At 45.4% G+C, this 72,089-nt stretch overlaps 1 protein-coding gene and 3 pseudogenes across 1 annotated transcript; all 4 read left to right on the forward strand.

Moving 5' to 3' along the window:
• On the forward strand, positions 2,871–3,766 carry ORNANAV1R-PS4014 (vomeronasal 1 receptor ornAnaV1R-ps4014 pseudogene; annotated as a pseudogene).
• On the forward strand, positions 17,370–18,311 carry ORNANAV1R3139 (vomeronasal 1 receptor ornAnaV1R3139). The gene has a single exon (NM_001253531.2). The coding sequence runs from the start codon at positions 17,370–17,372 to the stop codon at positions 18,309–18,311; it is 942 nt and encodes a 313-aa protein (NP_001240460.2).
• On the forward strand, positions 33,948–34,760 carry ORNANAV1R-PS3622 (vomeronasal 1 receptor ornAnaV1R-ps3622 pseudogene; annotated as a pseudogene).
• LOC114813743 lies at positions 50,145–51,082 on the forward strand (annotated as a pseudogene).
• The last annotated feature ends 21,007 nt before the right edge of the window (positions 51,083–72,089 follow it).

The following is a 72,089-nucleotide window of genomic DNA, read 5'->3' on the forward strand; positions in this document are numbered from 1 at the left end:
TCAAGGATAAGGCCCAGTTTACGGGCTTGTGAGACAGGAATGGTGGTGGTGCTGTCTATGGGAAAGTCAGGAGGAGGACAGGGTTTAGGTGGGAAGATGAGGAGGTCTGTTTGAGCATGTTGAGAATGAGGATATCCAAGTAGAGATATCTTGAAGGCTGATAGAGACGTGTGACTGCAGAGGGAGAGAGATGGTAGCCGGAGATGTAGATTTGAGTATCATCTGCATAGAGTTGGTAGTTGAAGCCATGGAAGCAAATGAGTTCCCCAAGGGAATGGGTAGAGAAGGAGTATAGAAGGGGACCCAGAACTGAGCCCTGAGGGAAACCCACAGACAGGGGGTGGGGAGGAGAAGAGAAGCCAGTGAAAGAGACTGAGAATGAGCAGCCAGGAAGACAGGGGAGAACTAGGTTCATGCGCATGGCCTCCTTGTCCTCCAAGAGGACCCTTATATCTTCCATTAATGCTTGAAATAGAATGGCCCCTTTTTGTCCCTGCTCACCTTATTAACTGGAAAGCAAGCCTCCTCTACTCAGTGAGTAAATACCCCCTAGGGCGCACCCGATGACCACTGTTGGCCCCCTTTTGGAGTCCCTTTACATCCTAGATTGACATCTTGTCTGACCTTGTGGGGTGCCTTGAGTTTTGAAGGGCCCACACCAATTCCGAATGCCACCGAAGACTCACGCCTGCAGGGCTGGTGGTCGGTCTGTAGTCTTGCTCATCCTCACTAGGTGATCAGTTCAAGACCTGGGTCTTACTTTCAGGATCGTGCTCAGAGAGCCATGATTTAAGCCCAAATCTCCAGTGGACCCTCCCGCAGAACAGGAAGAGGAGTCCATGGATCGAGTAAGCAGGACTTTATTGCCTAATGGAGTAGCCCAGCAGGCTGCCTGTTCCAGGACAGAGTTTAGCACTATACCCCATTACTTCTCCCTGGCCTCAGGTGACTCCATCGAGGTATCAGCCTTATCTAGATTTGGCTAATTGTGTCTCCTCAATCTCTCTTCCTAGGTTACTTCTCCCTTGTCTCTCATCTGGACTCTCTGGTCTCTTCTCCAGTCCTTCCAGCACACAGTATGCACTCAATGAATATGACTGAATGATTGAATGATTGGGTGGATTCCTTTCTACACTGATTTGTCTTCAGGTAAGCAGAAGGAGTATGCTATAATATACACAAGAACCCTTTCATTTTCAACATTTCACTCTCATCAGCATTATTCATTGAAAGTTTATTATGTGCAAAATAGTCTGCTAAATACTGGCGGGGAAAGGACATGAGATAGATACAGGAGAAGGGCAGCCTCCAGTGATCATGAATGAGTCAAGCTGTGCCCACTGGATGACTATGCCCCAACTGCAACAGGGGCCTGTGCGAGCCATGGTTGAGAGTTGGGAGTAGATTCTCTCCAAGATGTTGGTTCCCGGAGATCAGGTTGATCACTGGGGGATTTTAGCTCAAAATACCCCTGGCCCATGGCTGCAGCTGCCATACAGCACTGCTCTTCAAAGGAATCTTTCGATTTACAAATGACCTGTCAGTTGATTATTTTGTCCACATTGGAGGCTATGTTATTCGACTGAGGGTATCCTGGACACTAAGGAAGGAGAAGGACGCTACATCCCATGACAAATTCCTTAAATTTGGTCTTATTATCTGACTCATGGTCCATCTTAAAATTACTCAGTACACTGTGTCTCAAAAACTAGAAAAGTGAATCACACTTTTATGTTTGTGTGATCACTGGGATCACCTCAGTTCTTCCCCTGGATGAAAATGGCCATAGAGTCACTTTAGGAGAGGTCGGACCTCCAGTTATGTCAGCTGCATCCCAAGGCCCTCCACGGTTTCTCTTCCAGGAACAGGACAGAATTTGAATGTCATATAAGCCCCTGAACTGCAGTGAGATCATAGAGAATCCTGTCAGTCACCCTCCCGTCTCTTCACCCTCCTCCCTTGGTATCCTAGGCAGATTTGTCCCTCGAACAGTCAGCAGTTCACTGACGCTCTACCTCAGCCACACGGACAGGTTAGAATGCTACTGGGTTTTTAACACTTGAATCTACATGATCTCTAACAAATGAATGGGTTAATGTGAAATGATTCCTCTATAAAAATGTCTTGACCTTTACTTTCATACATTTCCCTTTCCCAGGACCCTACTTTCCTGTAGGTATCGTGCTTTCTGATCCTTGCCATTCAGCCTCTCCAGGAATCCCAGGTTGCAGGTCCACCCTCTCCAGATTTCCTGAGCTCCAGGAAAAAAAGGCAGGGATGGGAGCCTCACTCCACAGGGATCCTATCCTCCAGAAGCCAACGTGGAAAAGCATTCACCTATCACCTTTCCCCTCAAGATTGCTCAGTCTTTTCTCTAACTGTAAATAGGTGAAGGGTTGCTATAGAGTTTAGGCCCATAGAAAACTACTGTCTGCTGGGACAAAGACAACATCACGTGTGTTAATCAGTCAATCAATTAATGATATTGTGCAGATATGTGCACAATGATAATGATTAATGATATGTGCAGAGAACTCTTCCAAGTGATTGTTAAGGGTCATTGTGTCCCATTCATGTGCTGGAATTCTTTGAATTAACCATTTAGTCTGTAGGTGTCAGGTAATAATATGCAGAGAAGTTCAAAAGGCTTTTGAAACCTGGGGTGATCAAAATGGATTGTGGAAACTTGACCATTCCCTACCAATCAGACTGATATACTCATTCATTTTGACTCGTTTGCAAGTTTTCTTTTCATCTCCAGGCACTAAATGACATGTCTCTGGTCCATGCTGATTTCTCCAGTGGTCCTGTAGAAATTTATTTCCGAAGTGATGGTTGTTGATGTAGCTTAGGGAGTCAATTTCCTCTACCAGACTGGACTAGGTATCCTGGGGAACTCTCTCCTCATCACACTCTACCTCACTTCATTCCCCGAGTTCCAAACCGAAGCCCACAGATCTGCCCATCATCCACCTGGCCCTGGTCCACACCGTGATGTTTCTTACAAGGTGGATCGTCATGGCATCAGGGATGTTGGGGCTGCAGCTTGTCCAGAATGATGTTGAGTGTAAGCTCTTCACCTATGTCTACTGCATCACCCGGGCCCTCTCCATCAGCACCACCTCCCTCCTGAGCGCGGTCCAGGCCATCACCATCAGTCCTAGCACCTCCTATCTGTTCCAGCTCAAGGTTCAGATCCCAAATGCCATCCGCCCAGTCTTAGCCATCTTGTGGATTTCCTACTCACTAATAAGCACCAACCTTCTGTTCCAAATGTTTGCCTCTTCCAATACAACCAACACGGATACCAACTGTTATTTGGGGCCTATGAATACATTCCTCCAGGGGCTGATTCTTCATGGCTCTCCACGACATCCTCTCCCTGGGGCTCATGAGCTGCTGCAGTGGGTACATGGTCCTTCTCCTGCACCACCACAGGCACCAAGTTCAGCATCTTCACAGCCCCAGCCAAACCCCCGAAACATCGCCAGAGAGATGAGTCACCCGGACCATTGTGCTGCTGGTGAGCTGCTTTGTAGTCTTTTACTGTGGAGACCTTGTCTTTTCTCTCTTTCTAGGGACATCCCTGAAGAGTAATACTGCTCTCCTGAATGCAGCCATGTTTGTGGCCAGTGGATATGCCACTATCAGCCCCTTTGTGTTGCTCACCTGTGACATAAGTGTCATTAAGTTCCTAGCTGATTTTCTGGGGAATAGAACCCTCAAATCCTTTCAGACCACGATGCTAACTGCCAGCCCTCTTTGATATGGAAATCTAAGTGGAGTCAAGTTAGGCACTCTGCCTAGATCTCATCTATCTCTCTGTCCTGACACTGGCCTGGAAAGCCCTCCCTTTGTGATCTGACAGATAGTTACTCTCTACATCTTCAAAGCTTTATTATCCTAGAACGAGTCGTCTACAATCGATGCCTGGAATTCCTTAACTCCCATTCTCTCCTAGACCCCCTCCAATCTGGCTTCCGTCCCCTCCACTCTACCGAGACTGCTCTCTCTAAGGTCACCCATGACCTCCTTCTTGCCAAATCCAATGGCTCCTACTCCATTCTGATCCTCCTTGACCTCTCTGCTGCCTTTGACACTGTCGACCATCCCCTCCTCCTCCATACCTTATCTCACCTTGGCTTCACGGACTCTGTCCTCTCCTGGTTCTCCTCTTACCTCTCTGGCCGATCATTCTCGGTCTCCTTCGCTGGCGCCTCCTCCCCCTCCCATCCTTTAACTGTTGGAGTTCCTCAAGGGTCAGTTCTTGGCCCTCTTCTGTTCTCCATTTACACTCACTCCCTCGGTGAACTCATCCGCTCTCACGGCTTTGACTACTATCTCTATGCAGATGACATGCAGATCTACATCTCCGGCCCTGTCCTCTCCCCCTCCCTTCAGGCTCGCATATCCTCCTGCCTCCGGGATGTCTCCACCTGGATGTCGGCCCGCCACCTAAAACTCAACATGAGCAAGACTGAGCTCCTCATCTTCCCTCCCAAACCCGGTCCTCTTCCAGACTTCTCTATCACCGTGGATGGCACGTCCATCCTTCCCGTCTCTCGGGCCCGCGATCTCGGTGTCATCCTTGACTCGTCCCTCTCGTTCACCCCACACATCCTATCCGTTACCGAGACCTGCCGGTTTCACCTCTACAATATCGCCAAGATCCGCCCTTTCCTCTCCACCCAAACGGCTACCTTACTATTACGGGCTCTCGTTATATCCCGGCTAGACTACTGTGTCAGCCTTCTCTCTGACCTCCCTTCCTCCTCTCTCGCCCCGCTCCGGTCTATTCTTCACTCCGCTGCCCGGCTCATCCTCCTGCAGAAACCATCTGGGCATGTCACTCCCCTTCTTAAACAACTCCAGTGGTTGCCTATCGACCTCCGCTCCAAACAAAAACTCCTCACTCTAGGCTTCAAGGCTCTCCATCACCTTGCCCCTTCCTACCTCTCCTCCCTTCTCTCTTTCTACCGCCCACCCCGCATGCTCCGCTCCTCCGCCGCCCACCTCCTCACCGTCCCTCGGTCTCGCCTATCCCGCCGTCGACCCCTGGGTCACGTCCTCCCGCGGTCCTGGAACGCCCTCCCTCCTCACCTCCGCCAAACTGATTCTCTAACCCTCTTCAAAACCCTACTTAAAAATCACCTCCTCCAAGAGGCGTTCCCAGACTGAGCTCCTCTTCCCCCTCTACTCCCTCTGCCATCCCCCCTTTACCTCTCCGCAGCTAAAGCCTCATTTTCCCCTTTTCCCTCTGCTCCTCCACCTCTCCCTTCCCATCCCCACAGCACCGTACTCATCCGCTCAACTGTATATATTTTCGTTACCCTATTTATTTTGCTAATGAATTGTACATCGCCTCGATTCTATTTAGTTGCCATCGGTTTTTACGAGATGTTCTTCCCCTTGACGCTGTTTATTGCCATTGTTCTTGTCTGTCCGTCTCCCCCGATTAGACTGTAAGCCCGTCAAACGGCAGGGACTGTCTCTATCTGTTGCCGACTTGTTCATCCCAAGCGCTTAGTACAGTGCTCTGCACATAGTAAGCGCTCAATAAATAAATACTATTGAATGAATGAATTTATTGAAGGCCCATCTCCTCCAAGAGGCCTTGCCTGTCTAAGCCCTCCTTTCTCTTTCTCCAACTGCCTTCTGCATCACCCACTGAACTTAGATTTCCTTTTTTTGACCCCTCCCTCACAATACGGCACTTATGTACATACTTTCAATTCATATATTTATATTAGTGACTGTTGTTCTCCCCCTGTACACTGTAAGCTCATCGTGGGCAGGGAATGTGTCTACCAACTCTGTTGTTTCATACTTTCCAAAGGGTTTAGTACAGTGCTCTGCACATAGGAAGATCTCAATCAACTCAAATGATCGACTGCTTCACTGATTTTGAATTCAGTCTGGATTACTGCAGAACAACCAGCCACCAAAGATAATAATCAAAATTTGAAAAGCATGTAGCATTTGTTAAGTGCTTCCTATGGAGGAGGTGGAGAGAAGAGGGGGATTGAGGAGAAGCAATTGCAGCAACTTGCAGGTGTCTCTTAGCAGCATCAGTTCCACATGGAGGCCCCATGTCACCACGAAGAGGTGGGGGAAGGAGGATGCTGGGCAGCATGGTGACCTGGCATGGCTTATGTGGTGGAAGTCACTCAATGCTAACCTCATCAGTGGAACTCAAGACCAAAGAAGACAAGTAGAAGGGGCTGACAATACTAGACCAGACAGAACCTGACTGGGGGTGTAGCACTCAACATCCCCCTGTACTATGTTAAATACTGAGATAAATGCAAGATAATCACATCTGACACAGTCTCTGTCCCACATGAAGTCTAAGGGACAGAGAGAACAGGAAGCTCACCTCCATTTTATAGTCCTTTTTCCCATTGAATCAAATAGGGATAGCATTTCAACCAAGAATTTAATAGGCTTAGGTGTATGCCTGTGTCCAGAGTAATTCTTGAATTTTTGTACTTCTGCTACCTTCATGGTGTTTAACCTAGTGAGAGACAGAATGAACAAGGTAAAGACATGAGACTGGAACAGCGAGGGGCAGATGGACAGGCAGTAGACACCTAAAAATACCCTCTAGACTGTGAGCTCCTTAGGGACAGTGAATGTGCCTTCTAACCTTATTTTACTGGTTTCTCCCAAGTTCTCAGGACATGTCATGCCATGTCTTTGCTGGGCAAGACAAGGTAAATGAAGAAAATACAGGAGAGATGGAATCTCAGGTAACTATGTTATATAGAGGAGAGAAAATTAGGTCCTCACAAACCCAATTCATGATGACTGTGGGGAGAGCCACCCTAGTGATCTTGGATTGCTGGAATGAATTTAGCATGTCTAAGACTGAGCTCCTTATCTCTCCTCCCAAACCCTATCCTCTCCTTGACTTTCCCATCTCTGTGGATGGCACTGCCATCCTTCCTGTATCACAAGCCCGCAACCTCAGTGTCATCCTTGACTCCGCTCTCTCATTCAACCCACCCAACCAATCCGTCACCACAATCTGCCTGTCTCACCTTCACAACATGGCCAAGATCTGCCCTTTCTTCTCCATCCAAACCTCTACCTTGTTGGTACAATCTCTCATCATACCTGAAGTGTATTGCTTCATCAGCATCCTTTCTGATCTCCCATTCTCCTGTCTCTCCCCACTCCAGTCTGTACTTCACTCCGCTGCCCGGATTATCCTTCCACAGAAACACTCTGGGCAAGTCACTACCCTCCTCAAAAACCTCCAGTGGTTGCCTATCAACCTTCACGTGAAGCAAAAACTCCTCACTCTTGGCTTCAAAGCTCTCATTTACCTTGCACCCTCCTGTCTCATCTCCCTTCTCTCCTCCTACAACCCTCCTACGGTTGTATCGTAGTCTCCAAAGAGTTGAGTACAGTGCTCTGCAGATAGGAAGCTTTCAATAAATTCAAACGATTGATTGTTACATTGATTTTGAATTCAGTCTGAATTACTGCAGAACAACAGGACAACAGGAGGAGGTAGGGGAAGGAGGAGGCTAGGTGGCTTGGTGACTTAACATGGCCTTTGCCGTTGAAGTGACTCAGGGCTAACCTCAGCAAAGTGGAACTTAAGACGAAGGAATACAAGTAGAAGGGGATGTCAAGACGGGGCCAGACAAAACCTGACCTGAGGTGTAACACTTAGTCTTGCCAAGTACTTCGTTAAATACTGAGATAAATGCAAAATACTCACATCTGACACAGTCCCTGTCCCACATTGAGATCAAGGAATAAGGGATAGAGAGAACAGAAAGCTCACCTCCATTTTATAGTCCTTTTCCCCATTAAGTCAAAAGGAAATAGCCTTTCAACCAACAATTAAACAATTAAACAGGCCTAAAATGTGTCCGTGTGTCCTGAGTAATTCTTGTATTTTTGTACTTCTCTCGCTACTTTCATGGTTTTTAACCTAGTGATCAAGGGAAGGAACAAGGTGAAGACATATGACTGGGACAGGTACGGACAGATGGATAGGCAGTAGACCCCAAGAAATACCCTCTAGACTGTGAGATCCTTATGAGCAGGGAATTAACCTATTAACCTTATTGTACTGGATTCTCCCCAGCTCTCAGGACATGCCATGCCATGTCTTTGCTGGGCAAGACAAGTTAAATGAAGAAAATACAGGAGAGATGGAATCTCAGCTGACTCTGTTATACAGAGGAGAGAAAATTAGGTCCCCACAGACCCAATTCATGATGACTGTGGGGAGAGCCAGCCTAGTGATCTTGGAGTGCTGTAATGAACACAGCATGTCTAAGACTGAGCTCCTTATCTTCTCTCCCAAACCCTGACTTCTCCCTGACGCCACTACCATCCTTCTCGTCTCACAAGCCCGCAACCTTGGTGTCATCCTTGACCCCGCTCTCTCATTCAACCCACATAATCCCATGGGTCTCCAAAACCTGCTAGTCTCACCTTCATTAAATCGCCAAGATCCACCCTTTTCTCTCCATCCAAACGGCTACCACATTAGTACAATCGCCCATCCTATCCTGACCACATTACTGCATCAGCATCCTTTCTGACCTCCCAAACTCCTGTCACTCCCCACTTTAGTGTATACTACACTCTTCTACCTGGATTATAGTTCTACAGAAACGTTCTGGGCTTGTTACCCCCTCCTCAAAAATCTCCAGTGGTTGCCTATCAACCTTCTCATGAAGCAAAAACTCCTCACTCTTGGCTTCAGAGCTCTCCATTCCCTTGCCCCCTCTTACCTCACTTCCCTTCTCTCCTCCCACAGCTCACCCCGTACACTCTGCTCATCTGCCACTGCTAATCTCCTCACTGGGCCTCGTTCTCACCCGTCCTGCCATCGATCCCTGTTCCACATCCTATCACTGACCTGGAATGCCCTCCCTTTTCACATCTGCCAAATTAACTCTCTTACCCTATTCAAAGCCCTATTGAGAGCTCACCTCCTCCAGGAGGCCTTCTCAGACTGAGCCCTCCCTTTCCACCCTCCTCCCCTCCCCATTTACCCTACTCCATCCCTCTACTCTTCTCCCTTCTCATTCATTCATTCATTCAATAGTATTTATTGAGCGCTTACTATGTGCAGAGCACTGTACTAAGCGCTTGGGATGAACAGGTCGGCAACAGATAGAGACAGTCCCTGCCATTTGACGGGCTTACAGTCTAATCGGGGGAGACGGACAGACAAGAACAATGGCACTAAACAGCGTCAAGGGGAAGAACATCTCGTAAAAACAATGGCAACTAAATAGAATCAAGACGATGTACAATTCATTAACAAAATAAATAGGGTAACGAAAATATATACAGTTGAGCGGACGAGTACAGTGCTGTGGGGATGGGAAGGGAGAGGTGGAGGAGCAGAGGGAAAAGGGGAAAATGAGGCTTTAGCTGCGGAGAGGTAAAGGGGGGATGGCAGAGGGAGTAGAGGGGGAAGAGGAGCTCAGTCTGGGAAGGCCTCTTGGAGGAGGTGATTTTTAAGTAAGGTTTTGAAGAGGGAAAGAACACAGCACTCATGTACGTTTGTACATATTATTTATCACTCTATTTATTTTATGAATTATATGTATATATCTATGATTCTATCTATTTTGACAGTATTGATGCCTGACTACTTTTGTTTTGCTGTCTCCCCCTTTTAGACTGTGAGCCACTTGTTGGGCTAGGATTGTCTCTATCTGTTGCCGAATTGTACATTCCAAGCACTTAGTAAAGTGCTCTGCACACAGTAAGCACTCAATGAATATGATTGAATGAATGAATAAAAATATTATAGTTGGATGGCTTTGGTGCTTGTGATCACTTATTAACATAAAAAAATAGCGTTTGTTAAGTGCTTTCTGTATGCCAGGCACTGTAATAAACAGTGGGGTAGATATGAAAACATCCAGCAGGACAGAGTCCATGTAACCCATGGGGCTGACAGCTCTAACCCCTGTTTTACAGCTGAGAAAGCTGAGGTGCAGAGAAGTTAAGTGACTTGTCCAAGGTCACTCAGCCAACAAGTGGTAGGGGTGTGATTAGAACCAAGGACCTCTATTATCAGGCCTGGGATCTTTCCACTAGGCCATACTGCTTCCCGATATGGATGGTGAGTATGGTTCAGACATTATACTAATGCAACTGCTCAAGGAGTCAGATGAGTCACTTATGGAAGGACCATGTCCCACGACCATAGGGAAGTTGGGACTTGCCTACCCTTCTGTGGATCTTCAGTTTGGCTGGAGGTTTATTACTTCATGCTCTTCTACCTTATTATCTCCCGATTTAATAGGACTATATTCTCTCTCTCTTTAAATCTCCATAATCTGGCCCCCACACACATATATGTATCTCTCTTCAAGAGGGATATACTGTTACATGTATGTTTATATACATGTTCACATATCTCTATCCCTTTGAGATATTTATAGGTAACTGTAAATCAATGAGTGCATTAATAATGTCAGTATAATACGCATGTATATCTGCGTGGTGAGGAAATAGAGAATCAATATCTCAGATCTGCTGTGCTAACTGATTGCAAGTTCCACACTCAGTTTATCAACCCATCAGTGGTACTTAACTGAATGCTTAATATATGTAAAGCAGAGTTGCCTTGTAGAAAGATCCCAGGCCTGGGAGTCAAAGAACCCTGGATTCTAATCCTGGTCCTGCCATTTTCCTGCTGTGTGAACTTGGACAAATCACTTAACTTCTATATGCCTCAATTTCCACATCTGTAAAATGAGGATTCACTAGTTGTCTTCGCTCCTACTTAGAATGCAAGCCCCACGAGGGTTATTCGCTGTGTCTGATCTTCTATCTACCCCATCACTAATGCAGTGCCTGCACTTAGAAATAACATAACAGATGTCAAGGTAATTATCATTACTTATATTACTGTTGTAATTATGATGTTCATTATTATTATGATTTAGTTCAGAAAGCCAGAAGAGTTTTGGTCCAGCTGAATCTGACTGATTGCTATAATGCACTGACAAGGGTGGTTTTTGGACACTGGGGACTCCTCATCTCCTGCTCATGCTTGACAGTGTCAGGATCCTGCTAGTGAAAAGAAAATCACTGGCCTGGAGGGAGATGAGCACATGAAACCCTTCCCTATAAACACCCACCTGGTCACCACACTGGACCGATAGAAGCATGGTTCTGGAATCAAATGGCAGCACGGTGAGTTTCTCCTTCTTCCTGACTCTATGGTCGGGAATGGAGAGGAGATCATCTTTTATTTGTGAGCCAAAGGTGTCATGCAGGTGTGGACCAGGAGAAGGCTGATCAACAAAACCTGACTGTTAGAAGTGGCTGTTCCCCCAAACCCTGACAAGTCATTCAATAGTATTTATTGAGTGCTTCCTATGTACAGAGCACTGTACTAAGCGCTTGGAATGTACAATTCAGCAACAGATAGAGACAATCCCTGCCCATTGATGGGCTTACAGCCTAATTGGGGGAGACAGACAGACGAAAACAATAGCAATAAATAGAATCAAGGGGCTGTACACCTCATTAACAAAATTGATATATATATATATATAAAATATACAAATGAGTGGATGAGCACAGTGCTGAGAGGAGGGGAAGGTAAAGGGGGAAGAGCAAAGGGAGGGTGGGGGAAGAAGTCTTAGCTGAGGGGAGGTGAAGGGGGGCAGAGAGGCAGCAGAGGGAAAAGGGAAAGCTCAGTCTGGGAAGGCCTCTTGGAGGAGGTGAGCTCTCACTAGGGCTTTGAAGAGGGGAAGAGAGTTTGTTTGGCAGAGGTGAGGAGCGAGGACATTCCAGGACAGCGGGGGGCCTTAGGCCGGGGTCAACGGCGGGAAAGGTGAGAGCTGGGGACGGTGAAGGGGTGGGCAGCAAAGGAGCAGAGCCTACGGTGTGAGCAGTAGAAAGAGACCAGGGAGGAGAGGTAGGAGGGGGCAAAGTGATGGAGAGCCTTGAAGCCTAGAGTGAGAAGTTTTTGTTTTGTGCAGAGGTTGATAGGCAACCACTGGGGGTTTTTAAGAAGGGGAGTGACATGCTCATAGCGTTTCTGCAGGAAGATGAGCCGGGCATTGGAATGAAGAATAGACTGGACCAGGGAGAGACATGAGGGAGGAAGATCAGAAAGAAGGCTGACACAATAATCCAACCGGGGTATTATGAGAGCCTGTACCAGTAAGATAGCCGTTTGGGTGGAGAGGAAAGGGAGGGTCTTGACAATATTATAAGGGTGAAACCGGCAGGTCTTGGTGACGGATTGGATGTGTCAGGTGAATGAGTGAGCTGAGTCAAGGATGACACCAAGGTTGCGAGTTTGAGAGACGGGAAGGACGGTCGTACCATCCACAGTGATAAGGAAGTTAAGAAGAGGATAGGGCTAGGGAGGGAAGATAGCACCCTCGTCACACCAAGGCAGATTTTTCATCCTTCCTTGTTCCCTCTACCCTCTAGCAGATTGGCTAGCTGTACTGAGAGAGTCACCTGCTTCTGACTGTATCCTCAGTCATTTTCTCCATCATTTTGCTGCCCCCCAGCTGTATGTCCAGAACAGGCCTCTCCCTCCCAGATTTGGGGATCCCTAAGCAGAGAAACAGCCCTTTTCCCAGGACACCCATGCCCCCCAGATTTTCAGAAAGTCTCTCCTATTTGCAATTCAGACAAACACTCTCTCACTTCTCCCCATTCCTCTGCTAGTCCCAGAGCTCCAGGGCCACCTCTGCTGGGGCTGGCCAGAGGCTGGGCAGAGGAACAGGATGGCTTTTAGGTCCACTAGACTAGGTCTTTTCCTGAAATGAAGAGGGTACTACTGTCTTTCTCTCTTCTCTCTCAACCCCTGATTCAAAGGCAAACTCTGTCCCCCAAAGACTCTAACACAGACATGGATTCACTGACACACACACACACACACACAAATGATACCAACACCCACACCCACAAATGTAACCCTAGGAGTCTGGCAAGACAATAAAAGTCTCATTTTACCTCCCACCAGAAACAATCTAGTCCAGCAACAATTCACTGGACTAAACTATTTCCAAATCTCCCTAAGAATGATTTAATTCTTTATGTTCTGAACACTTGCATTTAAGCTTTGAATAGATTCAAACAATCATTCAGGCTGCTGTTTTATCTTAATCCACTTCTCCCTTTTTCCTTCCCCCATCTTTACGATGGGCTTCAGCAGGTGTGGGATATCTTCACTAATTTTCCTTGAATCCAGTTCCTTCCAAGTCCTCATTGCCTACATTTTCTGTTGAATCTTCGGTGAATATTAGTTGTAAATGATTCTGATTCTTCCTCTATATTTGCTCCTGCATATTATAACTCTCTAGGGGTATGATACCATCTCCCTAAAAATGACCTCTTCTCTACTTTTCAGTGAACTCAAATTGGGTTAATTTATCTCTAACAAATTGTTGGCAATCTGGTCTTACCACAGCCTGGTCATCCCGCTTCTGTTCATCATCTTCTAGCCCTCTGGTTTCATTTCCAGATACACTGAAAGGCTTGTCCTGACTACTGGTGACACTTCAACTGCTTAAAGAGTGTTTTGACAAATTAATATCGCCATGTGGTAGGCAGAATCAATCTTGGATGTGAGTATTCTTTTAATCCTTTTAATAATTTGTGGAAAACATACTTAAATTCATTCCCAAACTGTACCAGTAACTAAATGACTAATTCAAAGACAGGATTTATTTTGTGAACAAACTCTCTTATGGTACTTTGATCTTGTAGTGGTGCCGTCCTGCTTTGCTATTTAACTTTATCTGTCTAGATGGATACTTATGATTTTACTTACTACTTGGACCATCTTTAAGCTTTCGCAAAATGCTCTTTAAATCGTGTTTCTTATATGAAATGGAAGTCTGTATGGCTTGTTTTCCTTGTATGTCCTGGGATCTCGTGATTGAGGAAATGATGAGACAGAAACGTTTCTGAAATCAGTTTTCTCTCTACTCGTAAGTCAGTACAGTGTGCTTTAGTGGAAAGTGCCCGGGTTTGGGAGACAGAGGATATAGGTTCCAATCCTGGCTCCACCACCTTTCCTGCTGTGGGATCTTGGGCAAGCCACTTAACTTCTCTGGGGCTGGGTTACCTCATCTGTAAAATGGGTATTAAAACTGTGAGCCCCATCTGGGACAACCTCATGAGCTTGTATCTACTTCAGCACATAAAATAGTGCTTGGCACATAGTGAGTGCTTAACAAATATCATAACTATTAATTATTATTATTACTAATAATGGCATCCAATGATTGATGCGACTTTGGGGTGAAATAATAACGATTAATGTCCTTGTGTTTGGGAAGTCCTCATCTTTCTTCAGATGATGCCCCTGCCTGTTTTTCCTGGCCCAGGTGATCTGCCAGAGCCCACTCCTTATCTTGATGCTTTCATATCCCAGTTCAGGTTTAAGGCATCTCCAGTGATCAGAGGGAGAGTGTCCCATTGCATCAGTGATGTCCTGTAAAATCCTAGGAATGTTCAATCCTAACCATACGATTCCCAGGTGGATGAATGCCCAGTAGAGTCAGCTACTCAGGCATAACTGGTAAAATCTGAAACAATTCTCTTCTGATCATACTCGCTATCACAAAATGATCCTTCTTGTAAAAGCCTAAATTCTAAGAATCTGAATATTAAAACTTTCCTGAGTCCCTTCAGAAGAAAACACAATTTGCATTAAAACAGAAATCCACAATTTTCCTTTGCCATTCATCTATTTTTTTTTTGGAGTTCTTGGCAGTTAAGCACCCCACCATGTTATGCTTCACCCTTCTCCCAAATAAATCAATGGAAAATTAACTCTTGAGACATGTTAATGTCTAGGCTTTTATTGTAAGCTCACAGTACTCTTCCAAGCACAGTGATCTACATATAATGTCCTGTTGTAAGCTGTCAAATCTTCTGGACCCATAGGAACTCCACAGACACACCTCTCTCAGAAAGCCCCACTCTCCATCGACCATTCTGGTAGGTGTATCCATAGAGGTTTCTTGGTAAAAATATGGAATTGGTTTACAATAGCCTTCTTACCCGCAGTACACTAGAGTTTCTGCCCTCAAATCTCTAATGCAGCTGCTGTGCAGCAAGGGTGAATTTTGACTTGTAACAGACTGACTTCCACTTGCTAGCCACTGCCCAAGCTAGGAATAGAAAGGGTTTGCCTCTGCTTGACTCTCCCTCACATAGCAGATACTGGTAGAGTAGTGGAAATTTCTCCAGGTGTGATAATAATGACGATGGCATTTGTTAAGCTCTTACTATGTCCCGAGCACTGTTCTAACTGTGCAGTAGATCCAAGATAATGAGGTTATCCCGCTTGGGGGGTCACAGTCTTATTGCTCATTTTACAGATGAGAGAACTGAGGCAGAGAAGTTAAGTGACTTGACCAAGGTCAAACAGCAGAAAAGCGGCAGAGCCAGGAGCAGGATCCACGTCCTCTGGCTCTCAATCCTGTGCCCTTTTCCCTAAGCCACACTGCTTCTCTAATCCTGAGAGGGGCTGCATATAATATATACTCATTAATACCATCGATAGATTGATTTAATTGATTATGAGGTCTAAAAGGGAAGTTGCATTCTTCATGTAAACAATGTCTGAATGTTTGCTCAATTTCATCTTTCTCCACTGCACTCTGTCATACCTTTATGTCATCCCATTTTCTGTCCCAACTCCCCAGTGCAAATGTCCTCTTTAATTCCGTAAGTTGTTGGATATCTATAGCAATCCATCTCCCCAAATTTCCTCCCATTATTCCACTCTCTCTCAAGATGTCTCCTTACTTCTAGCAAATGCACCGATTAATATGTCTTTTTAAAGTAACTTTATCTTACAGAGTAGGCTGCCCTGCATCTCACACTAATTCCTTAGGGTCTCTTTTATTACCCGCTTGTGCCACCCCTCAGGTTGCCTTCTCGAATGAATTATAAAACCAATCACTTCATCCATCAGTGGTATTTATTGAGTGCTTATTTAGTGCAGAAAACTGTGTTAAGCACTGGGGAGAGGAGAATGCAGAAGTCTAGTGTGAGAGAGTGAATACTGCCCCTGGGTCGAGAGGTCTGTGGACTGCTGGTAAATCAAGGGTCCGTGTCCATGTGTCCACACAGAAACTCCCTGGCAGTTTAGTTTTGGCCGAGGTTAATTGGATAATGTTATTTAAGTGCTTAATGTGGGCCCAATACTGTACTAAGTTCTGGAATAGATACAGGGTAATCAGGTGGGACACAGTCCAAGTCCCTCATGGGCCTCAAAGTCTCAAATTCCATTTTAAACATGACATAACTGAGGCACAGGAAATTGAAGTGACTTTCCAAGGGTCACACAGCCAACAAGTGGTAGTGCTGGGATTAGAACCCAGGTCCTCAGATTCCCAAGCCTGTGCTTCTTCCACGAGGCCACACTGCTTCTATCCTTATGGTCCCTCCCTAGGTTGGGAAATCACCATAATGTTCACAGAGGTGGGATTTTTCTATGCCCTCAGTGGCTCTGGGTACAATGTCCCCTATTTTTCTGAAGATACCAAGGGACAGACTCCAGGAGTTCATCCCCCCACTTGAGCTAAGGTCTCGTAGAGGCCTCAGAACTACTTCTCTATGCCTTTCATCGGTCCCTTCTCTCCTTTGTCTTTTCCTGTAACTGTGGTGACCTCAGCTCCATGGCCATGGTCAACTGACTCATGGCTGCCTGATGGGCCTCCTTAACCTCTTGGAGGCTCTAGCCTCTTCCATTAAGGCTGAGATGTCCATCAATCATATTTACTGATCATGTAATGTGTGCAAAACACTCTACTAAGAACTTGGGAGAAAACAATACAACACTATGCCAGACACATTCCCTGCCCACAGTGAGCTTAAAGTCAGGGGCCAGAGACAGACATCAATATAAAGAAATAAATTACATATTTGCACTTTAGTGCTGTGTGTGCCCACCGTATGACTACTCCCCAACTGGAACAGGGGCCTGGGTGGGCCATGGGTGAGAGTGGAGAGTAGATTATCTCTAAGATGTTGGTTCCCAGAGATCGGGTGGTTCACTGTGGGCTTTTGGCTCAAATTACCCCTGGCCATTGGCTGCAGCTGCTTGTTAAGGTCATTGTGTCCTACACATATGCTGGAATTCTTTGAAATGACCATTTAATCTGTAGATGTCAGGTAAGCAGTGGGCATAGTATGCTGAGAAGTTCAAAAGACTTTTGAAACCTGGGGTTGATCAAAATGGATTGTGGAAAGTTGACCATTCCCTACTAATCTGACTGACATACTTCATTTTGGATCCTTTGCAAGTTTTCTTTTCATCTCCAGGATCTAATTATCATGTTTCTGGTCCGACCCGAATTTCTCCAGTAGTCCTGCAGAAATTTATTTTCGAAGTGATGGCTGTTAATGTGGCTCAGGGAGTCAGTTTCCTTTCCCAGACAGGAGTTGGTGTCCTGGGGAACTCTGTCCTCATCACACTCTACCTCACTTCGTTCCTCATGGGTTCCAAACTGAAGCCCACAGAACTCACCATCATCCACCTGGCCCTGGTCCACACCGTAATGCTTCTTACAAGGTGGATCGTCATGGCATCAGGGATGTTGGGGCTGCAGCTTGTCCAGAATGATGCTGAGTGTAAGCTCTTCATTTATGTCTACCGCATGACCCGGGCCCTCTCCATCTGCACCACCTCCCTCCTGAGCGTGGTCCAGGCCATCACCATCAGTCCTAGCACCTCCTATCTGTTCCAGCTCAAGGTTCAGATCCCAAAAGCCATCTGCCCTGTCTTAGCCATCTTGTGGATTCCCAACTCGCTGATAAGCACCAACCTTCTGTTCCAAACGTTTGCCTCTTCCAATACAACCAACACGGATACCAACTGTTATTTGGTGCCTATAAACACAATCCTTCAGGAGTTGATTCTCACCTTCATGGCTCTCCGCGACATCCTCTCCTTGGGGCTCATGAGCTGCTGTAGTGGGTACATGGTCCTTCTCCTGCACCGACATGGGCACCGGGTCCAGCATCTTCACAGCCCCAGCCAAACCCCCAAAACATTGCCAGAGAGACGAGCCACCCACACCATTGTGCTGCTGGTCAGCTGCTTTGTAGTTTTCTACTGTGGAGACTTTGTCTTTTCCATGTTTCTAGGGACTTCCATGAAGAATAATGCTGCCCTTCTGAATGCAGCCATGTTTGTGGCCAGTGGGTATGCCACTATCAGCCCCTTTGTGTTGCTCACCTGTGACAGAAGGGTCATTGTGTTCCTAGCTGATTTTCTGGGGAATAGAACCCTCAAATCCCCTCACACCACGGTGTTATCTGCCAGCCCTCTTTGATATGGAAATCCAAGTGGAGTCAAGCTAGGCACTCTGCCTAGATCTCATCTCTCTCTCTGCCAATCTCTCAATCAGGTCCTGACACTGGACTGGAAAGCCCTTCCTTTTTGATCTGACAGAGTTACGCTCTCCACCATCGAAGCTTTACTGAAGGCCCATCTCATCCAAGAGACCTTCCCTGTCTAAGCCCTCCTTTCTTCTTCTCCCACTGCCTTCTGCATCACCCTTGAATTTAGAGTTATTCCTTTTTTTGACCCCTCCCTCAAAACACAGGACTTATATACATACCTGCAATTCATTTATTCATATTAGTGACTGTCAGACTCACCCTGTAGACTGTAAGCTCATCATGGGCAGGGAATGTGTCTACCAACTCCATGTATTGTCGTCTCCAAAGAGTTTAATACAGTGCTCCACACATAGGAAGCTTTCAATAAATTCAAACGATTGATTGTTACACCAATTTTGAATTCAGTCTGGATTACTGGAGAACAACCGGACACCAGGAGGAGATAGGGGAAGGAGGAGGCTGGGCGGCTTGGTGACTTAGCATGGCCTTTGTGGTTGAAGTGGCTCAGTGCTAACCTCAGAAAAGTGGAACTTACGATCAAGGAAGACAAGTAGAAGGGGTGTCAAGACGGGGCCAGACAGAACCTGACTGGGGGTGTAGCACTTAGTATTGCCAAGTACTACGTTAAATACTGAGATAAATGCAAGATACTCCCATCTGACACAGTCCCTGTCCCACATGGAGATTACAGTAGAAGGGATAGAGAGAACAGAAATTCACCCCCGTTTTATAGACCTTTCCCCATTAAATCAAATGGGAATAACATTTCAACCAAGAATTTAACAGGCGTAAAAGGTGTCAGGGTGTCCTGAGTAATTCTTACATTTTTGTATTTCTCTCACTACTTTCAAGGTTTTTAAGCTAGTGAGAGAGGGAATGAACAAGGTACAGACATGTGACTGGGACGGGGGGGCAGATGGCCAGACAGTAGACACCAAAAAATACCTTCTAGACTGTGAGATCCTTATGGGCAGGAAATGTGTCTATTAACCTTATTGTACTGGATTCTCCCAAGCTCTCAGGACATGCCATGCCATCTCTTTGCTGGGCAAGACAAGTTAAATGAAGAGAATACAGGAGAGATGGAATCTCAGCTGACTCTGTTCTTCAGAGGAGAGAAAATTAGGTGTCCACAGACTCAATTCATGATGACTGTTGGGAGAGCCAACCTAGTCATCTTGGAGTGCTGGAATGAACTCAGCATGTCTAAGACTGAGCTCATCATCTTCCCTCCCAAGCCCTGTCCTCTACCTGACTTGCATGTCACCCCCCTCCTCAAAACTCTCCAGGGGTTGCCTATCAACCATCGCATGAAGCAAAAACTCCTCACTCTCGACTTCAAAGCTCTCCGTCCCCTTATCCCCTCCTACCTCACCTCCCTTCCCTCTTCCTGCAGCCCACCTGGTACACTCGACTCCACTGGGGCCGCTAACCCCGTCACTCGGCCTCCATCACGCCCATCCTGCCATCGACCCCTGGCCCACGTCCTACCACTCTCACGCTATTCTACCAGAATGCCCTCCCTTCTCACATCCGCGGAATCTTCAAAGCCTTACTGAGAGCCCACCTCCTCAAGGGGGCCTTCCCAGACTGAACCATCCCTTTACTTCTGCCCCTTCTCCCCTCCCCAGTCCCCCTATCTCTACTCTACTCCCTCGTCCTCCACACAGCACTCGTGTATATTTGTACATACTATTTATTACTCTGTTCATTTTATGAATGACATGTATATATCCTGGATTCTATCTATTTTGATGGTATTGATGCAAGACTACTTGTTTATTTTGCTGTCTGTCTCCCCTCTTTAGACTACTTGTTTATTTTGCTGTCTGTCTCCCCCTCTGTAAGCCCCTTGATGGGCAGAGACTGTCTCTATCTGTTGCCCAATTGTGCATTCCAAGTGCTTAGTACTGTGCTCTGCACATAGTAAGCACTCAATAAATACGAATGAATGAATGAATAATAATATTATAGTTTGATGGCTTTGGTGTTTGTGATCACTTACTGACACACACAAAAAAAGAGTTTGTTTAGTGCTTTCCATGTGCCAGGCACTGTAATAATAATAATGTTAATGTTGGTATTTGTTAAGCGCTTACTATGTGCCGAGCACTGTTCTAAGCGCTGGGGTAGACATAGGGGAATCAGGTTGTCCCACGTGGGGCTCACAGTCTTCATCCCCATTTTACAGATGAGGGAACTGAGGCCCAGAGAAGTGAAGTGACTTGCCCACAGTCACACAGCCGACAAGTGGCCGAGCTGGGATTCGAACTCCTGAGCCCTGACTCCAAAGCCCATGCTCTTTCCACTGAGCCACGCTGCTTCTCTAAGCACTGCTGTACTAAGCAGTGGGGTTGCTATAAAAACATCCAGCTGGACAGAGTTCATTCTACCCACGTGGCTTACAGCTCTAACCCTTATTTTACAGCTGAAGAAGCTGAGGTACAGAGAAGTTAAGTGACTTGCCCAAGATCACTCTGCCAACAAGTGTTAAGGCCACGATTAGAACCCAGGACCTCTATTCCCAGGCCTGGGATCTTTCCATTAGGCCAGACTGCTTCCCAATGTTGATGTTGAGTATGGTTCAGGCATTATAATAACAGAACTGCTCAAGGAGTCAGATGAGTCACTGGAAGGACCATGTCCCACGACCATAGGGAAGTTTGGACTTGGCTACCCTTCTGTGGATCTTCAATTTGTCTGCAAGTGTACTACTTCATGCTCCTCTACCTCATTCCTCATTCTCTCTCGACTGAATAAGAATATATTCTCTCTCTTTTTAAATCTCCATAAACGCCCCCCCCCCAAATACAGGTATCTCTCTTCAATAGGGATATACTGTTACATATATGTTTATATGCATGTCCACTTATCTCTATCCCTTTGAGATATTGCTAGGTAAGTATAAATCAATGAGTGCATTAATAATGTTAGTATAAAAGGAGTGTATATCTGCGTGGTGAGGAAATAGAGAATCACTGTCTCAGATCTGCTGAGCTAACTGATTGCAGGTTCTACAGTCTGTTAATCAACCCATCAGTGGTACTTACTGAATGCTTAATATATGAAAAGGGGAGTTCACTAGTGGAAAGCATCCAGGCCTGGGAGTCAGAGGACCCAGATTCTAATCCTGGTCCTGCCATTTTCTTGCTGTGTGACTTTGGACAAGTAACTTAACTTCTATATACCTCAATTTCTACACCTGTAAAATGAGGATTCAATAGCTGGCTTCCCTCCTACTTAGTATGCAAGCACCACGAGGGTTATGGGCTGTGTCTGATCTTGTATCCACCCCAGCACTTAATGCATTGCCTGGGACTTAGAAAGAGCCTAACAGATGTCACGACAATTATCATTAGTATTATTGCTGTTATAATTATGATGTTCATTATTATGATGATTTGGTTCAGGAAGGCAGAAGAACAGCGGCCTTCTGCATCGGGCCGGTTGTTCTAATGCACCGACACAGGTGGTTTCTTGACAATGGGGACTCCCCATCTCCTGCTCATTCCTGACAGTGTCAGGATACTGCTAGTGAAAAGAAAATCACTGGCCTGGAGGGAGACGAGCACATGAAACGCTTCCCTATATACATCCACCTGACCACCCCCCAGGGCCAAAAGAAACTTGATTCTGGAATCAAATGGCAGCACGGTGAGTTTCTCCTTCTTGCCAACTCTATGGTCAGAAAGGAGATGAGGTCATCTTTTTTCCTGAGCCAAAGGGGTCTTGTGGACCTGGACCTGGAGAGGACTGGTCAACAAAATCAGTAGGTAACATGACTGTTAGAAGTGGCCGCTCCCCGAAAACCTGACAATTCATTCATTCAATAGTATTTATTGAGCACTTACTGTGTGCAGAGCACTGTACTAAGGGCTTGGAATGTACAATTCAGCAACAGATAGAGACACTCTTTGCCCCAAAATGGACAATTACACTACCCTGGCACCCTTGCCAGACCAAGGCAGGTTTCTCATCCTTCCTTGGTCCCTCTACCCTCTAGCAGATGGGCTAGCAGTACTGAGAGAGCCACCTGCTTCTGACTCTATCCTCAGTCACTTTCTCCGTCATTTTCCTGCCTCCCAGCTGCATATCTGGCACAGTCCTCTCCTTCCCAGATTTGGGGACCTCTCAGCAGAGAGTCAGCCCTCATCCCAGGAAACCCATGCCCCCCCAGATTTTCAGCACAAATCTCCAATTTGTGGCTGAGACAAACCCTTTGTCACTTCTCCCCATCCCTCTGCTCTACTCCCAGAGCTGCAGGGACACCTCCGCTGAGGCTGGCCACAGGCTGGGCAAGGGAACAGGATGGGTTTTAGGGCCACTAGACTGGATCTTTTCCTGAAATGAACAAGTTACTGCTGCCTTTCTCTCTTCTCTCTCGACCCCTGATTCAAAGGCAAACCCTGTCCCCAAAAAACACTCTAACACAGACATGGATTCACCAACACACACACTCACACAACACCAACATACACACGCACACAGTCAAATATATCCCTAGGACTCTGGCATGCCAATTACATTCTCATTTCACCTACCACCAGAAACAATCTAGTTCCTCAACAGTTCACTGGACTAAACTATTCCCAAATCTCCATAAGAATGATTTAACTCTTTATGTTCTTAATATGTGCATTTAGGTTTTTAACAGATTCAAACAGTCATTCAGGTTGCTGTTTTATCTTAATCCACTTCTCCCTCTTTCCTTCTCCCCTCTTTACCCTGGGTTCCAACAGGCGTGGGTTATCTCACTAATTTTCCTTAAACCCAGTTCCTTCCAAGTCCTTGTTGTCTACATCTTCTGTTGAATCCTCAGTGTGTATCGGTTTTAAGTGATTCTGATTCCTCCTGTAGATCTGTTCCTGCATATTATAACATCCTAGAGCCAGGAGGCCAACTCCTTAAAGAAGACTTCCTCTATGCTTTTCACTGAACTCAAAATGGGTTAATTTAACTTTAACAAATTCTTTGGCAATGTGGTCTTATCACAGCCTGGTCATCCTTCCTCTGTTCATCATCTTCTAGCCCACTGGTTTCATTTCCAGATTTGCCGAAAGGCTCATCCTGACTACTGCTGACACTTCAACTGCTTAAAGAGTGATTTCACAAATTAATATTGACATGTGGTAGGCAGACCAAGTCTTGGATGTGAGTTTTCTTTTTATCCTTTTACTAATTTGTGTAAAATGTACTTAAATTCACTTCTGAACATTACTAAGAACTACAAGACTAATTCAAAGACAAGATTTACTTTGTGACTGAATTCTCTTATTGTTCATTGATCTTGTATTGGTACAGTCTTGCTTTGTTATATAACTTTTTTTGGTCTAAATTGGTATTTATGATAATGATAATAATAATTATGGTATATGTTAAGTGCTTACTATGTGCAGAGTGCTGTTCTAAGTCCTGGGGTAGATACAGGGTAATCAAATTGTCCCACGTGGGGCTCACATTTTTTAATCCCCATTTTTACAGATGAGGTAACTGAGGCCCAGAGAAGTTAAGTGACTTGCCCAAGGCCACACAGCAGACAAGTGGCGGGTCGAGATTAGAACCCACGACCTCTGACTCCCAGGTCTGTGCTCTTTCCGCTAGACCACGCTGCTTCTATTTTACTTACTACTTAGACCATCTTTAAGCTTTCACAAAATGCTCTTTAAATCATGTTTTTCTATAAACTGAAAGTCTATATGGCTTGTTTTCCTAGTTTGCCCTGGGGGCTTGTGACTGAGCACATGGTGGAACAAAAAACCTTCTGAGATCATTTCTCTCTCTATTCATAAATCAGTACAGTGTGGTTTAGTGGTAAGAGCCCCGGCTTGGGAGTCAGAGAACATGGGTTCTAATCCAGGCTCCGCTACCTTGTCCTCTCTGTGACCTTGGGCAAGCTACTTATCTTCTCTGGGCCTCAGTTAAGTCATCTGTAAAATAGGGATTAAGTCTGTGAGCCCCATGTGGGACAACCTAATTAGCTTGTATCTACTCCAGCTCATAGAATAGTGCTTGGCACATAGGAAGTGCTTAACAAATACCATAACCATTAATTATTGTTATTACTAGATAGAAAATGTCATCCAATGATTCATGCCAGTATGGGGTGAAATAATAACAATTAATAATTATGGTACTTGCCTTAGCATGGTGGTGGAGAATGAGCACCGAGCATTCAGTGGATGGTGATGGCTCTGTGGTGTCCCGGAGCCATGTTATACTTCTGCAAAGGATTTAGAAGGTGAAGAGCTCTAAATAATGACTCAAGGTCCTGGGGCTACTTCTCTTCTACTTCTCTCTTTTCTCCCTTCTGGTCTCTCTTGTCTCTAGCCTGGAAGGACATGATAAAAGTGGGTTCTTCTCCACAATGTCACGGTCTGTATCTTGGCAGAAGAGGTTTACTATAACAAGTGCACTAACCCTTCCATGCCCAGCAATTCAACTCCCAACACAATTCCACTTTATTCTCTATTTAGAGAGAGAAATATTTTGCCAATAGCATCTAAGTACCTGACCTTGCTGGGGTTGTGTCTGCCTAACAATTCTTTGGTTAGGAGTGAAGCTTCCTAGTATTTTACAGAATGTCAGGGATGGCAATGGGGCAATCTGACTTGAGACAATCCCAACTAAGTGATCACTTGAGCCGCCTACAGCTTGAGCTGGGATGAAGAGAAAGAGAAAGCTCAGAATCCCACAGGCACTTTCAATGCATTTGACAACAAGTTTTACTCTCCACCAATGAACCCTCATTTTTTCTGCCTCAGTGGTCAGAGACCTGCATGGAACAGTGCCTGGATCTGGGATCAAGACTTTAAGTTAATGTACATGACTTTTCCCTAGAATCCCCCCTTAAATTCCAGTCCCATTACCAATCTTGAGGTAAACAATCAATCCATCATTCACATTCACTGAGCCCTTATTTTGGGCAGAGCACTCTATAAGTGCTTGTCTTATCTTAGGTTGGCTAGTCATCTCTGACCCATAACTACTCCATGGACACATCTCTCCCAGAACGCCCCACCTCCATCTGCAATCATTCTAGGAGTGTTTACATAGAGATTTCTTGGTAAAAATATGGAAGTGGTTTGCCACTGCCTTCCTCTGTGCAGTAAACCTGAGTGTCTGCCCTTGACTCTCGCCCATGTACTGCTGCCCAGAATAGGGGAGTTTTGATTTGTAGCATATTGCCTTCCCCTAGCTAGCCACTGCCTAAGCTAGGAATGGAATGGGGTATGTTTCTGCTTGCCTCTCCCTCCCATAGAAGGGACAGGTAGAGTACTGGAAACTCTCCAGGTGATATCCTGAGAGGGGGCTAAGTGTTTAGGACAGTGTAACATAAAGGTTGATAGACATGTTCCCTGCTCTCTGTGAACTTTTGGTCTGGAGGGGGAGACAGGCATTACTATAAATAAATATAAAAAATAATTAATTAATTAATTAATTAATTAATTATGGTTTTGTACAACTAGGCTTTGGGGCTGAGGAGTGAATAAAGGGTGAACATCCAAGTGCAAGAACGTTGCAGAAAGCAGTGAGTCCAGTACTCCAGCTTCCATAATTAATGCCAGAGCCCTGCATCAGAAATAAATTACTGGGAGTATCTCACCCCACCTTCATGCACCCAACCTCCAAATCCCCAACTGGCCACTTGGATCTGTGACTTCAGTAGTGACATTCATGACATCAGTGGGATATGGATCGAGCCCTATGGATATATAGGGCATTATTGCCTACTGACGAGAAATGTTCTATCAGTAGACCTTGCAGACTGCTATCCCAGCAAGCAGCCTGGACTTTTATCACATCCACTCACCATACCTCCAAGTTACTCAACCAAGATAGTGGCACTATCTGGATTTGGCTAGCTTTATCTCCACAATCTGTCCAACTGCGCAACTTCTCTCTTGTCTCTTCTCTGATCTCTCTTCATTTATCTGGTACTTCTAGCTTACAGTAAATTCCATTCCACAATGATTTGGTCCACACATTGATAGAAGCAGTTTGCTATAATGTTTGCATTAAACCTTTCACTCTCAACATTTCCCTATCCACAGCTCTCTCCTTTATCTCTCTCTCTCTCTCTTTCCTAGAGCTATATATCTTAGATTGAGAGAGAGAGAATACAGTAGCCCACAGGCTCTAGCAGCTAGGGTCTCCACCTCAGTACTTTCTGTCTCAGTTGTCAGAGTTCTTTATTGATTGGGGTCTGGCTTTGGGATTAAGCCTTTGAGTGAAATGTACATGACTTTTACCCAGCTGCAATGCTTATAATGCACTCTGAATTCCAATCTCGATCTAATACTCCTGCTTCTGTATTGAATACAAGATCAAAGAATTAGGGATACAAAATGGAGGAGTGTCTCACCCTACACTCTAACACCTAATAATAATAATGTTGGTATTTGTTAAGCGCTTACTATGTGCCGAGCACTGTTCTAAGCGCTGGGGTAGACACAGGGGAATCAGGTTGTCCCATGTGGGGCTCACAGTCTTAATCCCCATTTTACAGATGAGGTAACTGAGGCACCGAGAAGTGAAGTGACTTGCCCAAAGTCACACAGCTGACAAGTGGCAGAGCTGGGGTTTGAAAGCCCGTGCTCTTTTCCACTGAGCCATGCTGCTTCTCTAGAGTAGTGAGGTGAGGTAGGAGGGGGCAAGGTGATTGAATGCTTTGAAGCCAAGGGTGAGGAGTTTTTGTTTGATGTGGAGGTAGATGGACAACCGCTGGAGTTTCTTGAGGACTTTTCTGTAGAAAAATGATTCAGAAAGCAGAGTGTAGTAAAGACTGGAGTGAGGAGAGGCAGGAGGCTGGGAGGTCAGCAAGGAGGCTGATAGTGTAATCAAGGTGGGATAGGATAAGTGTTTGGGATTAATGTGATTGCAATTTGGATGGAGAGGAAAGGACAGATTTTAGCGGAATAGGTGGAACAGACAGGATGTGGTGATCGAGTGAAAATGTGGATTGAATGAGAGAGGAGAGACAGGGATGGAACCAACGTTAAGGGCTTGAGAGACAGGAAGGATGGTGATGCAGTCTACAGTGATGGAAAAGTCAGGGGGAAGACAACCAACCGATCAATCGTATTTATTGAGTGCTTACTGTGTGCAGAGCTTGGGAGAGTACAACGATATAATGGACAAATTCCCTGTCCACAATAGGCTTACAGTCTAGAGGGGGACCGTTACGGAGGGGCGTTTAAGTAGGCAAATTACTAGCACTACTGAGTAGTTTCATTGGCCATTTTTTCCATTGGCACAAAAGTCAGAGATGTATTATTGTCATAATATGTAAAACTGTTTATTCTGTTCCCTGTAGCTGCAGAAGCTGGCTCAGTCAGGGGAAGAGATCAGTTCCCAGATAAGAGCTGCTTCTCTCTACAATTAATCTGCATTTCGGAGACAGGCGGGGAACAAAGAAAGATGAGGAGACAGAGAGCTGCATCTCAGTAAAAATGAGAATGGACCTTGGAATTTTTTTTTATTATTATATAGTATTTGATAAGTGCTTACTATGTTCCAGGCAATGTACTAACCACTGGGGTAAGTACAAGCTAATGAGGTTGGACACAGAACAGGTCCCACATGGGGCTCACAGTTTTAATCCCCATGTGAGACAGGGACTGCATCTGACTTGACTGACTTAATAATAATAATGTTGGTATTTGTTAAGCGCTTACTATGTGCAGAGCACTGTTCTAAGCGCTGGGGTAGACACAAGGGAATCAGGTTGTTCCACGTGGGGCTCACAGTCTTAATCCCCATTTTACAGATGAGGGAACTGAGGCACAGAGAAGTTAAGTGACTTGCCCACAGTCACACAGCCGACAAGTGGCAGAGCTGGGATTCGAACTCATGAGCCCTGACTCCAAAGCCCGTGCTCTTTCCACTGAGCCACGCTGCTTCTCTATCCACCCAATCCCAAACTGGCTGCTTGGGGATGAGCATGTGAGTCAACAGTAGTAAGTGGGATATGGGTGAGAGTGGGAGATAAGGGTTTGTGGTTTCTGGTAGTGAAATTGTGCCCCAGTGAATTGGTCTCAAGTGGTTACAGTTGGATTAATCTCTAACTGTGCTCGAGCTGTTATTCATTCATTCAATCAATCGTATATAGTGAGTACTCTCTGTGTTCAGAGCACTTTACTAAGCAGTTGGGAAAGTACAACCCAACAACAAATTGTGACATTCCCTGCCCACAACAAGCTTACAGTCTAGAGGGGCAGAGACAGACATCAATACAAATAAATAAAATTATAGAGATGTACATAAGTGCTGTGGATCTGGGATGGAGGAAGAGCAAAGGGAACAAGTTAGGACGATGCAGAAAGGAGTGGGAGATGAGGCAAAGTGGAGCTTTGTCGGGGAAAACCTCTTGGGGAAGATGTGTCTTCAATAGGCCTAAAAGGGGGTAGGGAGAGTAATTGTCAGCTTTCAGGAGGGAGGGCATTCCAGGCCAGAAGCAGTACATGAACTAGGTGTTAATAGTGAGACAGGTTGAAATCGAGTCACAGTGAGAAGATTAGCAGTAGAAGAGCAAAGTGCGTGGGCTGGGTTGTAGAAGGATAGAAATGAGGTGAAGTAGGAGGGGGGGCAAGGTGATGGAATGCTTTAAAGCCAGTGGTGAGGAGTTTTTGTTTGATAAGCAGATGGACTGGAGTTTTTGTTTGATAAGGAGATGGATTGACAACCACTGGATTTTTTTCAGGAGGGCAGTGAAGTGTTTTGAACGTTTTTGTAAAACTATGATCTGAATGGCAGAGTGAAGAATGGACTGTAGTCAGGAGAGATAAGAGGCTGGGAGATCAGCGTGGAGGTTGATGCAATAATACAAGCAGGGTAGGATGAGTGATTGCATTAACATGGTAGCAGTTCAGATGGGGAAGAAAGTTCAGATTTTAGCGATTTTGTGAAGGTGGGACCGACAGGATTTGGTGACAGGTTGAATAGATGAGTTGAATGAGAGAGTGGAATCAAGGATAGCACTAGGTAATGGCGTTTTGAGACAGGAAGGATGATGTCTACAGTGATGGGAAAGTCAGGGGGAGGAGAAGGTTTGGGTGGGAAGATAAAGACCTCTGTTTTCGACAAGTTAAGTTTGGGGTGACTGGAGGACATTCAGGTAGAGATGTCTTGAAGGGAGGAGGAGATGTGACAGTGGAGAGAGGGTGAGAGATCAGGGCTAGAGATGTAGATTTGGGGATCATCTGAATAGTCACTGAAGCCATGGGAGTAAATGAGTTCTCCAAGGGAGTGGGTTTAGATAGAAACAGAAGGGGATAGAAATAGAAGGGGATCCAAACTGAACGTTGAGGGACCCTCACATTTAAGATGTGGGAGGCCAAAGAGGAGCCCACGAAGGAGCTCCACCATCAAATTATCCACAAATGTCACCACAGTATCATTTCTCTAGTCACGCTCAAATTGCTTAAGCCACTGTATTAAGCTCTGGGCTGGATACAAGCCAATCAGGTTGTTTTCATTCATTCATTCAATAATATTTATTGAGCGCTTACTATGTGCGGAGCACTGTACTAAGTGCTTGGAATGTACAGTTCAGCATCAGATAGAGACAATCTCTGCCCATTGACGGGCTTACAGTGGGGCTCACAGTCTCAATTCCCATTTTACAGATGAGGTAAATGAGGTACCGAGAAGTAAAGTGACTTGTCCAAGGTCACACAGCAGATTTTTGGCAGAGCTGGGATTAGAATCCATGACCTTCTGACTCCCAGGCTGGATGCTCTATCCACTACACCAAGCAGCTTCTCACTCCACCATGCTGCAAATCAATTGCCTCTCCTCCCCATGATCTACTCCAATGGCCCATTGCACCCCACTACAAGATTTGGAGCAAATCCCATGCAGGGTCTCTGATCCTTAAAACTCACATTTTAGGTCAGTAAAGACCCACCCAAAAATTATATAAAATAAGTCAACAAAGAAAGAAAAATATCTCTTTTTAATGGTAATGGTAAAGCATTCACTGGGTGTGGTGCCAAGCACCATTCTAAGCTTTGCTGTAGGTACGGGTTAGATAGGCCCTATGCCAAATGGGGCTCCCAATTAAGTGGTACCAAGATGAGTAGTGGATCCCCATTTTTGCTGTTGAGGAAACTGAGGAACAGAAAATTTAAGCGACTGACCAAGGTCACACAACAGGCAAGTGGCAGAGCCAGGAGTAGAACCCAGGTCCTCTGGCTCCCAGGCCCATGCTTTATCATTGTGGCAACATGGCTTCCTATGGTTTTGAAATCCCCATCTTTCTCCAGGTGATGCCAATGCCCATTTTTCCTGGACCAGCTCATCTGCTGGGAGTACATGGCTTTGCCTGAAGTTTTCACAGCCCAGCTCAGGTCAAAGATGGCTCTAATGATCATTTAGATGAAACCATCTGCTAAGGCAGAGTGTCCCATTGCCCTCCCTGATGTTCTTTGTAATCCTAGGAAGGCACAATCCTAAACCAGTGACTTCTAGGAAGACAACCAGGGGGTTCAGCTACCGAGACTAAGGGGTAAAATCTGAAATAATTTTATTCTGATCATACTTAGTATCAGAACATTACCCTTCTTTTGCTATTCCTAGAATTTCATTAGCCTGAGGCCTAAAGATGAACTGAGTGCAAGGGATAAAATACATAGATGGGAAAGAGCCCTGGGGTTATGAGGGTGGGGCAGCCATCAGTGATGTTGGAGGGTTCCCACTTCTGCTGCTGCAGTTTGGCTCTTTCTAGGGCTTGAGCAGGGCCCGACAGGAGCCAGAGTTGCGACTTGGGAAGCTTCTCTCCTAGGCAGCAGGCCCCAGAGGTCAGGTTGATCACTGAGGGGTAAGGGCTCAGAATGTTCCTAATGCAAGGTTGCAGCTGCCATACAGCACAGGTCTTCAAATGACTCTTTTGATTTCCAAATGACCTCTCAAGCAATTATTTTGGTCCCCTTTGAAGCTAATTCATTTGAATAAGGGAATCAAAGCCTTAATGTGGCAGGAGGGTTTATGTGCACTGATGAAGTTGAGAGCTATGCCATAATGGAAAGGTCAGAGCCGAAGCACTGAAGTTGATTCACCTGTGCTGGGCAGCAGGGGCATGAGAGTCAAAGGCAGATGATCAAATGATCAAAACATTGATCAAGGACAACGGCAGACATTCAGTTTTTACTGCGTGGAAGAAGGCAACCGTAGAAATAGAGTGGTGTTGAGCACCGGCCTGGAGGTCAGAAGGTCGTGGGTTCTAATCCCAGCTCTGCCACTTGTCAGCTGGGTGACCTGGGGCAAGTCACTTTACTTCTCTGGGACTCAGTTACTTTATCTGTAACATGGGGAATTGACACTCTGAGCCCACATGCGCAGGGGCTGTATCCAACTCAATTTGCTCGTATCCACCCCAGAGCTTAGATGAGTGCCTGGCACATACTAAGCGTTTCAGAAATACCATTATTAATTAAACCACTTCCATATCTTTACCAAGAAAACTCTATGGATACACACACCAGAATGACTTGATGACCGGAGATGGGACATTCTGAGGAGGGTGTGTCTCCAGGGAGTCGCTAAGGTTCTGAAACAACTCCACAGCCTTTGAAGAAGAAGAAAGGAGAAGGAAGCCAAATTCTTAAATGTGGTAATGGAAAGAGGCTCAATGTCCGTCTTAATTTTACTTGGCATATTTTGTCTTAAAAGCTAAATGAGTGAGGCACACTCTATGGGAGCAATAGGGATCACCTCAACTCTTTCCCCAACCAAAATGGGGAGTCATTTTTGGAGAGATTGCATGCCCAAAAATGTTGACTACATCCTAAAACCCTCCAGTTTTTCCCTTTCGGGAAGGGCCCAGAATCTGGGGTCCTATCAAGTGAACTCAATTCCTCCATCCCGTAGACCAACACTACCATCCACTGGCTGGCAAAATAAGCACCCCCAATCCTTAAGTGGATCATCTGAAGCTCTGTTAGTCATCTTCCCTCCTTGGATGCACTAAGCCTGGAGGGGCGCGCTCTTCCCGCTACCCTTTAGGCAGATTTGTTCCTTGTACTTCTGAAGAGCTAAATGAAATACTACTCCAGCTGTACAAAAACATTATTTTCTAATACTTAAATTGAAAGGCTCTTTAACAAAAAAATTGGCTAATACAAAATAATTCCTATAGAAAATGTCTTGGCCTTTCCTCACCATCATTAGTAGTTTTTCTTGAGTGCTTACTATGTGCAGAGCACTGTACTAAGCACTTTGCAGTGTATAATACAAGAGAGGTTGCAATACATTCCCTGCTCACAATGAGTTTATATCTCATTTCCCTTCCCAAGGACCCTACGTTTCATATATGCATAGTGCTCTCTGGTCCTTGCCGCCCAGACTCCTCAAGGAATCCCAGGTCTCAATTCCACCCTCTCATGATTCTTCTGTCAGGATATTCTGAGACCGGGGCAAAAGGCCTTCAGGTTCATATGATCTTTTTCTTGCCCCTCTGATAGTTGCCTGACTCCTCAGGGCTCTTTATCTCTTAACCATTTCTCCTATTCCCTGTCTCCCCAGGATTGCTCATTCCCATCTCTAACTCAAAATGCTTGAGGGGCATACCGATTTATCAGCCCCTTCCTCTTGTCTCGATTTTCCTCTGAGTTGGCTCTTACCATTTTACTAAGTTATGTTTCACCTCTTCCCTTTAATTGAAATCCATTACCTGTCCCTCAGGGAAGAGGTCATCAGGAGTGAGCTTCTATCAGTTCTAGCAAGTTCTGACAGTCTGCCCCTCTCATCACTCTGTGTGAGATTAGGCTGAGTGACTGTCTCAGCCTGGCCACACCAGTGCAGTCCGTAAGAAGATTTAGGCCCACAAGGCCCATGGAAAATCACTCTCTCCTGGAGGTAAGATAACATGCCACCTGTTAAGGGGAAATTAAGCCCTACACATTGGCTGGAGTTAGATGAAACATGTAGATTTAGATTTTCATAGGGCCTCTTATAACAACGGTTTACATGCAAATGGATTCTGTCATAACTGCGTAAACGTTACCATTCCCTGACAATTGGAAGAAATACTCATTTCTTTCTGGATCCTTTGCTAATTTTCTTTCAGTTCCAGGAATGAAATTCTCACAATCTCTGGCCTATCCTTCTTCCTCCAGTGTTGCTGCAGATATTTGGATGAGGATGCGTTGAACACTGATGTAGCTCAGGAAGTCTTTTTTCTCTCCCAGACTGGAGTAGGTATCATGGGGAACTCCCTTCTCAACATGCTTTACCTCTCCTCGTTCCTCCTGGGTTCCAAACCAAAGCCCACAGACCTGGTCTCGTCTGCTCAACTGTATATATTTATTACCCTATTTATTTTGTTAATGAAATGTACATCGCCTTGATTCTATTTAGTTGCCATTGTTTTTACGAGATGTTCTTCCCCTTGACTCTATTTATTGCCATTGTTCTTGTCTGTCCGTCTCCCCCGATTAGACTGTAAGCCCATCAAACGGCAGGGACTGTCTCTATCTGTTGCCGACTTGTTCATTCCAAGTGCTTAGTACAGTGCTCTGCACATAGTAAGTGCTCAATAAATACTATTGAATGAATGAATGAATGAATGAATGGTCATCATTCACTTAGCTCTAGTCCACACCACGATGCTCCTTGCAAGGTGGATAACCAGAACTGCAGGAATACTGGGGCTGCGGCTTTTACAGAACAATGCTGAATGTAAGTTGTTTGCCTATGACTACCGCATCACCCGGGGTCTCTCCTTCTGCACAACCTCCTTCCTGAGCATGCTCCAGGCCATCACCATCAGTCCTATTACCTCCTATCTGTTCCAGTTCAAGGCTCAGATCAAAAACTTCACCCTCCCGGTCTTAGCCATCTTGTGGATTCCCAACCTGCTGATAAGCACCAACCTTTTGTACCAAGTGATTGCTTCACATACTGCAACCTCCACTGAGAGCAACTGTTACGCCGTGCCCGTAAGGACTCTCCTCCAGGGGCTGATTCTCATCCCGATGGCTCTCTGTGACATCCTCTCCCTGGGGCTGATGAGTTGCTCCAGTGGCTACGTGGTCGTGCTCCTGCATCGACACAGGCATCAGGTCTAGCATTTCCACAGTACCGGCCAAGCCCCTAAAACATCACCAGAGAGACGAGCCACCGAGACCATTGTGCTGCTTGTGAGCTGCTTTGTAGTCTTCTACTGTGGAGACTTTTTCCTTTCCCTGTTTCTAGAAATATCCATGAAGAATAATGCTACCCTCTTGAATATTACCATGTTTGTGGTCAGTGGGTATGCCACTGTCAGACCTCCTGTCTTGCTCACTTGTGACACAAGAGTCATCAAATTCTTAAGTGATTTTTTGGGTAATGATACCCCAAGATCTTCTCAGACCATGAGTCTATCTGTAAACCCCCTTTGATATGGGAACCCAGTGACGATCTTGTGTCTCGAACAAGGGAGACCATGGTAGAGCAATATCACCTTTAAACCAAGGATGTTCCTAGCCATAGTCTCTGGAGATAATCAGGGTTTCAGTAGTGGGTGAGAGTTTGCAGCACCGTTAATTTCTACTGGAGACATCCCTCCTCAGGAAGCTTTCCCCGACTCCTGACTATGGTCCCTCCATCTCCTATTTTGCTTTGCTACCGCTATTTGTCTCGTTGGATGGCTGGATCTGTGCACAGCACATTCTGTCTCCTCAGATGATCTTTAGCTGGATAGCAGCTTGGCCTAACGGAAGGAACACGGGGCCGGGGTTCAGAGGTCCTGGACTCTAATCACAGCTCTGACACTTACTCGATGTGTGATCTTAGCACTTCTGAGCCTCTGTTTCCTCCACTGTAAAATGAAGATTCAATATCACTTTTCTCTCCTCCGTAGATTGTGAGTTCCCTGTAAGGCAGAGACTGTGACCAACTTGATTAACTTGTACCTACCAGCACTTAGCACAGTGTCTGACCCAGAGAAAACACTTAACAAAGACCATATCATTATCATCTCCAAAATTATAGTATTATTATTATTATTACAAAAACCCCTTGAGACCCATGGTGTTACCAGATTTTCTTGCTCCCTCATTTCTCCTCATTCTTTGTCATCTTCCCCATTTTTCTCACTTAAAGCAGGATACAGGGACAAAGAGTTTAGCAAAGATAAGGATAATAATAATAATAATGATAATAACAGTAATTGTGAGGTTTGTTAAGTACTTTACCATGTGTCTGGCACTATATTAAGCACTGTGCTGGATACAAGCAAATTTCTAGACTGTGAGCCCATTGTTGAGTAGGGATTTTCTCTGTCTGTTGCCAAATTGTATTTTCCAAGCACTCGGTACAGTGCTCTCCACACATTAAATGCTCAAAAAATACCACTTAATGAATAAATGAACGAATCTGGTTAGACACAGTCTGTGTCCTGCATGGGGCTCTCCGTGCCTTAATCCCCATCTTACTGAGACACAGAGAAGTTAAGTAACTTGCCCAAGGCCACACAGCAGATCATGTGGTAGAGTCAGGATAAGAACCCCTGACCTTCTGACTCCCCGGCCTGTGCCCTACCTATTATACCATGTTCCTTCCCCTAGGACACCCACACCTAAGAATACCCATAGGAATCAATCTCATGAGTGTCCAGATGTTGAGGTAAATGCGTTTTTTTCACCACTGCTCTTTGGGCAATATTAAGACAATCTCAAGGAAAAACCTGAGAGATTCATCTCAGAACCAAAAGCAGCTAAGAATTTCCAAGGGAGATGAGAAAATCCCAAATCTATTTTGTATCTGCTGTTTCCTCTCCAACGTCATGGCAATATCCCGGCAACAAACTTTCCTCACCTGTGGACTATTCTACTCATGGGCCTCCGTACTTGACTCCGTGCTTCCAAACATTTCATTCTAAATTAGTCATTTTATTTATTTAGAACCGACTACATGCCAAACACTATGGTAAGCACTCAGGGCTTCACAAATTCTTCAATACACTCTGCTACCTGGATCATCATTCTGAACACCTACTCTGTTGCCCAGAGCTGGGAGGAGCCTGAGGCTTTCCTTCCCAGTACGATTTTTAGCTACGGAGTGTGAACAGTGATCCTCTCCCCCACCCTTCAGGCTCGCATCTCCTCCTGCCTCCAGGATGTCTCCACCTGGATGTCGGCCCGCCACCTAAAACTCAACATGAGCAAGACTGAGCTCCTCATCTTCCCTCCCAAACCCGGTCCTCTCCCAGACTTCCCTATCACCGTGGATGGCACGGCCATCCTTCCCGTCTCTCAGGCCCGCGATCTCAGTGTCATCCTTGACTCGTCTCTTTTGTTCACCCCACACGTCCTATCCATTACCGAGACCTGCCAGTTTCACCATTACAATATCGCCAAGATCCACCCTTTCCTCTCCACCCAGACGGCTACCTTACTGCTACGGGCTCTCGTTATATCCCGGCTAGACTACTGGGTCAGCCTTCTCTCTGACCTCCCTTCCTCCTCTCTCGCCCCGCTCCGGTCTATTCTTCACTCCGCTGCCCGGCTCATCTTCCTGCAGAAACAATCTGGGCATGTCACTCCCCTTCTTAAACAACTCCAGTGGTTGCCTGTCAACCTCCACTCCAAACAAAAACTCCTCACTCTAGGCTTCAAGGCTCTACATCATCTCGCCCCTTCCTACCTCTCCTCCCTTCTCTCTTTCTACCGCCCACCCCGCACGCTCCGCTCCTCTGCCGCCCACCTCCTCACCGTCCCTCGGTCTCGCCTATCCCGCCGTCGACCCCTGGGCCACGTCCTCCCGCGGGCCTGGAACGCCCTCCCTCCTCACCTCCGCCAAACTGATTCTCTAACCCTCTTCAAAACCCTACTTAAAGCTCACCTCCTCCAAGAGGCCTTCCCAGACTGAGCTCCTCTTCTTCTTCTACTCCCTCTACCACCCCCCCTTCACCTCTCCGCAGCTCAACCCTCTTTTCCCCCCATTTCCCTCTGCTCCTCCCCCTCTCCCTTCCCATCCCCTCAGCACCGTACTCATCCACTCAACTGTATATATTTTCATTACCCTCTTTATTTTGTTAATGAAATGTACATCGCCTCGATTCTATTTAGTTGCCATTGTTTTTACGAGATGTTCTTCCCCTTGACTCTATTTATTGCCATCGTTCTTGTCTGTCCGTCTCCCCCGATTAGACCGTAAGCCCGTCAAACGGCAGGGACTGTCTCTATCTGTTGCCGACTTGTTCATTCCAAGCGCTTAGTACAGTGCTCTGCACATAGTAAGCGCTCAATAAATACTATTGAATGAATGAATGAATGAATGAATACCACTAATTGTTGAAGTGGTATTTTAATATTGTTTTATAATCCACCATCATTGTTTGATATATAAATTATGCACATTGTATGAGTAATTCTGCCTTGTATTTAGTATCTAATGATAATAATAATGATAATAATGATAACAATTGTAGAATTGGCAAAGGGTTTACTGTGTTTACTATGGGTAGATCCAAGATCATCAGGTCCCACGTGGGGCTTCCAGTCTAAATAGGAGTGAGAACAGATATTGAATCCCCATTTCGCAGATGAGGGAACGAGACAGAGAAAAATTAAGTGACTTGCCCAAGGTCAACGACCAGGTAATACGTTGAGCCTGGATTAAAACCCAGTTCACCTGTCTCCCAGACTTATGCTCTTTCCACTTGGCCACACTACAGCTAGTGTAGATCTATACAACTAACTAGTTGTATAGTTGTATAGGTATATACAACTATATCTATATGCTGATTACTAGTCATTATTTAGCATATAGATGACATTACAAATGAATATCACTCCATTCCTCAATTTATGTATTTTGGTCTCCCCACACTGGACTTGTATACTCTTTGAAGGCACAGACTGACTTTTACTTTTTTCATTTTCCTAAGCATTATTCTGTACAATAAATACTTTTGAATGAATGAAACCTGAGAATGAATCAGTCATTCCTACCCCTCCTCATTCAGCAGTGCTCTCACAATAGAAAATCGGCATTTGTTTGGGGGCTCAATGAATCAAAGTGGCAGTACCAAATAGATCACTGCCCGAGCCAGTTGCTCCAGATGTTGAACCCCCTCTTCAAATCCACTGTTCCTGCCTCCCCCATGTCCTGTCCCTAATGACTGGGCTACCTACTTTCTTGAGAAAATTGAAACTATCAGATATGACCTCCCTAAGTCTCCCTTTGTTCCCCTCTGGTCCCTCCCTCCTTCTGCCCCATCTTCAACTCTCTCATCTTTCCCAGGAGTAACTCAAGAGGAGAACTCCTGTCTTCTCTCAAAATCCACCACCTCCACGTGCTCGAACGATCCCATCCCTTCTCATCTTCTCAAAACCACTTGCCCCCTCCCTTCTTCTCTCCTTGACTGCCATCTTCATCTGTTCACTCGCCGATGGTTTCCTCCCCCACTGCTTGCAAACATGCCCATGTTTCCCTTATCCTAAAAAAACCCTCCCTTGACCCCATGGCTTCAACCAGGTATCCCCCCCAGGCCCCTGTTACCATTTCTTTTCAAACTCCATAAGCGAGTTTTCTATGCCAGATATCTTGGGTTCCTCTCCTCCAGTTCTCACCTGAAACCCCTCCAATCTGGCTTCTCTCCCCTTCACTCTACAGGCACCGCTGTCTCAAAGGTCAGAGAAGATCACCTTCTTGGCATATCCAAAGGCTTCTACTCCATCCTAATCCACCTCGACCTTTCAACTGACACTGACAGTTTGACCACCCCCTTCACCTGAAAATATTTTCCAACCTCAGCTTCCCTGATACTTTGCTGTCCAGCTTCTGCCTCTATCTCTCTGACCACTCTTTCCCAGTCTCTTTTGCAGACCCCTCTTCTGCTTCCCGTCCTCTAATTATGAGGGTCCCTCAAGTTTCATTTCTGGATTCCTTTCTATTCTCCATCTACACCCACTCCTTTGAACTCATTCACTGTCATGGCTTCAACTACCAAGTGCCTGCTGATGATTCCCCAATCTATACCTCCAGTCCTCATCTCCTCCCTCCCTGCAGTTTCTCATTTCCTCCTGACTTCAGGACAAATCTCCTTGGATGTCCTGCCATCACCAATAAACTTAACACACCCAAACTGAACTCAATATTTTCCCTCACAAACCCAGTCCTATCTATCACTGTGGACAGCACTACCATTCGTCTTGCCTCCTAAGCCAGTAACCTGAGCTTTATCCATGAATTATTTCTCATTCAATACACATACCAAATCTATCACTAAATCCTGTTGGTTTGACCTTCACAACACCACTAAAATCTGCCCTTTCTTCTCCATCCAATCCACGCCCATGTTCATACAGGCACTTATTTATCCCACCTTGATTACTCTATCAGCCTCCTTGCAGACCTCCCTAGCTTCTGTCTCTCTCCACTCTCCTGTATCACTTTTCTACAAAATCGTTCAGTTCTCATTTCCTTACTCCTCAAGAACCTCCAGTGGTTGCCCATCCACCTCCACGTCAAACAGAATCTCCTTATTGTTGGCTTTAAAGTACTCGATCACCTTGACCCCTCCTTACTCATCTCACTGCTCTCCTACTACAATCCAGCCCGCACATGATGCTCCTCTAAGGCCAACTTACTTCCTCTACTCTGATTTTAACCATCTCAAAACCGTCCTCTCACCCACATCCTGCCTTTGACCTGGAATGCTCTTACTTTTCATTTCCAACACACACATCAAAGCCATATTGAAGGCATTTACCCTCCAGGAAGCCTTCTCTGACTAAGCCCACATTTCCTTTTTTTCCCCTTACATCTGTGTTGCCTTAATTTGCTCCCTTTATTCACAGACACCTTCAGCCCCATAGCACTTATACATATATCTGTAATTCATTTATTCATATCAGTGTCTGTCTCAACCACTAAACTGTTAGATCACTGTGGCTAGGGAATGTTTTTGTTACACTGTACTCTCCCAAGCTCTTAATATAGTGATCTGCCCAGAATAAGTGCTTAATAAATACAATTGATGGATTGATTGATTGACCATACCTCAGTCAGAAGTCATGAGTTCTAATCCCACCTCCGCCACTGATCAGCTGACTGACTTTGGGCAAGTCATGTCACTTCTCTGGGCCTCAGTGACCTCAGCTGTAAAATGGGGATGAGACTGTGAGCCCCATGTGGGACATCTTAATTACCTTGTATCTCCCCCAGCGCTTAGAACAGTGCTTGGCACATAGTAAGAAAAATATTTTTCAACTCTGATCTCCCATCCTCCTGTCTCTGCTCGCTCCAGTCTATACTTCACTCCGCTGCCCTGATTATCTTTCCACAGAAATGCTCTGGGCATGTCACTCCCCTCCTCAAAAACCTCCAGTAGTTGCCTATCAACCTTAGCATGAAGCAAAAACACCTCACTCTTGGCTTCAAAGCTCTCCAACCCCTTGCCCCCTCTTATCTCACCTCCCTTCTCTCCTCCTACTGCCCACCCTGTACACTCTGCTCCACTGGAGCCACTAACCTCCTCAATGGGACTCGTTCTCGCCCATCCCACCGTCAACCCCCATGTCTTACCACTGATCTGGATTGCCCTCCCTTGTCACATCGGCCAAATTAACTATATTCCCCTCTTCGTAGCCCTACTGAGAGCTCACCTCCTCCAGGAGGCCTTCCCGGACTGAACCATCCCTTTACATCTGCGCCTTCTCCCCTCGCCATTCCCCCTACTCCTTCCCTCTACTCCCTTCTCCTCCACACAGCACTCAGGTATATTTGTATATATTATTTTTTACTCTATGATATTCATATACCTATGATTTTATCTCATTTGATTATTGATGCCTGACTATTGGTTTTGTTTTGCTGTCTGTCTCCCCCTTTTAGACTGTGAGTCCCTTGTTGGGCAGGGATTGTCCCTATCTATTGCCGAATTGTACATTCCAAGTGCTTAGTACGGTGCTCTGCACACAGTAAGCGTTCAATAAATACGATTGAATGAATGAATGAATAAAAATATTATAGTTTGATGGCTTTGGTGTTTGTGATCACTTATTGACACAAAAAAAATAGCATTTGTTAAGTGTTTTTCATGTGCCAGGCACTGTACTAAGCAGTGAGGTAGATGTAAAAAACATCCAGCTGGACAGAGTCCATGTAACCCATGGGGCTTACCGCTCTAATCCCTATTTTACAGCTGAGGAAACTGAGGTACACAGAAGTTAAGTGTCTTGCCCAGGGTCACTCAGCGGACAAGTGGTAGGGCCATGATTAGGACCCAGGACCACTATTCCCAAGCCTGGGATCTTTGCACTAGGACATACGGCTTCCCAATGTTGATGTTGAGTATGGTTCAGACATTATACAGAACTGCTCAAGAAGTCAGACAAGTCACTTATGGAAGGACCATGCACCATGGCCATAGGGAGGTTTGGACTTGGCTACCCTTCTATGGATCTTCAGTTTGGCTGGAAGTGTATTACTTCATGCTGTGCTACCTCATTATCTCTCAGAGAACTAAGAATATATTATCTCTTTTTAAATCTCCATACACACGCCCACACCTCCTGGTTCACAGCCTTCATCCTCATTTTACAGATGAAGGAACTGAGGCCCAGAGAAGTCAAGTGACCTGCCCAAAGTCACACAGCTGTTAAGTGACAGAGTCAGGATTAGAACCCACAACCTTTGACTCCCAAGCCCGGACTTTTCCACAGAGCCACGGTGCTTCTCTAATATACTGTTACATGTAGGTTTCTATTCACATTCACATATCTCTATCCCTTTAAGATATTTATAGGTAAGTGTAAATCGATGAGTGCATTAATAATGTCAGTATATTACATATGTGTATCTGCATGGTGAGGAAATAGAGAAACAGAGTCTCAGATCTGCTGTGCTGACTGATTGCAAGTTCCACACTCAGTTAATCAACCCATCAGTGGTACTTACTGAATGCTTAATCTATGTAAAGGGGAGTTCCCTAGTGGAAAGAGGCCAGACCTGGGAGTTAGGGGACCCGGATTCTAATCCTGACCCTGCCGTTTTCCTGCTGTGTGACCTTGGACAAGTCACTTAACTTCTATAAGCCTCAATTTCCACATCTGTAAAATGAGGATTCAATCGCTGTATTTCCTCTTACTTAGAATGCAAGCCCCACGAGGGTTATGGGCAGTGTCTGTTCTTGTATCTACCCCAGCACTTAATGCAGTGCCTGGGTCTTAGAAAGAGCATACAGATGTCATGATAATTATCAGTAGTATTATTATTGTTATAATTATGATGTTTGTTATTATTATGATCTGGTTCAGGAAGCCAGAAGATCTGAGGCCCTGCCGTGTTGGGCCAGTTGCTCTAATGCACCGACACAGGTGGTTTCTGGACACTGGGGACTCCCCATCTCCTGCTCATTCCTAACGGTGTCAGGATCCTGCTAGTGAAAAGAAAATCACTGGCCTGGAGGGAGACGAGCACATGAAACCCTTCCCTATAAAAATACACCTGGCCACAACTCAGCGCCGAGAGACGCTTGGTTCTGGAATCAAATGGCTGCACGGTGAGTTTCTCCTTCTTGCTGACTCTATGGCCAGAAAGGAGAGGAGATCATCTTTTTCGTGAGCCAAAGGGGTCATGTAGAACTGAACCAGGAAAGGGGTGGTCAAGAAAATCAGTAGGAAACATGACTGTTGGAAGTGGTCATTTCCCCTAAACCCTGAGAATGACACTACCCCGGCACCCTCGCCAGACGAAGACAGATTTCCCATCCTTCCTTGATCCCTCTACCCTCTAGCAGATGGGCTGGCTGTACTGAAAGAGCCGACTGCTCCTGACTGTATCCTCAGTCACTTTCTCCACCTACGGGCTTAGCCACTACCTACGCCTGCAACCCACATCTGACATCCTCAGGGCTCCTCCCACCGCCTCAGAGACATTTGGACCATGAGTCCCAGGACTCTCCTTGCTGCTAACCTTTTGACTTTGATTTAGATCAGGTCGACCCTTAGTCAACACCCGACCCCGGTTATCACCTGCTTATTAATAATATTTTATTGTATCATATATATCATGTTACTATATTACTGGTTTTGCACGTTATTGTTAATTGTTCTCAGTGCTATCACCTACCTCTCTGGCCTCACCATGTCCTTCCACTCTCCCTCCTCGCCCCTGCCCCTCCCAATCCTCTCCTTCCCCTTCCGCTCTCTCGCCCAGCTCTTTCCCGCTCTCTCCTCTACCTCCTCCTCCCCTCCTCTCCCCCACCCTGGAACCCCACTTTACCAGCATCACCCCTCTTCCCCCTACCCCTACGCTCCCCTCGACCAAACCCCCTCCTCCCACCCTCCCCCCTTCCCTCTTCCCCACCCAAGCCCCATCCCTGTCCTCCTGTCCCACTGCCACCCTTCTTCCCCCTCTCCCAATCCAGGGCCCCGCCACCTCGTTCCCATCCAAACCCTCCCCTCCCCCTGCTCTCCCCCCCGCGCACCCACAGCTACCTTCAAGTGTGGCCTCTGGAATACCCACTCCATTACAGGTAAACCACTTTTCATCCTTGACCTTTTCCTTTCTATTCTTCATTCTGCTGCCCGACTCATCTTCCTGCAGAAACACTCTGGGCCTGATACTCCCCTTCTTAAAAACCTCCAGTGGTTGCCTATCAACCTCCGCATGAAACAAAACTTCTTACTCTAGGCTTCGAGGGTCTCCATCCCCTTGCCCCCTCCTACCTCTCCTCCCTTCTCTCTTTCTACTGCCCACCCCGTAGGCTCCATTCCTCTGCCGCCCACCTACTCACCGTCCTCCGTTCTCGCCTATCACGCCATCAACCCCTGGCCCACGTCCTCCCACTGTCCTGGAATGTCCTCCCTCCTCACCTCCGCCAAACTAACTCTCTTCCCCTCTTCAAAACCCTACTGAGAGCCCATCTCCTCCAAGAGGCCTTCCCAGACTGAGCTTCCCCTTTTCCCTCTGCTGCCTCTCTGCCCCCCCTTTACCTCCCCTCAGCTAAGTCCTCTTTCTCCCTGTTTCCCTCTGCTGCCTCTCTGCCCCCCCTTCACCTCCCCTCAGCTAAGTCCTCTTTCTCCCTGTTTCCCTCTGCTACTCCACCTCTACCTTCCCCTCCCCTCAGCACTGTGCTCGTCTCCTCATTTGTATATATTTTTATTACCTTATTTATTTTGTTCATGAGATGTACATTCCCTTGATTCTATTTATTGCTATGGTTTTTGTCTGTCTGTCTCCCCCGAATAGGCTGTAAACCCCGCAGTGGGCAGGGATTGTCTCTATCTGTTGCCCAATTGTACATTCCAAGTGCTTAGTACAGTGCTCTGCACATAGTAAGCGCTCAATAAATACTATTGAATGAATGAATGAATGCATTTTCCTGCCTCCCAGCTGCATGTCCGGCATAGGCTCCTCCCTCCCAGATTTGGGGACCTCTCAACAGAGAGACAGCCCTGTTCCCAGGACACCCATGCCCCCTACATTTTCAGCATATCTCTCCAATTTGTGGTTGAGACAAACCCTTTCTCACTTCTCCTCATCCTTCTGCTCATCCCAGAGCTGCAGGGCCACCTCCGCTGGGGTTGGCCACAGGCTGGGCAGGGGAATGGGATGGGTTTTAGGGCCACTAGACTGGGTCTTTTTCCTGAAGTGAGGAGGTTACTGCTGCCTTTCTCTCTTCTCTCTCTACACCTGATTCAAAGGCAAACTCTATCCCCCAAACACTCTAACACAGACATGGATTCACCAACACCCACACACACAAACACACATACACAACACTAACATACACACGCACACACAGAAATATATCCCTAGGAGCCTGGCAAGCCAATTACAGTCTCATTTCACCTGTATCACCTTCACTAGAAACAATCTAGTTCCTCAACAGTTCACTGGACTAAACTATTCCAAAATCACCACAAGAATGATTTAATTCTTTATGTTCTTAACACTTGCATTTAGGCTTTGAATAGAATAGATTCAAACAAACATTCAGGCTGCTGTTTTATCTTAATTCACTTCTCCCTCTTTCCTTCCCCCCTCTTTACACTGGGCTCCAGCAGGTGTGGGATATCTTCACTAATTTTCCTTGAATCCAGTTCCTTCCAAGTCCTCCTTGCCTACATCTTCTGTTGAACCCTCAGTGAGTATCAGTTTTAAATGATTCTGATTCCTTCCGTAGATCTGCTCCTGCATATTATAACATCCTAGTGCCATGAGGCCATCACCCTAAAAAAGACCTCCTCTCTACTTTTCATTGAACTCAAATTGGGTTCATTTAACTTTAACAAATTGTTGGCAATCTGGTCTTGCCACAGCCTGGTCATCCCACCTCTGTTCATCATCTTCTAGAACCTCTGATTTCATTTCCAGATACGCTGAAAGGCTCGTCCTGACTACTGGTGACACTTCAACTGCTTAAAGAGTGATTTCACAAATTAATATTGCCATGTGGTAGGCAGGCTCAGCCTTGGATGAGAGTATTCTTTTTATCCTTGTAATAATTTGTGGAAAACATACTTATATTCACTCCCAAACTGTACCGGTAAGTAAATGACTAATTCCAAGACAGACTTTACTTTGTGACTGAACTCTCCTTTTGTTCTTTGATCTGGTATTGGTGCCATCCTGCTTTGCTATTTAACGTTTTCTGTCTAGATTGATACTTATGATTTTACTTACTACTTGGACCATCTTTAAGCTTTCACAAAACTCTTTAAATCGCATTTCTTATATGAAATGGAAGGCTGTATGGCTTGTTTTCCTGGTATGTCCTGGGATCCCATGATTGAGGAAATTATGAGACAGAAACCTTTCTGAAATCAGTTCTCTCTCTCCCCGTAAGTCAGTACAGTGTGCTTTAGTGGAAGGAGCCCGGGCTTGGGAGTCAGAGAACATAGGTTCCAAACCTGGCTCTGCCACCTTGCCTGCTGTGCGACCTTGGCCAAGCCACTTGACTTCTCTGTGCCTTGGTTACCTCATCTGTAAAAAAGGTATTAACACAGTGAGCCCCACGTGGGACAACCTCATGAGCTTGTGTCTCCTTCAGCACATAAAATAGTGCTGGGCACAGACTGAGTGCTTAACAAATACCATAATTATTAATTATTATTATTACTAGATAGAAAATGGCATCCAATGATTGATGCCAGTTTGGGGTGAAATAATAACGATTAATGTCCTTGTGGTTGGGAAGTCCTCATCTTTCTTCAGATGATGTCCCTGCCTGTTTTTCCTGGACCAAGTGATCTGCCAGAGCACACCACTCCCTTTTCTTGCTGCTTTCATATCCCAGCTCAGGCTTAAGGCATCTCCAGTGATCAGAGGCAGAGTGTCCCATTGCATCAGTGACATCCTGTAATAATAGTAGTAATAATTTAGTAATAATAATACTAGATATTGCTTAAGTAGTAATAAGTTTCTGCTTGGTGAGAAGGAGTGGGGAAACATCCTGAACGTTTTTGTAGAAAAATGATCTGGTCAGTAGAGTGAAGTATGGACTGGAGAGGGGAGAGGAGACAAGAGTCTGGGATGTCAGCAAAGAGACTGATGCAGTAATCAAGGCAGGATAGGATAAATGGTTGTATTAACATGGTAGCAGTTTGGGTGGAGAGGAAAGGGCAGATTTTAGCGGTGTCGTGAAGGTGGAACTCAAAGAACATTGTGGTGGATTGAATATGTGGGTTAAATGGGAGGGAGGAGTCAAGGAAAAGGCCCAGGTTATGGGCTTGTGAGACAGGAATGGTGGTGATGCTGTCTATGGTGATGGGAAAGTCAGGAGGAGGACAGGGTTTGGGTGGGAAGATGAGGTGGTCTGTTTTGGGCTTGTTGAGGGTGAGGATAACCAAGTACAGATATCTTGAAGGCTGGTAGAGACATGTGACTGGAGAGGGAGAGAGATGGTAGCCGGAGATGTAGATTTGAGTATCATCAGCTTTGAGTTGGTAGTTGAAGCCATGGGAGCAAATGAGTTCCCCAAGGGAATGGGTGGAGAAGGAGGATAGAAGGGGACCCAGAACTGAACGCTCAGGGAAACCCACAGTCAAGGGGTGGGAAGGAGAGGAGAAGCCCGTGAAAGAGACTGAGAATGAGCAGTCAGGAAGACGGGGAGAACTAGGTTAATGCGCATGGCCTCCTTGTCTTCCAAGAGGACCCTTATCTCTTCCATTAATGTTTGAAATAGAATGGCCCCTTTTTGTCCTTGCTGACCTAATTCCCTGGAAAGCAAACCTCCTCTACTCAGTGAGTAAATGCCCCCCACGGGGCACCCGATGACCACTGTCGGCCCCCCCTTTCGCAGTCCCATTACATCCTGAATTGACATCTTGTCTGACCTTCTGGGGTGCCTTGAGTTCGTCAAGGGCCCACACCAATTCTGAATTCCACTGAAGACGGACGCCTGCAGAGCTGGTGGTCAGCCTGTAGTCTTGCTCATCCTCACCAGGTGCTCAGTTCAGGACCTGGGTCTTACCTTTCAGGACCGTGCTCAGAGAGCCATGATTATGCCCAAATCTCCAGTGGACCCTCCCACAGAACAAGAAGAGGAGTCTGTGGTTCCACAAGCAGGACTTTATTGCCTAATGAAGTATCCCAGCAGGCTGCCTGTTCCAGGACAGAGTTCAGCACTATACCCCATCAATTCTCCCTGGCATCAGGTGACCCCATCAAGGTATCAGCCTTATCTGGATTTGGCTAATTGTGTCTCCTCAATCTCTCTTCCTAGGTTACTTCTCCCTTGTCTCTCATCTGGTCTCTCTTGTCTCTTCTCCAGTCCTTCCAGCTCACAGTCTGCACTCAATAAATATGACGGAATGATTGAATGATTGGGCAGGTTACTTTCCACAGTGATTTGGTCTTCAAGTAAGCAGAAGGAGTATGCTATAATATACACAAGAATGCTTTCACTGTCAACATTTCACTCTCATCAGCATTATTCATTGAATGTTTACCATGTGCAAAATAGCATACTAAATGTTGGGGGGAAAAGACATGAACGATATAAATATAGAGGCAGGGCAGCCTCCGGTAATCATGGATGAGTCAAGCTGTGCTCACCGGATGACTACTCCCCAACTGGAACAGGGGCCTGTGCGAGCCATGGGTGAGAGTTGAGAGTAGATTCTCTCCAAGATGTTGGTTCCCAGAGATCACGTTGATCACTGTGGGGTTTTGGCTCAAAATACCCCTGGCCCATGGCTGCAGCTGCCATACAGCACTGCTCTTCAAATTAATCTTTTGGTTTCCAAATGACCTGTCAGTTGATTATTTTGTCCACATTGGAGGCTATGTTATTCGACTGAGGGTATCCCGGAAACTAAGGAAGAAGAAGGAAACTACATTCCATGAGAAATTCCTTAAATTTCATCTTATCATCTGACTTAGGGTCCATCTTAAACTTAGTACACTGTGTCTCGAAAACTAGAAAAGTGAATCGGACTTTCATCTTTGTGTGACTCTCATCTCCTCAGCTATTCCGCTGGATGGAAATGGCCCTAGAGTCACTTTAGGAGGGGTCAGACCTCCAGTTATGTCAGCTGCATCCCAAAGCCCTCCGCTGTTCTTCTTCCAGGAACAAGACAGAATTTGAATGTCATATAAGCCCCCGAACTGCAGTGAGATCGTAAAGAATCCTGTCAGTCACCCTCCCGTCTCTTCACCCTCCTCCCTTGGTGGTCTAGGCAAATTTGTTCCTCGAACAGTCAGCAGTTCACGGATGCTCTACCTCAGCTACACAGACAGGTTAGAATGCTACTGGGTTTTTAACACTTGAATCTACATGATCTCTAACAAATGAGTGGGTTAATGTGAAATGATTCCTCTATAAAAATGCCTTGACCTTTACTTTCATACATATCCCTTTCCCAGGACCCTACTTTCCTGTAGGTATCGTGCTTTCTGATCCTTGCCATTCAGCCTCTCCAGGAATCCCAGGTTGCAGGTCCACCCTCTCCAGATTTTCTGAGGTCCAGGAAAAAAGGCCAGGGATGGGAGCCTCACTCCTCAGGGATCCTAACCTCCGGACCCCAACGTGGAAAAGCATTCAACTTTCACCTTTCCCCTCAAGATTGGTCAGTCCTTTCTCTATTCATTCATTCATTCATTCATTCATTCAATAGTATTTATTGAGCGTTTACTATATGCAAAGCACTAGTATATGCAAAGCACAAAATGGCAACAAATAGAGACAGTCCCTGCCGTTTGACGGGCTTACAGTCTAACTGTAAATAGGTGAATGGTTGTGATAGAGTTTAGGCCCATAGAAAACTACTGTCTGCTGGGACCAAGACAACATCACGTGTGTTAATCAGTCAATCAATTAATGATATTGGTTGAGCACATACTATGTGCAGAGCACTCTTCTAAATGCTTGTTAAGGGTCATTGTGTCCTACTCGTGCTGGAATTCTTTGAACTGACCGTTCAGTCTAGAGGTACTTGTCTTGTTCTTGTCTGTCCGTCTCCCCCGATTAGACTGTAAGCCCGTCAAACGGCAGGGACTGTCTCTATCTGTTGCTGACTTGTTCATCCCAAGCGCTTAGTACAGTGCTCTGCACATAGTAAGCGCTCAATAAATACTATTGAATGAATGAATGAATGAGGTATCAGGTAAGTGGTGGGCATAATATGCTGGGAAGTTCAAAAGTGTTTGAAACCTGGGTTGATCAAAATGGATTGTGGAAACTTGACCATTCCCTACCAATCTGACTGACATATTCACTTCATTTGGGATCCTTTGCAAATTTTCTTTTCATCTCCAGGCACTAATTCTCATGTCCCTGGTCCATCCTGATTTCTCCAGTGGTCCTGTAGAAATTTGTTTCCGAAGCGATGACTGTTGATGTGGCTCAGGGAGTTAGTTTCCTCTCCCAGACAGGAGTAGGTATCCTGGGGAACTCTCTCCTCATCACACTCTACCTTACTTCATTCCTCCTGCATTCCAAACTGAAGCCCACAGACCTGACCATCATCCACCTGGCCCTGGTCCACACCGTGATGCTTCTTACAAGGTGGATCGTCATGACAACAGGGATTTGGGACTGCAGCTTGTCCAGAATGATGCTGAGTATAAGCTCTTCGCCTATGCCTACCGCATCACACGGGCCCTCTCCATCTCTACCACCTCCCTCCTGAGCGTGGTCCAGGCCATCACCATCAGTCCTAGCATCTCCTATCTGTTCCAGCTCAAGGTTCAGATCCCAAATACCATCCTACCAGTCTTAGACATCTTGTGGATTCCCAACTCGCTGATAAGCACCAGTCTTCTGTTCCAAATGTTCGCCTGTTCTAATACAACCATCACGAATATCAACTGTTATTTGTTGCCTATAAACACACTCCTTCAGGGGTTGATTCTCACCCTCATGGCTTTTTGCGACATCCTCTTCCTGGGTCTCATGAGCTGCTGCAGTGGATACATGGTCCTTCCCCTGCACCAACACAGGCACCAGGTCCAGCATCTTCACAGCCCCAGCCAAGCCCCAAAACCTTGCCAGAAAGATGAGCGATCCAGACCATTGTGCTGCTGGTCAGCTGCTTTCTGGTCTTCTACTGTGGAGACCTTGTCTTTTCCCTGTTTCAGGGACATCCCTGAAGAGTAATGCTACCCTCCTGAATGCAGCTATGTTTGTGGCCAGTGGATATGCCACTATCAGCCCCTTTGTGTTGCTCACCTGTGACAGAAGGGTCATTAAGTTCCTAGCTGATTTTCTGGCAATAGAACCCTCAAATCCTCGCAGACCACAGTGCTATCTGCCAGCCCTCTTTGATATGGAAATCCAAGTGGAGTCAAGCTGTGAACTCTTCTTAGATCTCATCTATCTCTCTGCCAATCTCTCCATCGTGTCCTAACACTGGCCTGGAAAGCCCTCCCTTTTTGATCTGACAGATAGTTACTCTCTCCATCTTCAAAGCTTTATTGAAGGCCCATCTCCTCCAAGAGGCCTTCCCTGTCTAAACCCTCGTTCCTTCTTCTCCCACTGCCTTCTGCATCACCCACTGAATTTAGATTGCCTTTTTTTTGACCCCTCCCTCAAAACACGGCACTTATGTACATACCTGCAATTCATATATTTATATTAGTGACTGTCAGTCTCCCCTTGTACACTGTAAGCTCATCGTGGGCAGGGAACATGTTTACTAACTCTGTTTCATACGCGCCAAAGAGTTTAGTACAGTGCTCTGCACATAAGGAGCTCTGACTCAATTCAAATGATTGATTGTTTCACTGATTTTGAATTCAGACTCGATTACTGCAGAACAACCAGACACCAAAGATAATAATCACAATTTTTAAAAACTGTAGTATTTGTTAAGTGCTTACTATGGAGGAGGTGGAGAGAAGAGGGGGATTGAGGAGAAGCAATTGCAGAAACTTGCGGGTGCCTCGTAGCAGCATCAGTTCCACATGGAGGCCCCCTGTCACCAGGAGGAGGTGGGGGGAGGAGGATGCTGGGCAGAATGGTGTCTTGGTATGGCCTATGTGGTGGAAGTGTCTCAATGCTAACCTCATCAGTGGAACTCAAGACCAAAGAAGACAAGTAAAAGGGGCTGACAATACGGGACCCGGCAGAACCTGACTGGGGGTGTAGCACTCAATATTGCCCAATACTATGTTAAATACTGAGGTAAATGCAAGATAATCACATCTGACACAGTCTCTGTCCCGCATGGCTATCCCAGTCTAAGGGATAGAGAGAATAGGAAGCTCACCCCCATTTTATAGTCCTTTTCTCCATTAAATCAAATAGGGATAGCATTTCAACCAAGAATTTAATAGGCTTAGGTGTCTGCCCGTGTGTCCAGAGTAATTCTTGAATTTTTGCACTTCCCCTGCTACCTTCATGGTGTTTAACTTAGTGAGAGAGAGAATAAACAAGGCAAAGACACGTGCCTGGAACAGCGAGGGGCAGATGGACAGGCAGTAGCCACCAAAAATGCTCTCTAGACGGTGAGCTCCTGAGGGGCAGGGAATGTGTCTTCTAACCTTATTGTACTGGATTCGTCCAAGCTCTCAGGACATGCCATGCCATGTCTTTGCTGGGCAAGACAAGTTAAATGAAGAAAATTCAGGAGAGATGGAATCTCAACTGACTTATACAGAGGAGAGAAAATTAGGTCCTCACAGACCCAAGTCATGATTGGAGAAGCAGCGTGGCTCAGTGGAAAGAGCACGGGCTTTGGAGTCAGGGCTCATGAGTTCGAATCCCAGCTCTGCCACTTGTCGGCTGTGTGACTGTGGGCAAGTCACTTAACTTCTCCGTGCCTCAGTTCCCTCATCTGTAAAATGGGGATTAAGACTGTGAGCCCCACTTGGGACAACCTGATTCCCCTATGTCTACCCCAGCGCTTAGAACAGTGCTCGGCACATAGTAAGCGCTTAACAAATACCAACATTATTATTATTATTATGATGACTGTGGGGAGAGCCAGCCTAGTGATCTTGGAGTGCTGGAATAAACTCAGCATGTCTAAGACTGAGCTCCTTATCTTCCCTCCCAAACCCTGTCTTCTCTCTCACTTTCCCGTCACTGTGGACACCGCTACCATCCTTCCCGTCTCACAAGCCCGCAACCTCGGTGTCATCCTTGACCCCGCTCTCTCATTCAACCCACATACCCGATCAGTCACCAAAACCTGCTGGTCTCACCTTCATAAAATCGCCAAGATCTGCCCTTTCTTCTCCATCCAAACCTCTACCTTGCTGGTACAATCTCTCATTGTACCTGAAGTGGATTGCTTCATCACCATCCTTTCTGATCTCCCATCCTCCTGTTTCTCCCCGCTACAGTCTATACTTCACTCCGCTGCTCGGATTGTCTTTCCACATAAACGCTCTGGGCGTGTCACTACCCTCCTCAAAAACCTCCAGTGGTTGCCTATCAACCTTCAAGTGAAGCAAAAACTCCTCACTCTTGGCTTCAAAGCTCTCCATTACCTTGCACCCTCCTGTCTCACCTCCCTTCTCTCCTCCTACAACCCTCCTACAGTTGTATCATACTCTCTAAAGAGTTGAGTACAGTGCTCCGCACATAGGAAGCTTTCAATAATTCAAATGACTGATTGTTTCACTGATTTTGAATTCAGTCTGGATTACTGCAGAACAACCGGGCACCAGGAGGAAGTGGGGGAAGGAGGAGGCTGGGTGGCTTGGCAACTGAGCAAGGCCTTTGCGGTTGAAGTGGCTCATGGCTAACCTCAGCAAAGTGGAACTTAAGACCAAGGAAGACAAGTAGAAGGGGCTGTCAAGACAGGGCCAGACAAAACCTGAGCGGAGGTGTAGCACTTAGTATTGCCAAGTACTTTGTTAAATACTGAGATAAATGCAAAATGCTCATGTCTGACACAGTCCCTGTCCCACATGGAGATCACAGTATAAGGGATAGAGCGAAGAGAAAGCTCACCCCATTTTATAGTCCTTTTCCCCATTAAGTCAAATGGGAATAGCCTTTCAACCAACAATTAAACAGGCGTAAAAGATGTCCATGTGTCCTGAGTAATTTTGTATTTTTGTACTTCTCTCGCTACTTTCATGGTTTTTAACCTAGTGAGCAAGGGAATGAACAAGGTAAAGACATATGACTGGGACAGGAGGGGCAGATGGACAGGCAGTAGACACCAAAAAGTACCCTCTAGGCTGTGATCAGGGAATATAAAGTTGGTATTTGTTGGTATTTGTTAAGTGCTTACTGTGTGCAGAGCACTGTTCTAAGCACTGGGGTAGACACAGGGGAATCAAGTTGTCCCACGTGGGGCACACAGTCTTAATCCCCATTTTACAGATGAGGTAACTGAGGCACAGAGAAGTGAAGTGACTTGCCCACAGTCACACAGCTGACAAGTGGCAGAACTGGGATTCGAACCCATGACCTCTGACTCCAAAGCCCGGGCTCTTTCCACTGAGCCACGCTGCTTCTGCAATATGCCTACTAAGCTTATTGTACTGCATTATCCGAAGTGCTCAAAATAGCCATGCCATGTCTTTGCTGGGCAAGACAAGTTAAATGAAGAAAATACAGGAGAGATGGAATCTCAGCTGACTCTGTATACAGAGGAGAGAAAATGAGGTCCCCACAGACCCAATTCATGAGGACTGTGGGGAGAGCCAGCCTAGTGATCTTGGAGTGCTGGAATAAACTCAGCATGTCTAAGACTGAGATCCTTATCTTCCCTCCCAAACCCTGTCTTCTCTCTCACTTTCCCGTCACTGTGGACACCTCTCTCATCCTTCCCGTCTCACAAGCCCGCAACCTCGGTGTCATCCTTGACCCCGCTCTCTCATTCAACCCACATACCCAATCAGTTACCAAAACCTGCCGGTCTCACCTTCATAAAATCGCCAAGATCTGCCCTTTCCTCTCCATCCAAACTGTTACCACATTAGTACAATCGCCCATCCTATCCTGACCACATTACTGCATCAGCATCCTTTCTGATCTCCCAAACTCCTGTCTCCCACCTACACTCTTCTGCCTGGATTATCTTTCTACAGAAACTTTCTGGGATTGTTACCCCCTTCCTCAAAAATCTCCAGTAGTTGTCTATCAACCATCGCATGAAACAAAAACTCCTCACTCTTAGCTTCAAAGCTCTCCATCCCCTTGCCCTCTCCTACCTCACCTCCCTTCTCTCCTCCGACAGTCCACCCCTACACTCCACTCATCTGCCGCCGCTAACCTCCTCCCTGGGCCTCGTTCTCACCCGTCCCACCGTCGACCCCTGGTCCACATCCTACCACTGACCTGGAATGCCCTCCCTTCTCACATCTGCCAAATTTACTGTCTTACCCTCTTCAAAGCCTTACCCTCTTCAAAGGTGCTCATGTCCTCCAGGAGGCTTTCCCAGACTGAGCCCTCCCTATCCATTTGCCCCTCCTCCCCTCTCCATTCCCCCTACTCCCTCCCTCTACTCTACTCCCTTCTCCTTCATACAGCACGCATGTATATTTGTACATATTATTTATCACTCTATTTATTTTATTAATGATATGTATAGATATATGATTCTATCTATTTTGATAGTATTGATGCCTGACTACTGGTTTTGTTTTGGTATCTGTCTCCCCTTTTAAACTGTGAGCCCCTTGTTGGGCTAGGATTGTCTCTATCTGTTGTTGAATTGTACATTCCAAGCACTTAGTACAGTGCTCCGCACACAGTAAGCGCTCAATAAATATGATTGAATGAATGAATGAAAATATTATAGTTGGATGGCTTTAGTGTTAGTGATCACTATTGACACAAAAAAAATAGCCTTTGTTAAGTGCTTTCTATGTGCCAGGTACTGTACTAAGCAGTGGGGTAGATATAAAAACATCCAGCTGAACAGAGTCCATGTAACCCATGGGGCTTACAGCTCTAACCCCTATTTTACAGCTGAGAAAGCTGAGGTATAGAGAAGTCAAGTGACTTGCCCAAGGTCACTCAGCCAACAAGTAGTAGGGATGTGATTAGAACCAAGGACGGCTATTCCCAGGCTTGGAATCCTTCCATTAGGCCAGACTGCTTCCCAATATTGACGGTATGGTTCCAACATTAAGCTAACAGAACTGCTCAAGGAGTCCAGTGAGTCGCTTATGGCAGGACCATGACCCACTATCATAGGGAAGTTTGGACTCAGCTACCCTTCTGTGTATCTTTAGTTGGGCTGAAGTTTATTACTTCATGCTGCTCTACCTCATTATCTCCTGATTGAATAGGAATATATTCTCTCTCGTTTTAAATCTCCATCATCCGCCCCACATGCAAATACATGTATCTCTCATCAATAGGGATATACTGTTACATGTATGTTTATATACATGTTTACATATCTCTATCCCTTTGAGATATTTATAGGTAAGTGTAAATCAATGAGTGCATTAATAATGTCAGTATAATACACATGTATATCTGCGTGGTGAGGAAACAGAGAATCAGTGTCTCAGATCTGCTGCGCTAACTGATTGCAAGTTCCACACTAAGTTAATCAATCCATCAGTGGCACTTACTGAATGCTTAATATATGTAAAGCAGAGTTGCCTAGTGGAAAGATCCCAGAACTGGGAATTAAGGGACCCTGGATTCTAATCCTGGTCCTGCCATTTTCCTGCTGTGTGACCTTGGGCAAATCACTTAACTTCTATATGCCTCAATTTCCACATCTGTAAAATGAGGATTCAATAGTTGTCTTCCCTCCCACTTAGAATGCAAGCCCCACAAGGGTTATTCGCTGTGTCTGATCTCCTATCTACCCCATCACTAATGCAGTTCCTGCACTTAGAAAGAGCATAACAGATGTCAAGGTAATTATCATTACTTATATTACTGTTATAATTATGATGTTCATTATTATTATGATTTAGTTCAGAAAGCCAGAAGAGTTGTGGCCCAACTGAATCTGACTGCTATAATGCACCGACAATGGTGGTTTTTGGACACTGGGGACTCCCCAACGCCTGCTCATGCTTGACAGTGTCAGGATCCTGCTAGTGAAAAGAAAATCACTGGCCTGGAGGGAGATGAGTACATGAAATCCTTCCCTATAAACATCCACCTGGTCACCACACTGGGCTGAGAGAAGCATGGTTCTGGAATCAAATGGCAGCAAGGTGAGTTTCTCCTTCTTCCTGACTTTATGGTTGGGAATGGAGAGGAGATCATCTTTCATTTGTGAGCCAAAAGGGTCATGTAGACATGGACCAGGAGAGGGCTGATCAACAAAATCATTCATTCATTCATTCAATAGTATTGATTGAGCACTTACTATGTGCAGAGCACTGTACTAAGCGCTTGGAGTGAACCAGTCGGCAACAGATAGAGACAGTCCCTGCCGTTTGATGGGCTTACAGTCTAATTGGGGGAGATGGACAGACAAGAACAATGGCAATAAATAGAGTCGAGGGGAAGAACATCTCGTAAAACAATGGCAACTAAAGAGAATCAAGGCGATGTACATTTCATTAACAAAATAAATAGGGTAATGAAAATATATACAGTTGAGCGGATGAGTACAGTGCTGAGGGGATGGGAAGGGAGAGGGGCAGGAGCAGAGGGAAATGGGGGGAAGAAAGGGTTAAGCTGCGGAGAGGTGAAGGGGGGTGGTAAAGGGAGTAGAGGGAGAAGAGGAGCTCAGTCTGGGAAGGCCTCTTGGAGGAGGTCAGTTTTAAGTAGGGTTTTCAAGAGGGGAAGAGAATCAGTTTGGCGGAGGTGAGGAGGGAGGGCGTTCCAGGACCGCGGGAGGACGTGGCCCAGGGGTCGACAGCGGGATAGGCGAGACTGAGGGACGGTGAGGAGGTGGGCGGCAGAGGAGCGGAGCGTGCGGGGTGGGCAGTAGAAAGAGAGAAGGGAGGAGAAGTAGGAAGGGGCAAGGTGATGTAGAGCCTTGAAGCCTAGAGTGAGGAGCTTTTGTTTGGAGCGGAGGTTGATAGGCAACCAGTGGAGTTGTTTAAGAAGGGGAGTGTGACTGTTAGACGTGGGTGTTCCCCCAAACCCTGACAATTCATTCAATAGTATTTATTGAGTGCTTACTATGTGCAGAGCATTGTACTAAGTGCTTGGAATGTACAATTCAGCAACAGATAGAGACAATCCCTGCCCATTGATGGGCTTACAGTCTAATCGGGGGAGAAGACAGACAAAAACAATAACAATGAATAGAATCAAGGGGATGTACACCTCATTAACAAAATAAATAGGGTAATAAAAATATATACAAATGAGTGGACGAGCACAGTGCTAAGGGGAGGTGAAGAGAAAGGGGGAAGAGCAAAGGGAGGGTAGGGGAAGGGGGTTTAGCTGAGAGGAGGTGAAGGGGAGCAGAGAGACAGCAGAGGGAAAAGGGAAAGCTCAGTCTGGGAAGGCCTCTTGGAGGAGGTGAGCTCTCAGTAGGGATTTGAAGAGGGGAAGAGAGTTTGTTTGGTGGAGGTGAGGAGGGAGGGCATTCCAGGACAGCAGGGGACCTTGTGCCAGGGGTCAACGGCGGGATAGGTGAGAAAGGGGAACGGTGAGGAGTTGGGCGGCAAAGGAGCGGAGCCTATGGAGTGGGCAGTAGAAAGAGAGAAGGGAGGAGAGGTAAGAGGGAGCAAGGTGATGGAGAGCCTTGAAGCCTAGAGTGAGAAGTTTTTGTTTCATGCGGAGGTTGATAGGTAACCAATGGAGGTTTTTAAGAAGGGGAGTGACATGCCCAGAACGTTTCTGCAGGAAGATGAGCCGGGCAGTGGAATGAAGAATAGACTGGAGCAGGGAGAGACAGGAGGGAGGAAGATCAGAAAGAAGATTGACACAATAATCCAACCGGGGTATTATGAGAGCCTGTACCAGTAAGATAGCCATTTGAGTGGAGAGGAAAGGGAGGGTCTTGACAATATTATAAAGGTGAGACCGGCAGGTTTTGGTGACGGATTGGATGTGTCGGGTGAATGAGAGAGCTGAGTCAAGGATTACACCAAGGTTGCGAGCTTGAGAGACGAGAAGGATGGTCGTACCATCCACAGTACTGGGGAAGGCAGGAAGAGGACAGGGCTTGGGAGGGAAGATAGCACCCTCGTCACACCAAGGCAGATTTTCCATCCTTCCTTGTTCCCTCTAACCTCTAGCAGATTGGCTAGTTGTACTGAGAGAGCCGCCTGCTTCTGACTGTATCCTCAGTCGCTTTCTCCATCATTTTGCTGCCTCCCAGCTGAATGTCCGAACAGGCCGCTCCCTCCCAGATTTGGGGATCCCTCAGCAGAGAAACAGCCCTTTCCCAGGACACCCATGCCCCCCAGATTTTCAGAAAGTCTCTCCTATTTGCGGTTGAGACAAACACTCTCTCACTTGTCCCCATTCCACTGCTAGTCCCACAGCTGCAGGGCCACCTCTGCTGGGGCTGGCCAGAGGCTGGGCAGAGGAACAGGATGGGTTTTAGGGCCACTAGACTAGGTCATTTCCTGAAATGAAGAGGTTACTGCTGCCTTTCTCTCTTCTCTCTCAACCCATGATTCAAAGTCAAACTCTGTCCCACAAACACTCTAACACAGACATGGATTCACTGATAAACACACACACACACACACACACATAACCCTAGGATTCTGGCAAGACAATAAAAGTCTCATTTTACCTCCCACCAGAAACAATCTAGTCCAGCAACAATTCACTGGACTAAACTAATCCCAAATCTCCCTAAGAATGATTTAATTCTTTATGTTCTTAACACCTGTATTTAGGCTTTGAATAGATTCAATCATTCAGGCTGCTGTTTTATCTTAATCCACTTCTCCCTTTTTCCTTCCCGCATCTTTACGATGGGCTCCAGCAGGTGAGGGTTATCTTCACTAATTTTCCTAGAATCCAGTTCCTTCCATGTTCTCATTGCCTACATCTTCTGTTGAATCCTCGGTGAATATTAGTTTTAAATGATTCTGATTTTTCCTGAAGATTTACTCCTGCATATTATAACTTCCTAGGGGTATGATGCCATCTCCCTAAAAATGACCTCCTCTCTACTTTTCAGTGAATTCAAATTGGGTTAACTTAACTTTAACAAATTGTTGGCTATCTGGTCTTACCACAGCCTGGTCATCCCTCTTCTGTTCATCATCTTCTAGCCCTCTGGTTTCATTTCAAGATCCACTGAAAGGCTTGTCCTGACTACTGGTGACACTTCAACTGCTTAAAGAGTGATTTGACAAATTAATGTTGCCATGTGGTAGGCAGAATCAATCTTGGACGTGAGTATTCTTTTATTCTTTTTAATAATTTGTGGAAAACGTACTTAAATTCATTCCCAAACTGTACCAGTAACTAAATGACTAATTCGAAGACAGGATTTATTTTGTGACCAAATTCTCTTTTTGTTCTTTGATCTTGTATTGGTGCTGTCCTGCTTTGCTATTTAACTTTATCTGTCTAGGTTGATACTTGTGATTTCACTTACTACTTGGACCATCTTTAAGCTTTCACAAAATGCTCTTTAAATCGTGTTTCTTATATGAAATGGAAGTCTGTATGGCTTGTTTTCCTGGTATGTGCTGGGATCTCGTGATTGAGGAAATGATGAGACAGAAACCTTTCTGAAATCAGTTTTCTCTCTACTCGTAAGTCAGTACAGTGTGCTTTAGTGGAAAGTGCCCGGGTTTGGGAGTCAGTGGATATAGGTTACAATCCTGGCTCGGCCACCTATCCTGCTGTGGGACCTTGGGCAAGCCCCTTAAATTCTCTGGGGCTGGGTTACCTCATCTGTAAAATAGGTATTAAAACTGTGAGCTCCACCTGGGACAACCTAATGAGCTTGTATCTACTTCAGCGCATAAAATAGTGCTTGGCACAGAGTGAGTGCTTAACAAATAACATAACTATTAATTATTTTTATCACTAATAATAGCATCCAATGATTGATGCCAGTTTGGGGTGAAATAATAACGATTAATGTCCTTGTGTTTGGGAAGTTCTCGTCTTTCTCCAGATGATGTCCCTGCCTGTTTTTCCTGCACCAGGTGATCTGCCAGAGCCCACTCCTTATCTTGAAGCTTTCATATCCCAGCTCAGGCTTAAGGCATCTCCAGTGATCAGAGGCAAAGTGTCCTATTGCATCAGTGATGTCCTGTAAAATCCTAGGAATGTTCAATCCTAACCACACGATTCCCAGGCAGATGAACACCCAGTAGAATCAGCTACTCAGGCACAATTGATAAAATCTGAAACAATTCTCTTCTGATCATACTCCCTATCACAAAATGACCCTTCTTGTAAAAGCCTAAATCCTAAGAATCCAAGTACTAAAACTTTCCTGAGTCCCTTCAAAAGAAAACACAATTTGCATTAAAACAGAAATCCACAATTTTCCTTTGCAATTCATTTTTTTTTTTTGGAGTTCTTGGCAGTTAAGCACCCCACCATGTAATGCTTCACCCTTCTCCCAAATAAATCAATTGAAAATTAACTTTTAAGAGACATGTTAATGTTTAAGCTTTTATTGTAAGCTCACAGTACTCTTCCAAGTACAGGGATCTGCATATAATGTCCTGTTGTAAGCTGTCAAGTCTTCTGGACCCATAGGGACTCCACAGACACCCCTCTCCCAGAAAGCCCCACTCTCCATCGGCCATTCTGGTAGGTGTATCCATAGAGGTTTCTTGGTAAAAAAATATGGAACTGGTTTACCATAGCCTTCTTACCCGCAGTACACTAGAGTTTCTGCCCTCGAATCTCTCTCATGCAGCTGCTGTGCAGCAAGGGTGAATTTTGACTTGTAACAGACTGACTTCCACTCGCTAGCCACTGCCCAAGTTAGGAATAGAAAGGGTTTGCCTCTGCTTGACTCTCCCTCACATAGCAGATAGTGGTAGAGTACTGGAAATTTCTCCAGGTGTGATAATAATGACAATGGCATTTGTTAAGTTCTTACTATGTGCTGAGCACTGTTCTAACCGTGCAGTAGATCCAAGATAATGAGGTTATCCCACTTGGGGGGTCACAGTCTTATTGCTCATTATACAGATGAGATAACTGAGTCGGAGAAGTTAAGTGACTTGACCAAGGTCAAACAGCAGACAAGCGGCAGAGCCAGGATCAGGACCCACGTCCTCTGACTCTCAATCCCACGCTCTTTCCCCTAAGCCACACTGCTTCTCTAATCCTGAGAGGGGCTGCATATAATATATACTCATTAATACCATCGATAGATTGATTTAATTGATTATGAGGTCTAAAAGATAAGGTGCATTCTTCATGTAAACAATGTCTGAATGCTTGCTCAACTTCATCCTTCTCCACTGCACTCTGTCATACCTTTACATCATCCCATTTTCTGTCCATACTCACCAGTGCAAATGTCCTCTTTAATTGCTTAAATCGTTGGATTTCTATATCAATCCATCTCCCCAAATTTCCTCCCATTATTCCACTCCCTCTCAAGATGTCTCCTTACTTCTAGCAAATGCACCAATTAATATATCTTTTTGAAGTAACTTTATCTTACAGAGTAGGCTGCCCTGCACCTCACACTAATTCCTTAGGGTCTCTTTTATTACCTGCTTGTGCCACCCCTCAGGTTGCCTCCTCGAATGAATTATAAAACCAATCACTCCATCCATCAGTGGTATTCATTGAGTGCTTATTGTGTTAAGCACTGGGGAGAGGAGAATGCAGAAGTCTAGTGTGAGAGAGTGAATACTGCCCCAGGGTCCAGAGGTCTGTGGACTGCTGGTAAATCAAGGGTCCGTGTCCATGTGTCCACACAGAAGCTCCCTGGCAGTTTAGTTTTGGCCGAGGTTAATTTGATAATGTTATTTAAGTGCTAAATGTGGGCCAAACACTGTACTAAGTTCTGGAATAGATACAGGGTAATCCGGTGGGACACAGTCCAAGTCTCTCGTGGGCCTCACAGTCTCAAACTCCATTTTAAACATGACATAACTGAGGCACAGAAAATTGAAATGACTTTCCAAGGGTCACACAGCCAACAAGTGGTAGTGCTGGGATTAGAACCCAGGTCCTCAGATTCCCAAGCCTGTGCTTCTTCCATGTGGCCACAGTGTTTCTATCCTTATGGTCCCTCCCTAGGTTGAGAAATCACCATAATGTTCACAGAGGTGGGATTGTTCTATACCCTCAGCGGCTCTGGGTACAATGTCCCCGATTTTTCTGAGGACACCATGGGATAGACTCCAGGAGTTCATCCCCCAACTTGAGCTAAGGTCTCGTAGAGCCCTCAGAACTAATTTTCTATGCCTTCCATTGGTCCCTTCTCTCCTTTGTCTTTTCCTGTAACTGTGGTGACCTTAGCTCCACGGCCGTGGTCAACTGAGTCATGACTGCCTGATGGGCCTCCTTAACCTCCTGGAGGCTCTATCCTCTTCCATTAAGACTGAGATGTCCATCAATCATATTTACTGAGCATGTACTGTGTGCAGAACACTATACTAAGAACCTGGGAGAAAACAATACAACACTATGCCAGACACATTCCCTGCCCACAGTGAGCTTAGAGTCAAGAGCCAGAGACAGACATCAATATAAACAAATAATTTACATATTTGTACTTGAGTGCTGTGGGGCTTGGAGTGGGGATAAAGAAAGGGAGCAATTCAGGGCATGCAGAAGGAAGAGGAAGGAGAGGAAAGGAGGACTTAGCCAGGGAAGGCCTCTTGGAGGAGATGTGCCTTCAACAAGGCATTGAAGGAGGGGAGAGTAATTGTCTGTTGGATTTTAGGATGGAGGGGGTTCCAGGCCACAGGAAGGATGTGGGGGAGAGGTCTGTGGCAAGATAGGTGAGACTGAGGTACAGTGAGAAAGTTAGCATGAGAGGAGGGAAGCATGTGGGCTATGGTGTACTAGGAGGGTAGTGAGGTGCAGTAGGAGGGGGCAAGATGATTGAGTGCTTCAAAGTCAATGGTGAGGAGCTTCTGCTTGGTGTGGAGGAGTGAGGAAACATCCTGAACGTTTTTATAGAAAAATGATCTGGTCAGTAGAGTGAAGTTTGGACTGAAGAGGGGCGAGGAGACAAGAGTCTGGGATGTCAGCAAAGAGACTGATGCAGTAATCAGGCAGGAGAGGATAAGCGGTTGTAAGAACATGGTAGCAGTTTGGGTGGAGAGGAAAGGGCAGATTTTAGCGGTGTCGTGAAGGTGGAACTGACAGAACAAATTCAAGGTGGATTGAATACGTGGGTTATATGAGAGGGAGGAGTCAAGGATAAGGTCCTGGTTTCGGGCTTGTGAGACAGGAATGTTGGTGGTGCTCTCTATGGTGATGGGGAAGTCAGGAAGAGGACAGGGTTTGGGTGGGAAGATGAGGAGGTATGTTTTGGGCATGCTGAGTGCACATCCAAGTAGAGATGTCTTGAAGGACATTATTATTAATTGCTGCTTTTATTAGGGGTTGCTTTTGCCTCTCCTAAACCCTTCTCTCATTCCACAGGTGGGCTCCAGCTCCTTCTCTTGGCAGACCCAGGACTCAAGACTGTAAACTCGTTGTGGGTAGGGAAGTGTCTTTAGTACAGTGCTCTGCACACAGTAAGCACTCAAGTATTACGATTGACTGAATGACTGTCTCGGTTGGGTTCAGGGATCCTCAGAGGTGTGAAGGGCCCAGACTTAAGTGAGAGAAGAAACCTAGACGCCCAATGGCATGGCTTAGTGGTTAGATCATGGGCCTTGATGCTCTATAGGACCTAGGTTCTAATCCCAGCTCTCCCTCTTGTCTGCCAGTTAAGCTTGGGCAAGTGACTTTGTTTCTCTCTGCCTCAGTTACCTCATCTGGAAAATGGGGATTAACTGTGAGCCCAATGTGGAATATGGGATGAATCCTCTAGACTGTAGTGTCGCTGCAGGAAGGGAATACGTCTATTGTAATGTTATGTGATACTCTCCCAAGTGCTTAGTACAGTACTCTGCACATTGTAAGTGCTTAAGAAGTACTGGGGCCTGGTATTGCTCTCTATCGGTGAGGAGGCTTCTCCATCCTCTGTGGCCCTCTACGTTTCCCATGACCAGGTGCTGAATGGATAATGATGTTTCTTATGTGCCTCTGTTCCAAAACCATCTCATCACATTCTTCAATTTCTTTGCCATACCTGTAGGAAAAAATCCAGGATCTTCAGAGAGTGAAGAGGAGGTTGCAAATCTTTTAGACTGTAAGATCGTTATGGACTGGGAATGTGTCTGCTAATTTTGTTATATTGTACTCTCACAAGCGCTTAGTTCAGTGCTCTGCACATAGTATTCAATAAATATCATCAACTGATTAACTGATTGAAGACGTTAAAGCTTTCTTTTGGTTTCCACAAGGGAGACTGTCCCAACCCTACACAGAGCCAGAAGGCTATTAAGCTTTAAAGATTAACAAAGCATTCACAGAGAATTGAAGTAATTCAATTCAATGGTATTTACTGAATGTTTACTTTGTGCAAAGCACTGTACTAAGCACTTGTTTAATGGGTACCAATAATAGCTCACTGTGGGCAGGGAAGGTGTCTACTAACTCTTATATTGTAGTCTCCTAAGCACTTACTAAAATGCTTTGCACCCAGTAAATGCTCAATATATACAATTGACTGATTGATAATAGTGGTATTTGTTAAGAACTTATTATGTGGGCCAACGTGGGACAACCTGATTACCTAGTATCTACTCTAGCACTTAGAACAGTGCTTGGCACATAGTAAGCACTTAACAAATACCGTAATTGTTATTATTAATTACTGTTATGTATCAAACACTGTTCAAAGCACTGGGGTAGATAATCAGGGTGGGCACAGTCCCTGTTCCATACGCGGCTCACAGTCTAAGAAAGAGGGAAATGCCTAACCCTGATTTTACAGATGAGGAAGCAGACACAGAGAAGTGAAGTGACTTGCCCAAGGCCACACAGCAGGCGGGTGACAGAGCCAGGATTAGAACCCAGCTCCCCTGACTTCCGGGCCAGTGTTCCACTAGGCTTGTTAGGGAATTGATGATGAGCATAATAATAATGAGGATTTTCCATGAATGAAAAACCAGGATACATCCTGGTTGATTAGGGGGATTAGGTAGGGAGGACCTGCACTCTCTGCACTCACCTTTCCCCAAGCCTAAATTCCATCAATCCAGAGAGGAACCAATTCAGTCTGTTGAGTGGTATCCTGCTTCACTCCCACCCCATGCATGCCTGACTCCCTTTTTGTAGCATCTGTTAAGCTCTTTTTATGTACTAAGTGCTGGGGTAGATACAAGACAATTAAGTCGGATGCAGTCTATGTCCCACACAGGGCCCGCAGTCAACCTCTATTGTAAAGATGAGGTAAACGAGGCACAGAGAAGTGAAATGATGTATCCAAGGTCACGCAGCAGAAAGGAGGCGGAACCGGGATTAGGACCCAGGTCTTTCTGACCCCCAGACTAGTGCTCTGTCCACTAGACCACTCTGCTTCTCTAAGCCACATAAGCAGTGGCTTTTTAATAAAAAATTTCAAGAGCACACGTAATGAAACCACCCTGGTTTCTTGTCCCGTATGGGGAGCATTTGAATAGCAAAATAAGTCACTGAAGGATGGCAGTGACAACACCAATTTTCCTCACCTGTTTAGCTACTTTGGTATTTGCCAGACTGCCAAAGGCAACTTCACATGCTGAGAATAAAAGGGAAATGAATGGCTGATTTGGCAACAGACTCAAAAGGGCAGCAATATTGCAACAACTTGTTTTTCTATAGGAAGATCAGTCCTCGCTGAAAGTGAAGGTGTATTTTTATGTAACAAGTTGATAGTTGTCTTTCATTTACTCTTTCTTCCCAAAGGATGTTTGTTTTTTCACTCAAAATCAATTAAATTTACAAGGGTGGATTTTGAAAAACTTTCATTCCCTCTTCTCTCAAATCAAAAGTTGCATTTTGGAGACAACAACAACAAAAAAGCCAATTCTATTCTACGTTGCCTCTGACAATAAATGCATTTTCTGCCACAAACTTTATTGCTAGGTATCTCTCCCTCAAAATTATTTATGGTACCAAGGTTTCAATATTGATTTAACAATATTATTCAGCAATAATTTGATTTTTGAGTGTGTCGCTTTTCCTGGTAAAATGCTATAAAAATAAGATATATAAAGTGTCCATTTCATTGGCAGCAGTAGCATTTATTGAACACCTCTGAAGCTCCATATCTATAAATTATTTATTTACACTAATGTCTATCTTCCCGTCTAGACTGTAAGCTTGTTGTGGGCAGGGAATGTTGTAACATTGTATTGTACTCTCCCAAGTGCTTAATACAGTGCTCTGCACACTGTAAGAACTCAACAAATGTCATTGATTGAGTGCAAATCATGGTACTGGGGGCTTGAGAACCAAGAATAGATTTAAAAGATACCTTGTCTGCCCTCAAGAAACTTAAAGCAGAATGGAGGAGCTTGAATTGATCAAGTGGTGAAGTACCTGATCAGTGGTGCTAAGTCCAGGAAGGAAATCCAAAAAGGCAATTACACCTTGGTGGACTTACTTTCCTGGAAACTTTATGATGAAGCGAGAGACCCTTAACTTGAACCAAACAACATAGCATTCCAAGAATACCCTGCTCACTTCCCTCCTTCAAAATGCTACTGAAAGCTCACCTCCTCCAGAAGGCCTTCCCAGACTGAGCCCCCCTTTTCCTCTGTTCCTCCTCTGCTCCCCATCACCCCTACTCCCTCCCTCTGTTCTATCCCCCTCCCCACCCCATAGCATGTTTATATATGTAACTATTTATTATTTTATTTATTTTATTAATGATGTGCATTTATCTATCATTCTATTTATTTATCTTGATGCTATTGATGCTTGTCTACTTGTTTTGGTTTGTTACTTGTCACCCCACTTCTAGACTGTGAGCCCATTGTTGGGTAGGGATTGGCTCCATCTGTTGCCAAACTGTACTTTCCAAGCACTTAGTACAGGGCTCTGCACACAGTAAGCGCTCAATAAATACAATTGAATGAAGGAAGGAATGAGAGTTAGAAGAGTGTATCAAGAAGTAGTCAGTAAAAAGGACTGCTGAGGAGGTCGTATCTGAGGAGATAATTTTTTTTAAGGTATTTGTGAAGGGCATACTGTGTGCCGGGCACTCTTCTAAGCATTGGGGTAGTTACAAGGTAATAAGGTTGGACACAGTCCATGTCCCACACGGGGCTCATAATAGTAATCCCCACTTTACAAATGAGGTAACTGAGGCTCAGAGAAGTGAAATGACTTGCCCAAGGTCACACAGCAAAGTGGAAGAGCAGGGATTAGAACCTAGGTCCTTCTGACTTCCAGGCCTGTGCTCTATCCACTAGGCCATGCTGCTTCTCAAAAATTAACCTCAAAAGCCTCCTGGAAGAGTTCAGTAGGGTTTGGAGGGATGGTCGGGTGGGAGTGATGAGGGAAGAAGAATGTTAGCCAAGGATATCTTTTTAAAGGTACCTGTTAAGTGCTTACTATGTGCCAGATACTGTTCTAAGTGCTGGGGTAGAGTCAAGCTAATTAGACTGGATGTAGTCCCCGTCCCACATTGGGTCCACAGTTTCAATCCCCTTTTACAGATGAGGTAACTGAGGCACAGAGAAGTGAAGTGAATCCCTCAAGGTCACACAGCAGATGAGCTACAAAGCCGGGATTAGAACCCAGGTCCTTCTGACTCCCAGACCTGTATGTTTTTGTCCCAAATATAGTTTCTCCCCTGGAAAGAGTCATGGGGGACCTGAAATAAGATTCCATTGATCTCTCCCTTTAACACTGTAAGTTCCTGGAGAGCAGGAATCTTCCAACCACCTTGTACTTTCCCAAGTGCTTAGAACAGTGCTCTGCTCAAAATAAGCACCCAGTAAATACTATCTGTTGATTGAAAATGGGGGATGAATCATATTCACTGTGGGCAGGGAACCTGTCTACCAACTCTGTTATATCGTACCCTCCCAAGTACATAGTACAATGCTCTGCACACAGTAAATGCTTAATAAATATCATTAATTATTGATTGAGCCAGACCTTCCCAGGGCAAATTCAAATCCCTAGCAGTTGAATTGGGCCTCTTTGGAATGAATGCTAACCATTTCTCACCCCTGAGGTACTGCTTTAGTGAACTTGGTAGAAACAGGACTGGCAATTGGTGCTTGGACACTGAGCTAGACCTTTCTAGTTCCTTTTTGATGCAGGCCACATAACAGAAGAGGTGAACAACCAATGAAACACAACAGGAGAGGGGCAAATGTTCATAAAGATAAAGAGAGGAAAGAAGAATAATGAAAGTTAAATGAGGGAATGCAGGGTACTTGTTATTGATAACCCACTTGCTTTTAATTCCACTTGAACCAAATAGCAGCCAAAGCTTAAAAACACTCCTCTGAAGGGCTTTAATAGAGGCAATTTAGCTTGGGTTGGTAGAACCACTGTAACACTTGAAATGAAAACAAACTCATACTTCCAGGGAAAAAATAATAAAATTCCATTATTAGAAGCTATTGAATTTCTGATTATTCAATCGTGCCATCGACAGCCCTCCAGCAGTTGAAATCCTCAAGCTGTGAATCACGAGATTCTTATTTGCGTGACTACCAGGGTTATGGTTCTTGGTGCTTTTTCCACTAAGGATGAATGTTTAATCGTTGAAATCAAATGAAGAAAAATTACAGTTTCTCCCAAGCTTAACACTTTTGTGTCTTTCTAAAATTTTCAGGTGAAAAAAGTCTTCTCAACACAAGGAAGAGAAACTGTTCCCAGGAGAAATAATAAACCCCGCAACACAAAGGGAAATGAAGGGTCAATTAGAGAGTTTCCAGGTTAAAAGAACTCGAAGTCTTTCTGCAGTGCTTAACTTGAACCTTTATTCCCTATCTTTTGCTTTTAGCCACCTGACCGTTCAGTACAGTGCCTGGCACATAGTAGGCGGTTAACAAATACCATAATTATTATTTTTAACAATCATGTTCCGAAAAATACATTCTGAAAAGATGTCTCAGAAAAAGGCCCCATTTTGTATAAACTCCTTGAGAGCAGGATTCTTTTCTAGCATCTGCTAACTCTGTTGTATTGTACTCCCTCACACACTTAATACAGTGCCCTGCACATACTAAGCTTCCAATAAATGCCCCTGTTGGATTGTCTACCAACTCTCGTGTCGTACTTTCCCTAGCGCTTAGTACAGAGCTCTGAACATAGTAAGTGCTCAATAAATACAACCGATGGATTATAATATTACTATTTCTAAAGGGAGGAGGGGGAATTACTTTCAGACAGTTACTTATCAGGAGTCCACCGGGGGATGGTTTCTGGCAGAAAACCCAAAAGGATAAACCTCTACCTGGGTGACTTTAAATCAAGACCTCATAGCTGATTCATACCAATTAAGACAAAAACAACTACGTGAAAATTCCCCCTTCCTTTTTTTAAAAATCAGGAAACGAGCTTTTAGCACAGATAGGAACCTGGTGGATGTAGGACAAATCCCGGTTGAGAATGGGCCAGACTCTTGGAGGTGGTGAATGCTTTTATTTGAATTTTCCCTTCTTTACTCTACTTCCTCCCCCTTCATAACCACAACTCTCCTCACCTTCAAATCTAAAAGCATCCAGCTATCCCTCCCAGATTAATTTATCTCCTCACCTTGTGTCCCTACAGTCACTTCAGCCCTTCCACCCTACTTTGCCTCTCACAATCAGTGTAACACTCACAGACCTAATTTATCTACTCTAGCACCTCCTCTTATCTGCAATTTATTTAAATGTCTATCTGTCCCTGTCCCAAATAGGGCTTGCAGTCTTAATCCCATTTTACAGATGAGGGAACTGTGGCACAGAGAAGTGAAGTGACTTGCCCACAGTCACACAGCTGACAAGTGGTGGAGGTAGGATTAGAACCAAGTCCTTCTGACTCCTAGGCCCGTGCTCGATCCATTAGGCCAAGTTGCTTCTCGTAGGTAGGTGAGGAATCTGTGGAGAAAATGCAGGGAATCCTGCCATGGAGGACAAAGGATATCCGAGCATTTCTTAGAGGTTGCAGGATGCACGCACATGAGTTCGAATCCCAGCTCTGCCACTTGTCAGCTGTGTGACTTTGGGCAAGTCACTTAACTTCTCTGTGCCTCAGTTACCTCATCTGTAAAATGGGGATTAACTGTGTGACTCACGTGGGACAATCCGATTACCCTGTATCTCCCCCAACGCTTAGAACAGTGCTCTGCACACAGTAAGCGCTTAACAAATACCAACATTATTACACACTCCTAATTCAAGAGAGATGGAAACCAGGAAGTGGAAGCTTGTTTCCCGAAACAGAGATGATATCTGAATATTCCCTCTCACTCTCTTCACATCTCTTTCTCTCTCTCTCATAAGGAGAAGAAGCTGATTAAGTTCCCGTTCCCTACCTAAAGCGTCAGGTTTGCTGGAGGCCTTCCATCCTGCTTATTATTTCAATTCATCCACTGTCAAGAGAAAAGTCAATATTGGACCAAATTAGATCTGCTCGCCCATCTCAGGATCCGCTCATTGGTTGCTGATGGCATTGAATTGTGTGCGAAGCTTTTCTTTCCGCTGCAAAGACACGGTCATTCTCCAATCAGTGCTTTAATTTTGTTTTCTTTTTCTGTTGGAAGATGGTACCTGTTTTTCTCTGAATTTTTGATATAGGTGGGTAGGGAGTAGGTGCTCTGCACTGGAGATGGCTATTTCTTGATGGACAAGACGATCAAATCCTTTGCTCTGAGACTTTTGCTGTGTGTGTGGCTTTCTCTTCAACCTTTTGAACTCTCTCAACAGGCTGATATCTGGTGTTCAGTGAAACGGCAGTTGGACACTTTGAGGCTGAGCTGGTGTGTGGCAAACCCAATGCCAATTGGAAAAAGCAGTTTGCAGTGGTGTCAAGGATTGATAACTGCCTTCCAGAAAATAAAATCAACCAAATTATCCCGCGAACAATAGGGGAATTTTTTCCTACTGTGTTTTTTTTGGAATTCCACCCAGAAGGATGGGATAGCATCTGGTCATCGAAAAACAGCATGGCCTAGTGGAAAGAGGACAAGCCTGGGTGACAGAGGACCAGGATTCTAATCGCAGTTCTGCCTCCTGTCTGCTGAGTGACCTTGGGCAAGTTATGTAAATTCTCTGTGCCTCAGTCACCTCAGCTATAAAATGAGGATTAAGACTATGAGCCCTATGCGGGACAGGAACTATGTCTAACTTGATTGTCCGGTATCTTTTCTTGTCAATGCTGTTGAGTTGTCTCCGACCCATAGCGACACCGTGGATACATCTTTCCCAGAACGCCCCACCTCCATCTGCTGTAGTTCTGGTGGTGTATCCATAGAGTTTTCTTGGTAAAAATACAGAAG

The sequence above is a fragment of the Ornithorhynchus anatinus genome, chromosome 8, assembly GCF_004115215.2.
Source record: "Ornithorhynchus anatinus isolate Pmale09 chromosome 8, mOrnAna1.pri.v4, whole genome shotgun sequence".
Lineage (NCBI taxonomy): Eukaryota > Metazoa > Chordata > Mammalia > Monotremata > Ornithorhynchidae > Ornithorhynchus > Ornithorhynchus anatinus.

Excerpts from the sequence above, each read along its gene's own strand:
- ORNANAV1R3139 (NM_001253531.2), top strand. The coding sequence starts at position 17,370 with ATGGCTGTTAATGTGGCTCAGGGAGTCAGTTTCCTTTCCCAGACAGGA.